This window comes from Macaca mulatta, chromosome 5, assembly GCF_049350105.2.
Source record: "Macaca mulatta isolate MMU2019108-1 chromosome 5, T2T-MMU8v2.0, whole genome shotgun sequence".
In the NCBI taxonomy this organism is placed as follows: domain Eukaryota; kingdom Metazoa; phylum Chordata; class Mammalia; order Primates; family Cercopithecidae; genus Macaca; species Macaca mulatta.
In genome coordinates, this window is record NC_133410.1 from 8175084 (window position 1) to 8247172 (window position 72089).

The 72089-nt window shown below is 46.8% G+C and overlaps 1 long non-coding RNA gene and 1 pseudogene across 1 annotated transcript; one reads left to right on the plus strand and one right to left on the minus strand.

The window, feature by feature from the left end:
• Positions 1-14917: 14917 nt before the first annotated feature.
• On the plus strand, positions 14918-18976 carry LOC722776 (zinc finger protein 532 pseudogene; annotated as a pseudogene).
• Positions 18977-26288: 7312 nt separating this feature from the next.
• LOC106998234 (uncharacterized) lies at positions 26289-50467 on the minus strand. The gene is made up of 3 exons (XR_001444633.3): positions 50160-50467; positions 47772-47983; positions 26289-28153 (listed from the first exon to the last, which is right to left on the minus strand). It is a non-coding gene; the product is annotated as an uncharacterized LOC106998234 (long non-coding RNA).
• Between the last annotated feature and the right edge of the window lie 21622 nt (positions 50468-72089).

A 72089-nucleotide genomic window follows, 5' to 3' on the forward strand; every position in this document is an offset into this window, starting at 1 on the left:
CCCTCCTGAAACCCCACACCTGGGCCACGCACAAGAAAGCCTGGAGCATGTAGAAGACAGCCCTGGGCAGCAGCACCGGCCACGTGGATCACCTGAGGTCCTGCTCCTCACTCTGCTTCCCTGCAGTGCCTATGGCTCTGGGTAGCAGAGGCTGCCCCCTGCCTGGGCCACATGGCTCCTGATATTCTCTCTGGCAATGGAGAAGGATGAGACCTGTGCTGGTCCGCAGGGACCCAGATAACTAAGATATGAAGTCCCTGAGAACCTGTAACTCACGGTCAAGCTGAGATGACTGATACTCCAGGTACGGTGGTGATCAATGGAGCACAAAGGAAGAACAGCATCCCTGCCCTTTGTCCCTGCCAGGACGCACTGTCCTAAAGATGTGTACAATGCACAATTACATTTAAATACAACAAAGCACTGCTTGGCCCAGATTCACAGGTGCAGAGGTGCTGATCTATCTACGTGGTGGGTCAGAGGGGCCTCTGGAAGGGGTGGCATCTGAGCTTTGAAGGTGGCACCCACTCACCTACCCACAAGGCAGTAGTGGCGAGGGCATTTCTGGCCAAAGAAACTGCACAGGGAGCAGTCATGCTTCTACCTCCTCTGTTCTGTGCACCACCAAATGCCCCATCCCCTCTCTACCTCCTGCCGACCCAGAAGCACACAACTTATTAGGAGGCATCAGTCCAAACCTCTGTGTGCTACATCCGGCAACACCAACTCCCAAGGCCCCTTCTGTTTTCTCAGAGACTTAACAGGGGATGAGGTGCTTGCAAACCTCTTGGGAAGGCTAAGGAGGAGCTGGAGGCTGAACCTCCTGGGAGTGACTGGCCAGGGTGGCTACTAAGGTTTCCACCATGGTAAGATGGGAAACCAGAAGGTCACCACTTCCACTGTGGAGCTTAGGGGGCCCAGGGCACTGGGCAGATGGAGATGCTTTATAGCTAGATGATGGAGTGGTTACTTGGATTTATGTATACATGTCAAAAACCAATCAAGAATCCATTTTTGCACCCTTTATATAGGAGGTTAGATCTCAACAGAAAAGGACCATAGCTATGGCTATAATCAGGGATCAGGGAGAGGAAATCAGGAGGTTGCAACCACTGCTAAAACTGCCCCTCACCCTCTAGGAACCTGCAGGAAGCACACTCCACTGGAACGTCGACTGCGGCAGAAATGTGCCCTGGCTGCCAACAAAAAGGAGCCCGAAGCACTGGAAAGAAGACCTCGCCCTGTTTGTGCTTTCCAGGGCTCCAGATGCATCTATTTGGTGGAACCGAATTTGTCTTGGATCCAGAACTGCAAGGAAGTCTGGGAAATGTAGTTTTTAGCTTTCCAGCCCCTGAAGTCCAGGAAGAGGAAGCAGAAGGCACGGAGCAGGGATGCTAAGGGACTGCCTACCCCATAGACTCTTTCACGTCTGCTTGAGTTTTCTCTGGAGCTCTTGTCAGCATCTGACACTTCCTGACATATTTATGTTTACTGTCTTCTTCCTCATTAGAGTGAAAGCACTGTCTCCCATTTTCCCAGAGCCCGTGCAGTGCTTGGCTTACAGTAGGTGTTCAAAAAGTATTCATGGAGTGTAGGAATGAAGTCTCATTTAAGTCATTGCAACTGCCTCCTTTCTGATCTCTTTGTCCCCAGCCTCTTACTCTTTGGCCTGTACATTGCTACCAGAGATCCTTCCCCCTAGATAAAGCCGATCATATCTCTCCCTTGCTTAAAACCCTTCTATGGCTCTCAAGTCCAGACTCCCCTGCTGGCCTGTAAAGCCCTTGCCTCCACTGTCCAGTGAGTATTCCCCACTGACACACTGCATCACGCCTTGCCTCTCTGCACGTGCAGTTTCCTGTGCTTGGATGTCCTCCCATAAAGGGGCAGACTCCTGTGCAAGCTTCAAAGCCCAGCCCAAAGACCCCTTCCCCAGCAGGATTGTGGTTCTCTGCTCAACCCTTGCCTGTCTCCTCTCCAGACAGTCAGCTCGTAGAGGTCAGTGACGGTGTCTTAGTCACCTCTGTAACCCCAGAACCCATGCCTGGCACAAAACGGGCACACAGGCAATGCTGAATGAATGGATGGATGGATCAATAACTAGAGTGAGTTCAAAGAACAGCAATTTGTCCAGTGTAAGTAGGACTTAGGATTCAAGAGGTATTTATGGCATTATTTGCATACCAACTTCCTGACTTCATCCTCTCCTATGGTAGGGGGTAGTGGGAAGGAGGAGTTTTTCACTTCCATTTTATAGGCAAAGAAACTGAGGCCAGGAAATGTTGACAACACACAGTGGCAAGTGGCAAAGCTGAGACCAGAGGCACCACCCCAGAGGCAGTGCTGCTGTGGCTCAGCTCGCCCCAGGGCAGCGTGAAGTGCCACAATTAAGACTTCAAGAGAGGGGCCCTTTGATCCAAATTATACAGCCCCTTGTGCTCTGGAGCAATTAACTTGGAGCCACCGGATGGCTCTTGCAGCTGGTGTGGCCAGTGTGGGCGACACAGAGGCATCATTATCTGGTGCCACGTTGCCTGCTCCGCCCTGCCTCCAATGGAGGGCCCAGGCAGTGCCCAGCACAGTTGAAGGCGGTGCAGGTTTCTATACTGGAAAGCTCAGGAGTGTCTATGCCCTGCAGGCTGTAGACCTGAGCCCCAGAGCTGTGGAGGAAGCTTCCTTAGACCGCAAGTTCCCACCGTTACCCTCTTCCATACTGGCTTAAGTGTTCCCTCCTGGAGAAGTTCACTCTGACCACACAACTTGCATCTGCAGCCCTCTCTCCCGCGTGCACTCCCAATTCCTGTTACCAACTCTACCCTTTCTTTCTTCATGATGCTTCCCCAGGAACTCGCATGGAGCTTGCCTTATAGCAGACACGAGATACTTGTTGAATTAATTAATTAATTGGTAAATAGTTGAATGCAAGGAACTAGTGGTGTGACTTTGAGCAAGTCACCTTACCTTTCTCCAGGCATTCATCTGCCTCTCTGTAGAATGGGGAGAGGCCTTCCCACCTCAGCCAAGGACTGTAAGACTCTTGGAGATAGCAGAGGTGGAAGCTCTTGCCTGAGGCTTGGCACTTAGTACAGTCTCAAAACTTTTTCTTTTTGCCCTTCCAATCTGGAGGTGCTCCCTCCACCCCCACTAGTTCCTGCAGTGGTACTTGCTAATCATTTAATATGATGTCACTTCTCCAAATGACTGTCCAAAGGTCAGTCCAAATGACTGTTCCAGGTATCCACTGCTGCGTAACAAACAGCCTCAAACTTAGCGGCACAAAACATTTTACTCTATGTCATGATTTGGGGTGAGGGGTCAGGGTTCATCATGATGATTCTCTGGTTTATTTGGCATTGATGAGGATCACTTAGTGGTATTCAGCAGGCTATTGGGCTGGGCTTGTCTGGAGGGGATGTGCAGACACAGAAAGACAAGTTTACACAGTCCCTTTACATGGGGGTTCATTATCCAAGTCCTGGCAGGTACTGTGCAGCAAAGGAAAAAACACAGGTCTTTGTAACAGGAAGAGACTCACAAGTGAATGGACTACATATACTGTCATCCCCAGCAAACGGCCTTTTCTGCTCACCTCCACCAATCATCTTGTGAAAACCACAAACCGTGTCTCTGCTCAAGGCAGACCAGTCTGAGGCCATCTGACTCCTCTGACTGTAAGCAACACAATCTAAATGTTTGCTGTCTTACATGGAGTATCCCAAGAAACATGTCTAAGAGCTGATGGGCATGCAGAAAATTCCTGGAGAGTGCTCTGGGCAGCAATGCCCAGGAGGGAGAGAGAGGAGCAACATGGACAGGGGAGAAGCTGAACTGTGATGCAGCCACCACTGAGCACCACGTGGAGCTCTGAAGCTGGGATGAGCTGAAACTTTCCAAATCAAGGCCAGGCTCTGTCCCCTGAGATTGACTGTTCATTCAATGCAGGCTGCCCCAGTGGAGCGGGTATAACCTTGGGTGAGGCTGCTGTCTTCTGCAGAGGGCAGTTCCCAGAGAGGACTTGGCTATGTGACATTTATAGGAGAGTGAGGGCCTGGGTGGGATGATTGGAGGGGCAGACACAGAACATCAACCATGCATCCAGCTCCCACTATGACTGCAAAACAAATTTCAAAGTTTGCAAAGATACACAATTTCCTCAAAGTGAATAAAAATGGTTGCATTTGATTCCTACTGCTGCTGTGACAAATGAACACAAACTTAGTGACTTGAAGAACACAACGCCGGGCGCAGTGGCTCACGCTTGTAATTCCAGCACTTTGGGAGGCCGAGGCAGGTGGATCACCTGAGGTCGGGAGTTCAAGACCAGCCTGACCAACATGGAGAAACCCCGTCTCTACTAAAAATACAAAATTAGCCGGGGTGGTGGCACATGCCTGTAATCCCAGCTATTCGGGAGGCTGAGGCAGGAGAATCGCTTGAACCTGGGAGGCGGAGGTTGCGGTGAGCCGAAATCGCACCATTGCACTCCAGCCTGGGCAAAAAGAGCGAAACTCTGTCTCAAAAAAAAAAAAAAAAAAAAAAGAAGAAGAAGAACACAAAGCTATTACCTTACAGTTCCGGAGGTCAGAAATCAGAAATGGGTCTCCCTGAGGCTAAAATGAAGGTATGGGAAAGACAGTGTTCTTCCTAGGGGAGATTTCATTTCCTCGCCTTTTCCTTCTTCTAGGGGCCTCCTGTGTTCCATGGGGTCATGGCCCTTTCTTCCATCCTCAAAATGCATCACTCCAACCTGTGGTTCCTTCATCACGTATGCTTTTTGTGACTTTGACCCTCTTGCTTCCCTCTTATGAGGACCCTTGTGATGACTTTGGGCCCACCCAGACTGTCCAGGAGAGTTCCCCCATCTCAAGGTCTTTAACGTCATCACATCCACAAAGTCCCCTTTATCAGGTAAGGTGACATGTTCATAGACTCCAAGAATTATGATGTGGACATCTTTGAGACCATTATTCTACCTGCCACAGTGTTTTTCAAGAATTTCTTCTGCCACAAGCGGAACTGGAGACACATGAGGATCTGGTGGGATTAACTCCGAGAACATTTGATGAAGAGCAGATCCACTCAATCAGGACAGCACAGGCACTTCAAGAGGAGGGATTTGCGTATCCAAACTTGAGAGAAGCTCCTGGGAGCATTGATGAACTCCTCGAATGCTGTAAAAAATGATGCCCTTGACTTGACGCATCCTGGTGTTGTACAATTTGTCAGGATCTCCAGAAGGACCAACTCTCATCTCATCTTGACCGGTCCCAGGAGCCAGTCCATTGGTATCATAGGACTAAACGTTGTGAAATGTAAAATAAACTGTTTCACAATGTTATTTTATTTATTTATTTATCTATCTATTTATTGAGACAGAGTCTTGCTCTGTCACCCAGTGGCGTGATCTCAACTTACTGCAGCCTCTGCCTCCCAAGTTCAAGCAATTCTGCCTCAGCCTCCTGAGTAGCTAGGACTAGAGGTGCCTGCCTGCCACTATGCCCAACTAATTTTTTTTTTTTTCAGTTTTAGTAGAGATGGGGTTTTACCATGTTGGTCAAGTTGGTCTTAAACTGCTGACCTCAAATGATCTCCCCGACTCGGCCTCCCAAAGTGTGAGGATTACAGGTGCAAGCCACCATGCCTGGCCTGTTTCACAATTTTAAATTTTATTTGCAAGCTAAGCTCTGATCAGCCTCCCCTGTCCCACATTATTTACTATGACTTTTTGGTGCCTTTCCCAGAATCTGGCATCCTCCACAGCCAGGCTTTCCTGCCCTTGAACTGCGGCCAGGTTCAGAGTCTCTACGAGGCATAGAATGGGAGCAGAGGAGGACAGGGCCAATTCTGCTTGGGGATGGGGACTTGAGTCAGTCAAGACTTCACAGATGAGCGGAGCCTGAGGTGAGGTGCTGGCTTGGCTGGCAAAACAGGGCATCTGTATTGGAGGAGGGTTGCAAGCAGGCATGGTGGCATGAAACTGCTCTTGAAGGTCCTGGGAAGTTCTGAAACTCTAAGATGTTCCAAAGGGGTGCCATGGGAATAGGAGGAGGCTGGGGAAGAGAAAGAAGGAACAGGTACTACAGCTCTCATAGGGGGCCAAAACCACAGAGCTTCCCAGAGACCCCAGCTGTGGCGTTAGGGCTGTGAATAGAACTGCAGCTGTTTTCAGCTCCCTGGACAAGGCACAAGGGACAGAAGGGAGTGGCAGGAACAGGAGCCCAGGCCACTCAGCCAAATTGCTTGGGTTCATCTTCCGGACTCAACCTCTTTCTAGCTGTGTGACCTTGGGCAAGTTCCTTCACTTCTTTGGGCCTGTGTCCTTGTCGATAAAATGAGGACAGTACAGTCGCTCCCCCAGGAGGTTGTTGAGAACATGCAATGAGTGAGCTCAGGAATACCTCTAAGAGCAAAGCTTGCCACAGGAAAAGCATTTACATGTCTAATCTTATTGGCTCTCTTCTTAGGAACTCATTTTATTTTTGAACCATTTTCATCTTCCTTAGAAGAATGTTACGCCTAGAATGCATAACTCATGCTGTTACCTCCTTCTTGTCTAGTATTTCAGTTTCTCTTTCTACCTTTAAAAAAAAATCCCAGCTTTGTTGAGATGTAATTGACATACAATAAACTGCATATATTTTAAGTGTACAACTTGATAACATGTTAGCAGATGCATACGAACTCAAATCAACCAGTCATCACAACGAAGTTAGTTAACTTAGAAGTTATCATCCCTCAAAGTTTCCTGGGGCATCTTTATAATCCCTTCCTGCTTTCCCTGCTGGGTACTCCAGAGAGCCACTCAATCTTCTATTTGTTATTACAGATTTTCTAGAATTTTATGTAAATGGAACCATTACATTATGTACATTTTTGGTCTGTCTTCTTCCACTCCACATAATTAATTTGATACCTGTCCACGATGCACGTGTACTACCGCTCATTGCTTTTTTGCTGGGTAGCATTCTGCTGTGTAGATATACCACAGTCAGTTTACTATTCACCTGCTGATGGATATTTGGATAGTTTCTAGTTTGGGGCTATTGCAAATAAAGTGGCTCAACGTGTTCCCAACATTTGTGTGCAGTTCTGTGTGCTTTCATCTCTGTTGGCTAAACACCTAGTAGTAGAATGGTGGGTCATTTGGAGGTGTGAGTGTAACTTTTTGAGAAATTCCCAAACTGCTTTCCAAAGAGACTGCACCTTTTCAGGTTCCTACCAGCAGTCTATGACAGCTCTATCTGTTCTACATTTTTTCTGATACTTGGTTAATCGGTCTTTTTCATTTTAGCGTGTGTGTGTAGTGGTATCTCCTTATAGTTTTATTTTTTATTTTATTTTATTTGAGACAGGGTCACACTCTGTCAACCACACTGGAGGGCAGTGGCTCCATCTGAGTTCACTGCAGCCTCTATCTCCTGGTCTTAAGTGATTCTCCCACATCAACCTCTGAAGTAGCTCAGATTACAGGCACTAATCACCATGTTCAACTAATTAAAAAAAAATTAAAGACACAATCTCACTATGTTGCCCAGGCTGGTCTCAAACTCCTGGCCTCAAGTGATCCTCTGGCTCCAGCATCCCGAAGCACAAGGATTACAGGTATGAGCCTCCTCGCCCCATCTCCTTGTAGTTTTAATTCCCTAATGATTAATGATGTTGGGCATCTTTAATGTCAGTATTTGCTATCCACATATCTTATTTAAGTCTTTTGTCCATTTAAAAATTAGTTTGTTTTTCTTACAGAGATATGATAATTATTTATATATTCTAGATATGAGTCCTTTTCTGGATATATGTTTCATAAAAAAAACTGCCAAGTTTGTGGCTTGCCTTTTCATTTGAGTGTCTTTTGAAAAGCAAAAGCTTTATATTTTGATTAAATACAATTCGATGCTTTTCTTTTATAGTAGGAAATTTCTGTGTCCTATTTAAGAAATCTTAACAAATCAAAGATCACTATGATTTTCTTCTATGCTTTCCTCTTGAAGTTTTATAGTTTTAGCTCTTACACTTTAGATTTATGATATAGTTTCGGTTAGTGTTTGCACATGCTCTCGGGTAAATGTCGGGGTTCATTTTCTTGCATATGGCTATCCAATTGTTACAGCATCATTTGTTGATAGATTATCTTTTCCTTACTGAATTGCCTTGGCACTTCGGCAAAAGTTGAATGTTTTGTTTCTCTAGTGATGCGTTAATGTTGATAGTATACATTTTTAACCTATCACGGTTTACCTTCAAGTAATATTACACCACTTCACATTATAGTTTAAGAACGAACCACCTCCTAGCCTTTTTGCTGCTATTATTACATATTCAGCCTCTACAGGTTATAAACCACATGGTTGTTATTTTAAAATATAAACTGCCAATTACATTTCAAAGTGGTCAGAAATTTAGAAAAGAAACCCCTTATATTACCAACATATTTACCATTTCTGCTGTTCGTTTTTTCTTTGTGTAGATCCAGGTTTTCATCCCGTCTCATGTTACTTTGGCTGAATAATTTCCTTTAATACTTCTTGTAATATTGCTCTGCTGCTTTTAATGTTTGTATGTCCTTTTCACCCCTCTCTTTTTATTTCCCCTTTCTTTAGAAAGAACTTTTGCTGGGCATAAGATTTTTATCCACAGTTGTTTTTTTTTTTCTTTCAGTTCTTTAAATATTTTGCTCCACTTCTTTCTGGCTTACATTGATTCCAATGAGAGATCTGCAGCTATTGCTATCATTGTTTTTCTATATGTAATGTCTTTTTTTTTTTTAACAGGGTACTTTTGAGATTTTCTCCTTATCATTGTTTTTGAGCAATTTAATTATGACGTACCTTGATAATGTTTTCTTCTTTTTTTTTTTTTTTTGTAGTGGGTTCACTGGTTCTCTGGGTTAAAGTTTTCATCAAATTTAGAAATGTTTTTAGCTCTTAATTCTTCCAATATTGTTTCTATTCTCCCTTTCTCTCTTCTCTTTTGTGGACTACAATACACATTTGTTAGCAAACTAGAATCTGTACCACAGCTCAATGATGCTCTGTTCAATTTTTTCAGTTTTTTTCTTTTCTGTATTTCCTTTTTGAATAGTTTCTATTACTAGGTCTTCAAATTCACTTATCTTTTCTCTCTGCAGTTTCTAATCTGCTGTTAATCTCACAAAGTGTTTTGTTTTATTTTTTAAAAATCTCAAGCATTGTAATTTTCATTTCTAGAAGTTTGATTATTTTATAACTTCTATATCTCAACATGCTCAATTTTTTCTCTACTTTCTTAGACATAGTTATGTAGTTGTAATAACTGTTTTAGGGTCCTTGTCTCTTAATGCTATCACCTGTGTTATTTTTTGTTCTGTTTCTATTGACTGATGCTTTCATCATACATTTTATTTTACTGTTTCTCTGCATGCCATTGCTTCTTTTATACCATATATTATGATATTTATTTTCTTGTGTGCTAGACATTTTTATATTCTGTAAGTATTCTTGAGATTTTTTTCCTGCAACACGGTTAAATAACTTGGGAGCCATTTGTTCCTTTCAAGGTTTGTTTTTAATCTTTGTTAGATGCTATCAAGGCAGCCTTTAGTCTAGGGCTAATTTTGCCCACTTTTAAGACCCTAAATGTCTTCTGGAGCACTCTGACATTCTTCTAACTATGAGGCTTATCCACTGTGGCTGGTGAAAACGCTATATTCCTGGCCTGTTTGCGCTCTAGGGATTTTTTCTCTAATTCTTTGGAGGAGGGTAGCTTCCTTTCATGCAAGTGCTGATAAGTACTCACAGGATCAGATGAAGACTCAGGAGGGACCCTGTGCAGCCCTTTCTGTGTTATTTCCACCTCTGGTGCTCTGCGTGAATTTCAGCCATCTCATACTCCCTGTACTCCCACTTCCACCGCCTCAGCTTGTGGAGATGGTCAAATGCTGCCTGGGTTCGACCTCTCCTGTAGTTGGAATGTGTTGCCCAGAACACATGTGCTGGAAATCGAATCCTCAGTGCAACAGTGTTGGAAGATGGGGCCTAATGGGAGGTGTTTGGGTTGTGAGGGCTCCATTCTTCAGAATGGATTAGTGCTGATTATAAAAAGAGCTTGAGGCTGAGAGTTTGATTTCTTGCCCTCTTTCACCCTCCCTTGCCCTCCTGCCATCCACTGTGGGATGATCCAGCACAAAGACTGTCGCCAGATGGAGGCCACCTAATCTTGGACTTCTCAGCCCCCAGAACTGTAAGAAATAAATCTCTGTTGTTTATAAACTACTCAGTCTCAGGTATTCTGTTGTTGCAGGATAAAACTTACTAAGATGGCCTCCTTGCACTGATCTCAGGAAATGGTCTCCATTTCCAGCAATAGGCTGGGCAATTGTAGCCTTGTTTGTTTTCTCTTTCTCAAGGATTTTGGTTCTGTGCTGCCTGATGGCCAACATCTGAAAACCAGTTTTCACATGTTTTGTCTTGGTTTTCATTTGTTTCAGGAGGGAGAATAAATCTGGTTCCTGTTCCTACTTCTATGCAAGAAGCAGAAATATCCTCTTACAAGTTTTTGAGGTAGGTTTGTCCTCCCTTTTAATAGACTAAGAAACTGAGATTCAAAAGGGTTATGGGATTTCCCATGGTCATGCAGCTGTGATATGGAAGCTCTGGGCTGGTAAAGCAGAATCCTTGCCCTGGAGCTTTGCATTGTTTTCTTAATGCCTCCCATGCTGATAATGCTGAGGAAATTGACTGGGTGTGGGCATGAAGAACCAATGTTAAGCTATTCGAATTGTTGCTGCACAGGTCTTTATTTGGACCAGAGGTACTCAACCCAATGGATCCCATAGAAAATGTAAGGAATGTTATAGACTCTCTTCCCTGAAAATCACATGTATATATTCCTCATTTTGCATACAATTTTAGGAAGTCTTTGACTCCACTGTGGCAGAGACAGCTGGTAGTCTATTCAGTAACCACTTCCCTTCTTGCTTTTTAAGAGCACTACAGTTTTACTTGGAGGCTGCAGTCTACCAACTCAAATACAAACTTAATTCTCAGCCTCTCTTGCAGTTTGCAGTAGCCAATGGGATGTATGGGGAAGATCTTTCTAGCAAAGACCTTAAACAGGGATGAACCAACTGGCATATGCTTTTTTGCCCCTCACATTTATCCCTTATTCCTGCTCAGAAAGACATTATGATGGTGGGGGTGGAGGACGTCTGCCCTGTGACCAAGAGTACAGGAACTGCAGGCTATGGATGGTGGCACCAATGAGTTGAGGAGTCCTGGGTCCTAAGGAGCCCTGGATTCTGGACCAGTTATTTCCAGAATTCTTATGTCAGAGAAAAATGAGTCCTATTTGTTTGATTTTTATACTCCTTTAAGTTGGCCATGTGTCACTACAACTCTTAGAGAGAGCAATGATTTTGTCTCCTTCATGGTTCAACTCCTTCATTACTCAATAATTTTCATGGAGACGAGCATAAGGCCAGAAACATGGTGAAGATGTTATAAATAAAAGTGACAGAAAATGATAGCTGGGAAGTGTAAAATGTCACACTATCACCCATCGTCATTAGAACATGGAGAAGATGGCCAGGTTAGTCCTGGCAGAGAGACAGGCCTCTAGGGAGTGGGACACAGGAGAGGTGGGTCGAGATGTGCAGTGAACAGGGAATCAGGCTGCAGAATCCCCCCAAGCCCTGCCATTAGCTTTAGCAAATCACTCCTTCTCTCTGAACCCATTTTTCCATCAGAATCAAAGGCCTAAGCTCCTTATCAACCTTGACTTTCTCCTTAGTGTTGAGATGATTATTCCAAGGGCCTTGCTGTTGATTTACCCACTCCCTGTAAAACCATGGGGAAATTTCCATCCCCTCCATAACAAGGGGCATTTAAATTTGCCCTGTAGGTCAGCCTCCTCTACTGTTGTTGATTAGAAACCATTTCCCACACAAGCACAAACCACAAACTCTCCCTGAGGAGCAGGCTGTGGTCCATTTGTGTGCATGGAGGCACTCCGGGACTGAGGAACCAGGAAGTTTGCTTGGTCAAGAAGCACATGGCGGCCAGGTGCAGTGGCTCACGCTTGTAACCCCAGCACTTTGGGAGGCCAAGGCAGGCGGATCACTTGAGTCCAGGAGTTTGAGACCAGCATGGGCAACATAGCAAAATCCTATCACTACAAAAAATAAAATAAAATTATCCCTGTTGTGACACGTGCCTGTCGTCCCAGCTATTCAGGAGGCTGATGTGGGAAGATCACATGAGCCTGGGAGGTCGAGGTTGCAATAAGCCATGATCTTGCCACTTCACTCCAGCCTGGGTGACAGAGTGAGACCTTGTCAAAAAAAAAAAAAGAAAAGAAAAGAAAAGAAAAAAGGAAAGAAAAGAAAAGAAGCACATGGGTATTTAGTGTGTGCTGCTGAAGGGCAGCAAAGCCAAGGTGCTAAGATTCAGATGAGCCAACCCAGCTTTGAATCCTGTCTGTAAGCCTCAGTATCCCCTGCTGTCATACGGGGTTATTGGCAGAAAAAAATCAGAACAATTAAAGGAGAGAAAAAAGATTAAAAGTGCTCTTGATGCCAAGATTTGGCGCAATGCCTGGAGCACAGGTGTTCTAAATGATGATTACAGCACCATGTGCCCCGCAGTGTGCTTGTGTGCTTGAGGATGTGTAGGAGAGGACAATCAACTCACATTCCCAAGCACCTTTTCCAGTCCAGGCAGTGTGCTCCATGCCTGACATTCCTGATTGTCTTTACAACTTCTAAAGCTTATCAGGAAGATCTTTCTGTTCTCTCATTTCATTTTTCACAATACCTCTGCCCACTAAGATTGTATTATTTCCTTTTCATTTTGTAATAGATGAGGAAACTCGCTGGGAGAGGTAAAGTCACTTGCCCAAGATCCTGTAGCTGGTCAGCAGCAGGGCCACGTCTGCATGGCTCTGACACAATGTGGTCCTCACTTTTAGTGATTTGCCCTGTCCATTCAGTGTGAAAAGAGCTGTCCAAATAATATGCATTGTAGCCTGTCGTGCTACTCCATGAAGAAGAATGTGTGAATGTTCTAGATTGCAGATTAAAGTAGTCTAGTAAGTCTCATTTTTGGAAGAAGCAGGATGGAGAGGGAGGAGGAAGGCATTCCAGGCAGTATGTGCATAAACAAAGTCACAGAGATGGAATTTAGCCCAGAGCATTAAGGAGCTATCACAGACGCTGTGATATTAGAGGTCCTAGAAGGATGCCCTAAGGGACTTTCAAAAGTTTAACTTAGTTTATTTAGTCCTTCACACTAGGAGAATCCACTAAAAATTCCTGAGCATAAGAATTTTGTGATGGTAAACATCATTTGCAAGAAATTCACCTGGTGTGTGCAGGATAGACCACATGGGAGAAGAGGTACATGATTGGAATCTTGGATAAGGGATGAGCAAACAAAAGGGCAGATCATGATGGAGCAGGAATGAGGGATGAAAGTAGGTGTTTACAAAACGTGAACAAATCAGGCAGCCTGAGGCTTTTGCTGTCACAGGTACTTTGCATGATACATTGGAGAACTTCCTTGAAAGTCAAAAGATTAGAGCAGCAAATGGTAGAAGAAACAGTGTGGAGTGGTGCCTAAGAGAAGTGGGAAGTAGGACAATCACGGATTAGATGCTAAATCTGCTGGTTATCAGCCATGTGACCTCAAATTTCTGGGGGCTTCAATCTCCTCTTCTATAAACTAGGAGAGATAAATATCGTTCTTATCTCAAATGATTGAATATGGGAGTTTAAGAAGAGAATGGAAGGTGCTTAGCACAGCAGTAGTATAAATGCTCAGGGATGGTAATTACTGTTGTTACCACCACCACCTCCATCATCATCATCATCATCATTACTACCACCACCATCACCACAAACATTATCACCATCATAACCACCACCATCACCATCACCACCATCATCACCATCACCATTATCACTATCACTACCATCACCATCACCACCATCATCACCATCACCATTATCACTATCACTACCATCACCATCACCACCATCATCACCCTCACCATCATCACCACCACCATCACCATCATCACCATCACCACCACCATCACCTCCACCATCATCCCCACCCCCACCACCATCATGTACCACAGCCTCCACCACCATCATCAACATCACTACAATCACCACCACCTCCACTACTATCATCTCCATCACTATCACCACCACCATTCCTACCACCATCATCACCGTCACCACCATCACCACCATCACCCCCGTCATTACCACCATCACCACCATCACTATCACTACCACCAGCAACATCAGTCATCACCATAACCCACTGTTACTACCACCATCACCACCACCACCATCACCACCGTCATCATCACTACCATCACTGTCACCATCATTACCATCACCACCATTACAACCAGTATTATCGCCACCATCACCACCAACACAATCAGTACCAACATCACCATCACCACCATTATCACCATTACCAGCACCATCATTATTACTTTGCAGAACCACAGACTGTCAGGATTGGCAGAGTCCATGGGGATTTCCCAGTCTAAAAATTATCATTTTACGGCCGCCGCCGCCGCCCGGGCCCGCATCCCCAGCCGTTGGCCTAGAGCGCGGTGCCACGGGAGGCGCGGTGCCCGGGCCAGGCGCTCGGCGAGGCCGCTCCACCGCACACGCACACACAGACTCCGGCAGCAGGAACGCAGATGACACGCCGGTAACATGGAAGCCACCCCCGCCGACGCCGCCGCTCCGACAACAGCAGCAGCAGCCACAGCAGCAGCCGCCAGCGGCGCTGCACTGAACAAAGGTCATAGGAGCTGCGGCCCAGACGCCCGGGCTTGACCGCCGCGAAGGCCAACCCCGGGAACGGGGGTATGTTCTGTTTTGTGGTTTTTCTTTCAGACGCTACTAAAGAGTGTTGGGGATGCTTCTGACTATTATGAAGGCCAAAAGGCCTGTTGACTGGGGCTGCTTTTAACCTTTTCCTATTTGTTGAGAACGCAGCCGTGTGACAGTAACTGAACATTGGTCTAAAGTCTTTCCAAAAGGTCAAGGTTCACGAGAACATCTGCTCAAATTCATGACCATGGGGGATATGAAGACCCCAGACTTTGATGACCTCCTGGCAGCATTTGACATCCCAGATATAGTCGATCCTAAAGCAGCTACTGAGTCTGGACACAATGACCATGAAAAACCGCACGAAGCAGAACGCCCAGGGAGAGGATGATGCCCAGCACCATCATCTTCTGACGTGGGTGTCAGTGTTATCATCAAGAACGTTGGGAACATCCACTTCGTTGAGGGCAGGGAGAAAGATGGCCATAACCCCACCGGCAATGGCCTACATAATGGATTTCTCATAGCGTCCTCCCTCGACAGTTACAGTAAAGATGGAGTGAAGTCCTTGAAAGGAGACGTGCCTGCCCCTGAGGTGACTCTGAAAGACTCAACGTTCAGTCAGTTTAGCCCGATCTCCAGTGCTGAAGAGTTTGATGACGATGAGAAGACGGAGGTGGATGACCCCCTGACAAGGAGGACATGCTAAGCTGCAGGTCCAACCTGTTGACGGAGTCGGCTCCCCGGCAGGGCTACGATAAGCTGAAGGCACTCGGAAGGGAAAACTCCAGCAAAACGGGACTCTCTACATCAGGCAATATGGAGGAAAACAAAGTTGTTAAGAGAGAAGCAGAAGCCAATTCTATAAACCTGAGTGTTTATGAACCTTTTAAAGTCAGAAAAGCAGAGGATAAATTGAAAGAATGCTGGAAAACAGAGTCCTGGATGGGAAAGTGAGCTCCAATAAGAATGACACCGGCCTCTCTGGCGTTGCGCCATGAAGACAAAGTCATCCTCCAAGCTCTCGTCCTGCATCGCTGCCATCGCAGCTCTCAGCGCTAAAAAGGCGGCTTCAGACTCCTGCAAAGAACCAGTGGCCAATTCGAGGGAATCCTCCCTGTTACCAAAAGAAGCAAACGACAGTCGGAGAGCAACTGACAAGTCTCCTGAATCCCAGAATCTCATCGAGGGGACCAAAAAAAAAAAAAAAAAAAAACCACCCCTAAAGCAACCGGATAGTCCCAGAAGCATCTCAAGTGAGAACAACAGCAAGGGCTCCCCGTCCTCTCCTGCAGGGTCCACACCAGCAATTCCCAAAGTCCGCATAAAAACCATTAAGACATCTTCTGGGGAAATCAAGAGAACAGTGACCAGGTTATTGCCAGAAGTGGATCATGACTCTGGGAAGAAACCTTCCGAGCAGACAGCATCCCTGATAGCCTCTGTGACATCCATTCTTTCGTCTCCAGCATCAGAAGCTGTCCTTTCCTCTCCCCCCCGGGCGCCTCTCCAGTCCGTGGTCATGACCACATGGTCAGTTTCCCCTGCAGAGCTCACCCCTAAACAGGTCACAATCAAGCCTGTGGCTACTGTTTTCCTCCCAGTGTCCACTGTGAAGACGGCAGGATCCCAAGTCATTAATTTGAAGCTCGCTAACACCACCACGGTGAAACTCAGGGTCATATCTGCTGCCTCTGTCCTGAGCGCCAGCAGTGCCATCATTAAAGCTACCAATACCATCCAGCAGTAAACTGTCATGGTGCTGGCATCCAGCCTGGCCAACGCCAAACTCGTGCCAAAGACTGTGCACCTTGCCAACCTTAACCTTTTGCCTCAGGGTGCCCAGGCCACCTCTGAATTCCATCAAGTGCTAACCAAACCTCAGCAACAAATAAAGCAGGCAATAATCAATGCAGCAGCCTCTCAACCCCCCAAAAATGTGTCTCAAGTCCAGATGATGTCGTCCTTGCAGAGTTCTGTGGTGGAAGCTTTCAACAAGGTGCTGAGCAGTGTCAATCCAGTCCCTGTTTACATCCCAAACCTCAGTCCTCCCGCCAACGCAGGGATCACATTACTGATGCCTGGGTACAAGTGCTTGGAGTGTGGGGACTCCTTTGCACTTGAAAAGAGTCTGACTCAGCACTCCGACAGATGGAGCATGCGCATCGAAGTAACGTGCAACCACTGTACAAAGAACCTCGTTTTTTACAACAAATGCAGCCTCCTTTCCCATGCCCGTGGGCATAAGGAGAAAGGGGTGGTAATGCAATGCTCCCACTTAATTTTAAAGCCAGTCCCAGCAGATCAAATGATAGTTTCTCCATCAAGCAATACTTCCACTTCAACTTCCACTCTTCAGAGCCCTGTGGGAGCCGGCACACACACTCTCACAAAAATTCAGTCTGGCATAACTGGGACAGTCATATCGGCTCCTTCAAGCACTTCCATCACCCCAGCCATGCCCCTAGATGAAGACCCCTCCAAACTGTGTAGACATAGTCTACAATGTTTGGAGTGTAATGAAGTCTTCTAGGACGAGACATCACTGGCTACACATTTCCAGCAGGCTGCAGATCCGAGTGGACAAAAGACTTGCACCATCTGCCAGATGCTGCTTCCTAACCGGTGCAGTTACACATCACACCAGAGAATCCATCAGCACAAATCTCCTTACACCTGCCCTGAGTGCAGGTGCCTTCTGCAGGTCTGTGCATTTCCAGACCCATGTCACCAAGAACTGTCTGAACTACACAAGAAGAGTTGGTTTTCAATGTGTGCATTGCAATGTTGTGTACTCTGATGTGGCTGCTCTGAAATCTCACATTCAAAGTTCTCACTGTGAAGTCTTCTACAAGTGTCTTATTTGTCCAGTGGCGTTTAAGTCTGCCCCAAGCACACATTCCCACGCCTACCTTCAGCATCCTGGCATCAAGATAGGAGAACCAAAAATAATATATAAGTGTTCCATGTGCAACACTGTGTTCACCCTGCAAACCCTGCTGTATCGCCACTTTGACCAATACATTGAAAACCAGAAGGCGTCTGTTTTCAAGTGTCCAGACTGTTCTCTTTTATATGCACAGAAGCAACTTATGATGGACCATATCAAGTCTATGCATGGCACATTGAAAAGTATTGAAGGACCTCCAAATTTGGGGTTAAACCTGCCTTTGAGCATTAAGCCTGCAACTCAAAATTCAGCAAATCAGAACAAAGAAGACACCAAATCCATGACTGAGAAAGAGAAATTGGAAAAGAAATCTCCATCTCTTGTGAAAAAATCAATGGAAACGAAGAAAGTGGCCAGTCCTGGGTGGACGTGTTGGGAGTGTGACCGCCTGTTCATGCAGAGAGATGTGTACATATCCCACGTGAGGAAGGAGCACGGGAAGCAAGTGAAGAAACACCCCTGCTGCCAGCGTGACAAGCCTTTCAGCTCGTCCTACAGCCTGTGCCGGCACAACCGGATCAAGCACAAAGGCATCAGGAAAGTGTACGCCTGCTCACACTGCCCAGACTCCAGACGTACCTTTACCCGGTTGATGCTGAAGAAGCACGTCCAGCTGATGCACGGCATCAAGGACCCTGACCTGAAAGAAATGAGACAGCACCAATGAAGAGGAAGCAGAAATAAAAGAAGACACCAAGGTCCCCAGTCCCAAGTGGAAGCTGAAAAAACCGGTTCTGGAGTTCAGGCCTCCCAGAGGAGCCATCACTCAACCACTGAAAAAGCTGAAAATCAATGTTTTTAAGGTCCACAAGTGTGCCGTGTGTGGCTCCTCCACCGAAAACCTGCTGCAGTTCCACGAACACATCCCTCAGCACAAATCGGATGGTTCTTCCTACCAGTGCTGGGAGTGTGGTCTCTGCTACACATCTCACATCTCTCTGTCCAGGCACCTCTTCATCGTACATACGTTAAGGGAACCTCAGCCAGTGTCCAAGCAAAATGGGGCTGGGGATGATAACCAACGGGAGAACAAACCCAGCCACGAGGATGAATCCCCCGATGGCGCCGTGTCAGACAGAAAGTGCAAAGTGTGCGCAAAAACTGTTGAAACTGAAGCTGCCTTAAACACTCACATGCGGACACACGGCATGGCCTTCATCAAATCCAAAAGGATGAGCTCAGCCGAGAAATAGCCACAGATGCTCCATGGGGAAAATCCCTGTCCACATTGGAATAAAAAAGACATTTTTGTTACAAAAAGTTTGCAGTATAATAGAGTTAACAGTGTATGTTGCAATATATTCTCTTTCAACGCACCTTCCTTCAGCTCGTTGTATATATCCTCGATAAGTATTAAAACAGTATTTGAGTTTAAAAGAGTTTGTATATATTTAAATGAATAACTTTTTATACTCTTTGTTACATGTTTGCGTCAGTATTTAGTGGAAAACCATCTGAGTTGTTCTGGGTTAGAATTTTTCTTTTTGTACCGTTTCTTTAAAACAGAGTTCTTAGTAACAGGGGCGGTTCCTGAATTCAAATAAACCATTTTGTATGTTTGGATTTTTAATGGGTTAACAAATTACAGGCTAAAATAATGCCTTTTTTAGTGTTTTTAATTTTTAGAATTCACTACATAAATTGTAAGTAATTGTGGGTCTCAAAAACACTAGGAACTTTTAAGTGTCTTAGCACTTCCTCGATGTGCCTGCCCTGAGGGAGTGAGTTCACATTTGACACAACTGCACTCTAGTGTGGGTGTGCCTTTGTCTTCAGGCCACGCCGAAGGGTGTTTAAAGCAGCCTTGCAGGTCACTCCTTTCCCAGCCGTGGATAAAAACTGAAGCCAGGAATCTAATAAGGAATGCTGATTTCCTCAATTCCATTTTGAGGAATGGGGAAAACTATTCAAAAGAAAAAAATGGGACTGGTTTTCTGGGCAGGTCTGCAAGGCTGGCTTTAAGAGCACAGGGAGGGAAAATAATCAAAGGGCTGGACTGCTATAAAAGTTACAAATACGTAGTTAGACCAATAGATTTCTATAGTCAGGTTTTTGTCATGTAATTTATTAACTATTACAGAAACACACGTAAGAATATCAAGCATTTCTCTGGCTCGTGACAGAAAAAAAATCAGTTGACTTAACCCTTTGCTGTCAAAAGAGTTGGCGTTTCCTGTTCTGAGTGCTACTGCCAAACGTTCTGGTACTTAGAGTCGGGATGCACAACTTCAACCACCGACTTATCAATGCTGCCGCCTGTGTATTGCAATGGGCCGTTACCTTAAGCACTGAGCCACCCGGGTTTAGTTCAGCCATTTCAAGAGTATATTTAATGCTGGTAATTCTGCTTTATTAAAATGCAGCAGAGGTACTCTTCTGTCCCTTCTGTTTATAGTTCTCTGAGAGAGTTCTATTTTTTGGTTTTGTTTTGTGTTTTCTTTTGCATTTTATACCTTGTATTTATCCCTGAATATGTTTTGTACTTTTTTTTTTTTTTAAGAAAAGGAATTCGTTTGTGTATATATAGATACTTGCATGATATACTGTAGTCAACGTTCAGTTCCTCGAAAGGTCTTGCTGCTGTCGGGTGTTAAGCACTCCATCCATCATAACTGTATGAAACACATTTCATATGTAAATAAACATGGGACATTTGGCCCTTGAAAAAAAAAATTCTCATTTTACAAAAGGGGAAATTGAGACCCAGAGACTGGCCCAAGCTTATACAATGAGTTAATGGCAGACCTGGAACTAGAACCAGGGACTCCTGGCCACCACTCCCATGTTCTTGCCTCCGACACCAGACCATGTGAGAAATATTGTCAATCAGCACACATTCTTCACAGGATTCACAGGGAAAGATTTGAAGACTCTTTCCTCTTCAGAGTGGTCCTAACTCTTCCATTTCCTTGTGGTATGTTTCCATAGTCAGTTATTCGTTGTGTTCTAACCCTCAGCAGGTATCCAGAGTGAGTGTGTTTCTAACAAACTGATTTTCATTTTAGTAAAATAAATTTTAAAAATGAAACTAAGAAAGAAAAAGAAAGTAGGAGTCTCTTTCAAGGGAGCCTCCCTGATCAGTGATTTGGAGCTGGGGTTCTGACACATGTGGACGTAGTGCTAAGGCAGTGGCGACTCCTGCAGAAAATTCTGCCGTGGATGTGCTTAAGGTTCTGACACGCTTCCAAAGAACTCCTACGGAATTCTTGAAACATTTGGATGGAATTTTTGCAAAGCAGCCTCATGGAATCTTTTATAAGCCCTCCCGTAAGTCCTGCTACACTTCCTTCGGTTGCTCCTAGAATGTTCATGTCATCTGTGCCTCCTTCTCGTAGAATTTTTCCACAAGTCTGAGGGAATGTTCATAGAAGACCTATGGAGTTCTCAATGAATTTTCATGAAAACCTCTCAGAGTTGCCATGTGATCCTTAGTGAATTCTCACAGAAACAGCATGGAATTCTTACTTGGAAGAGTCCCCCAGCTTCCATGGAATTCTTAACTAACCCTCATGGCATGCTAATAAAATTCCAAAGACATGTTCACAGAACTTGCATTAAATTATCTTAGAAACCACAGAAAGGACTCCAAGGAAATGTGCAGAATTCCTTGGGAACAGAAACTAACGAGTCTCCAAACTATCAAGGATAAGACGGGTCCAGTCCTGGGGGTCACTTTGTCCTAGGATTCTTAGAGTGGGTGTCTTCACTAAACGTGATGAGAAGGCAGGCGCAGATGCGTCTCAAGCTGTAACTTCTGATTTGAGCAGCAGGGAAGGAGCAGGTCCTCTCGGCGTAAGGTGAGGGATTTTCTCATCAAATATTTTCCCGTCCCACTTTGTACTGTCACACGCCAAAGCCAGCTCCACACACGGTCTAGCAGCAGTTGAACGGAGTGTCTCCATCCAGTCCTTTATGTTATTAATCTATCCCCAGCCCCTCCCTTTGGAGCCTCGGGCTGTCCGTGGATGTTCTCCCAATCATTAATTAAGCCCGAGTCAATTAAGAGCCCTGGATGCTGGCACATTGTGGGCACCATCTATTGATGTAACATAATTCTTTTCAGGTTAGAATCCATGCAGGGCTGGATTTTCATTGAACCCACCCCAGAGCCTGCTGTTACAGGACAATACCCCGGGTTTTGCAAGCCGGCCTCCACAGAAACTGGATCCCAAGGGGCTCGGCATGGGGGACAGTACTGCCACACAAAGGAGATGCCCCGGGAGGTCAGGGAGGCAGCCAGGCAGCGCTACCCTGCCTTCAGCACACAAGCATCTGCCAAGGCCTGGCCTGCTCTGAGCCCACCTGGCCCTGTCCCAAACTCTGGGCCTGGGAGCCGAGGCCCGACAAGCTGGTTAATGTGGCCAGCACAGAGGGTCTTTGGCCTTCATGCCTGGTTTGCTGAGCAGCCCTGGATGAGCCTCTGGAGCCCCGTGAGCTCTTCTCCACTCTTAGCTGGGCTGACTCCAGCTGGTTCCTGAGGACTCAACTCATGACAGCTGCTCCCCCGGGAAGCCCCGGGTAAGCTCAGTGGCCCTGCTTCATGCTTTCAGGGCCCCTGGCATGAATCACAACTCAAGCTCATTAAGTGTGGGATGAATCACTTAGAGGCTGGACTCCCAGCAGGGCAGAGACTCTGCCTTTTTTATTGCCTATTCCACAGTGCCAAGGCCGTGCACGGCACACATGGGGTGCGATAGATGTTTGTTGAATGAATGAATGATGACAATCCCAACAATGCCATGATAATCATAAGAATAGTGGCTAATGCTTAGGGAGTACTTTCTATGCCTGGCACTAGTCTAAGTCTTTCCATGCATTAAATGCATTTAAGGAAAGAATGAATACACTTGGAATGCCCTGGTGTGGAATATTTATAAGCATAAACTAATGCTAAGTACCTACTACGTGTCAAGCACTGCACTTGGCATTTTTTCCTTTTTATAATTCGAGGTTGAATTTGCTGGATGAGTTTCTTTTCAGGCGGCCGGGCAGCCTGTGGCTAGCTCCTGAGGACATGTGTGGTTCTGAAATCAATGAGAATCCAGAGTCAAAATCAATATCAATGACAGTCCCAAATTCCCTACCTTGTTTTATGCTTTAATGCTTACATCAGGTCCCTGGGACACCCCGAGCTGTGAGGGAAGCTGGAAAGGGAGGACTCCATCTTTGCAGCCTCTGTGATGGAGGGTGGGCCAGAAAGAAGCCTTGCTGCTGGGAGAGCCCTGGGTCAGTGGCTGCTGCAATCCTGGGAAGAGACGAGGGTGTGAGCTCTGGCCTTGGAGGCAGCAGGGCCCACTGCCCAGCCTCTCTAAGCCTGGGCTTGCCTCCTTTGCAAGAGGAAGGAAGCTGTCCTAATGGTACCAACTCCAGATCCTGGAGTAATGCAGACGCTCCACTTCTTACTGCCTTCGCGATGGTTACCACACCCACCTGTTACCTGGACTTAATGTCCTTAATCATCCTCTTTCAATGGCCTCAACTTTTAAATACTCTAATCTCATCCCAAGCAATAATATCAATGAAATCACAGTTTGGATGTGTGTGGAAAAGACCTCAGTCTTTCCACAATAATCGTTCTCCCCTTCTTCCCTGTGGAAGAACCTCTTATTTCTTTGCTGGCCACAGAGTAGCTTGGAATAAAGATTCCCTGTCCTGGCTTCTCTTACAAGGAAAAGTGTGGGTTTTTTGTTTTTGTAAATGTTGTTAGAGATGTGGTCTTGCTATGTTTCCCAGGCTGGTCTCAATCTCCTGGCCTCAGGTGATCCTCCAGCCTTGGCCTCCCAAAGTGTTTGAATTACTGTCATGAGCCACCATATCCGTCTCACTAAGTGTGGTTTTATAGCTTGTCCTCACCAGTGGGATGTAAGTGTTAGTTAAAAGAGAGGAATGTATCTTTCTCCTTTCCTGTTCTCCTTGCTGCTGTCTGGAATATGGGCGTGATAGCCAGAGCAGCAGCAGCCAGATTAGACCATGAGGTGACCTTGAGAGTGGAAGCCCTGCATAGCAGAGCAACAAAATAGAAAGAGATGGTCCTTGATCTTGTGGCATGCTGTATTAGTCTGTTTTCATTTGGCTATAAAGAACTACCTGAGACTGTGAAATTTATGAAGAAAAGAAGTTTAATTGACTCACAGTTCTACAGGCTAAACAGGAAACACGACTAGGAGGCTTCAGGAAAGTTACAAGCATAGCAGAAGGCAAAGGTGAAGTAAGGCATGTCTTACCATGTGGCAGGAGAGACAGTGAAGGAGGAAGTGCCACTTTTAAACCACCAGATCCCATGAGAACTCACTCACTATTGTGAGAACAGCATGGGGGAAACTACCCCCATAATTCAATCACCTCCCACCAGGCCCTCCCTCAACACATGGGGATTACAATTTGAGGTAAGATTTGGGTGGAAATGCAGCCCCAAATCATGTCATTCTACTGCTGTCCCCTGTCCCCTCCCAAATCTCATGTTCTTTTCACATTTCAAAACACAATCATACCTTCCCAACAGTCCCCCAAAGTGTTAACTCATTTCAGCATTAACCCAAAAGTCCAAGTCCAAAGTCTCATCTGAGACAAGGCAAGTCTTTTCCACCTATGAGCCTGTAAAATAAAAAGTAAGTCAGTTACTTCCAAGATGCAATGGGGTTACAGGAATTGGGTAAATCTTCCAGTTCCAAATGGGAGAAATTGGCCAAAACAAAGGGACTACAGGCCCCATGCAAGTCAGAAACTCAGCAAGGCAGTCATTAAATCTTAAAGCTCTGAAATGATCTCCTTTAACTCCATGTCTCACATCCACAGCATGCTGATGCAAGGGGTGGCCTCACAAGGCCTTGGGCAGCTCCACTTCTGTGGCTTTGTGGAGTACAGACCCTGAGGCTGCTTTCACAGGTTGGCATTTAGTGCCTGTGGTTTTTCCAGATGCATGGTGCAAGCTGTCAGTGGATCTACCATTCTGGGGTCTGGAGGATGATGGCCCTCTTCTCACAGCTCCACTAGGCAGTGCACCAGTGGTGACTCTGTGTGGGGGATCCAATCCCACATTTCCCCCTCTGCACTGCCCTAGTAGAAGTTCTCCATGAGGGCTCCACCCCTGCAGCAGACTTCTGCCTGGGCATCCAGTTGTTTCCATACGTCTTCTGAAATCTAGGAAGAAGCGCTCAAACCTTAACTCTTGCATTCTGTGCACCTGCAGGGCCAACACCACACGAAAGCCACCAAGGCTTAGGGCTTGCACCCTCTGAAACAATAGCCAAAGCTGTAACTTGGCTCCTTTTAGCCATGGCTGGAACAGCTGGGACAAAGGGCACAGTGTCCTGAGGCTGCACAGAACAGTGGGGCCCTGGGCTTGGCCCAGGATGCCATTTTTTCCTCCTAGGCCTCTAGGTTTTTGATGGGAGAGGGTGCCATGAAGGTCTCTGCAATGCTCTGGAGACATTTTTCCCATTGTCTTGGCTATTAACATTATGCTTCTCTTTACTTATGAAAATTTCTGCAGCCAGTGGCTTGAATTTCTCCCCAGAAAATTGGTTTTTCTTTTCTAGCACATGGTCAAGCCTCAAATTTTCCAAACTTTTATGCTCTGCTTCCCTTTTAAACATAAGTTCCAATATCAGATTATCTTTGTGAATGCATATGAGTATATACTTTTAGAAAAAGGTTACCTCTTGAATGTTGTGCTGCCTAGAAATTTCTTCCACCAGATGCCCTAAATCATCTTTCTAGAGTTCCACAGATCTCTAGGGCAGGGACAAAATGCTCCCAGTCTCTTTGCTAAAGCATAGCAAAAGTGATCTTTACTCTAGTTCCCAATAAGTTCCTCATCTCTGTCTGAGACCACCTCAGCCTGGACTTCATTATCCCTGTCACTATCAACATTTTGGTCAAAACCATTTAACAAGTCTCTAGGAAGTTCCAAACTTTCCCACATCTTCCTGTCTTCTTCTGAGCCCTCCAAACTGTCCCAACCTCTGCCCGTTACCCAGTTCTAAAGTCACTTCCACATTTTCAGGTATCTTTATAGCAGTGCCCCATTTCTGGTACCAATTTTCTGTAGTAGTCTGTTTTTACACTGCTATAAAGAACTACCTGAGGATGGGTAATTTATGAAGAAAAGAGATTTAATTGACTCACAGTTCCACAGGCTTAACAGGAAGCATAACTGGGAGGTCTCAGGAAACTTACAATCATGGCGGAAGGTGAAAGGAAAGCAAGGCATGACTTACTACAGCAGCAAGAGGGAGAGAGAAGGGGGAAGTGTCACTTTTAAACCATCAGATCGTGTGGGAACTCACTATCACAAGAACAGCATGGGGGAAACCACCCCCATGATCCAGTCACCTTCCACCAGGCCCCTCCTGCGACACTGAGGATTACAATTTGAGATGAGATTTGGGTGGGGACACAGAGCCAAACCATATCCCATGCCATGCCAGCCCCTGACTTACAGCAGAGGAGAAATAAACTTCCTGTTGAAGCCACTGGTTTTTGTTGCTGTTTTCTTTATTTTTTGTTTTGTTGTTTGCAGTGAAAACTATTTCTGATATAATACACTAGAAATATTTTTAACACATGTTAAAATAAATGCAAAAGTATTAACATTTTAAAAGGTTCATTCACATATCACCAACCATGTTACACTGGTTGCCCCCAGTGCATTGCTAGTTTAGGAAACACTGACATCATGTGTCTTAGTCTATTTGGGCGCTATAACAAAATACCATAGACTGGGTGGCTGAGACAACAAACCAACAAACGTTTCTCACAGCTCTGGACACTGGGAAGTCCAAGATCAGGGTACTACCAGATTTGGTGTCCGGTGAGGGTGCTCTTCTGGTTTGCAGACTATCTTCTTGTTGCATCCTCATTCAGTGGAGAGAAGCCTATCCTGTCTTTTTCTCCTTTTGTAAGAGCAAAATCTATCATGGGGGTCCCATCTCCATGACATCATCTAACCTTAACTAGCTCCCATGGGCCCCACCTCCAAATACCATCCCACTGGGGATTAGGGCTTCAATATGTACATTTTGAGAGGACAAAAACATTCAGTCCACAGCAAATGAAAAAAACCTCAAAAATGATCAAGTAGCCCCTAAATCTCAGACCTCTTCCCTCCACGTGCCCTTGGTCTTGCTCAGCCTCCAACACATACAAGGTGCTGGGTCATGCTTTTCACTACAAAAGAAAGGGGGCAAAGGTGCATTGAAAATGCAAAGTATGAAGCCACGGCCCCTCTGCCCCCTCCCAGGAATAACAGAAATCTTCATGTCCATGCTTGGATGTGACAATAATCTCAGAATTGACACTGAAGGTGCTACTTAAGGTTCATATCCGAAGCCAACAGTCATGAGTTCCAGTAATGGGTTCCAGTCATGGGTTCTGTTATTGCCCCTCTGTGTGACCTTGGACGAGTCCATTGATCCAACTGAAATCAAAGCATTCAATTCAATTCTCCAAATATTTCCTTGTTGCTTTGTCTGTGTCTGGTGCTCATGCTTTGTGCTGGGATCCTTACCCTTAAGGAGAGTAGAGTTTAACTGGGGGTAGACTTAGCCCTGAGAAGATCAGGAAGAGAGGAGCTAAACACAGGCCTCTGTTCGGAAGGCAGCATGTTCATCTGGGTTCCCAGAGACAAGGGTTCAGCATCAGAATTTACTTGACAAGTGATCTTGGGAAGTGCTTGTCTTAACCTCTCAATGTCTTAATGCCTTAATCTATAAAACTGGCATAATAAAAGTGCTGTCCCCCAATCAGGGTGCTGTGAGTTCTTAAGATCAGTGCATTGGAACCACACAGGAGACCCAGTTGTACGCAACCTCTCCCAGTTCCCTGTCAATGACCTCATGTTGATAGCTTGAGATCCACCATGGTGGGAAGTGGGATTATTTACACCATGAGGGGAAATGCTGTGGATTGGAGTTCTATCTCCAAGAGCTGTTTGTCAAACATTTCCTAGCATGCCACTGATTTCACACAGGACAGTGCATAGCACAAGGCACTTCACGCATAGTCAGCAATGATTATTAGAAGGCAGTGAGGGCCACGTGGAGCCCAGGCCCGAGGCACAGAGGACATAGCCCCAGGGACACGTTTTCCACTCCAGGTCATGGTTGACTCCCTTCATCCGCCTTGAATCTCAGAATTTCTGCTGGCCTACAAGGGCACAGTCAAAGGGCAAGATAACCCTACTTCTGCGCAAAAGTAGATGAATTCATTGCTGTCTGCCAAACACCAGAGTTTCTGTTCAAAAGTAACGATGGTTCCAAGCAGATGGTAGCTTTTGTTCCTGCTTCTGCTAGCCATTAAAACTAGTAGCACTCTCCAGCCCTGTGATCTTGAACAAGTCACTTAATCGCTCTGTGCCTCAGTTTCCTCATCTGTAAAATGGGAATGAAAGTAGCATTACAAAAGTGCTGGGCATGTAGTCAGTGTTGAGGAAAGTTTACTACTGTTCATATAATGTGACGTTGACATCAACAGGGCCCTCACATCTGTGCCCGTGTCACCATTTATATTTTACCTCCACACACAGCTGCTCAACAACGTATCAGATAAGACCTTTGCACCCATTTGAAAGAGGCACAATGGGAGGCGCTGAAATTCTGTATCTCTAACTGAGGTCACAGTAAAGATTAGAACTTCTCCATCCAGCCCAAGTCCAGACCCTGCAAGGGGGAGATCTCAGTCGTCTGTAGAAGGATGGGGAGGGATCTTCTGCAGTGAGGGACCAGCATTTGCGAAGGCCTAGGGTTGGAAAGTGTGTGGCTCCATTAGTCTATCAATGTTCCTCGAGTGTCTGCTTTGTACTGGGTCACACACCAGGTGGGAGGAAGGAGACTTGGCCCCAGCTTCATGGTGCTAACAGAGGTATGGTGGATATGCCTGGGTGTGAACTGAGGTCTGGACTCCCAGAGAGGTGACTGTGTCCTATTCATGTTTATATCCCAGGGCATAGGCTTGTAGCGCTAGTGAGGTCGCAGTAAGGTCAGTGTGGGAGTTGGGGAGCCTCAGTCCCTTGCACACCCCACCCCACCACCTGGTCCTAACTCGTCACCCACACTCGGGCTGTCTCCGCCCTGACCGCCATTTCAGTCCCTTCCCAGCTGAGAGGCTGCTGGCCCCAAATAACTTCTGCATCCCCTCCTCCCAGCGGGAGCTTCAGAAGTCAGTGGCTCGGACAATTGCACTTGCTTTTCTCTTTCCAAAGAGGGATCTGCCTTGGGAGCCCTTTGAAAGGGCTGTGATTACATCTTCATTTGTGGGTAATGGGATTAGCACACGGATGGCAGAGCCTCCCTGCGGCAGTGGGGATTGTCAGGCCTGCCCGAGAGGGCCGGGAAAGAGGAGCTCCAGGTTCCTCTGAGCTGCCAGGCCCTGGCCACCACCCCGGAGGAGGGGGCACCCCAGTGCTGGGACACAGGGACTGGAAAATGGAATTAGCTCCATCCCAGTGCACAGAGGCCAGCTGTCTCGCCCAACCCCAACTCCTAAGCCGATGGAGAGGATCTCTCTGAAGAGGAGATATGAGAATGTGTGTGTGTGGGGTCAGTGGGGAGTAAGTTGGGGGGTCTTTTCGTGCCTTTAGTCCCCAGCTATCTCCTTCTAGAGAGACTCAGACAGGTGAAGTCACCAGGTTCGGGTCTCCCACAGGTTACATCCAATTTCCTGCCTCCCATGTGCCAGGCCCAGTAGTACTTACAGGGACGCACATCATAGTCACCCTTCTTTGAAACCTGGCTTCTGGGGCAGGCTTGGTGCTGAGGACTCTACGCACGTCATTCATACAATGCTCACCACACACCTGTGAGGCCGTGACCAACCTCATCCCCATCCGGCATAGGAGGAACTCAGGCCTGGGGCCGACTGAGGCTGGAATGCGGGATCTACTGGCCACCAACAGGCCCCACAGCAGGGCTCGGTTTAATGCCCGCTAACACATTGTGTGTTTACTTGATATTTTTGTTAAGCTTTCTCACTTTTAAAAGTTTTAATTTATTATTTTTCCAATGTTTTATTTTGAAAATTTTCAAACCTACTAAAGAGTTGCATGAATAACACAGGAAACATTTATATGACCTTTCTGTAGCGTCTAGATGCACTGGGTATTAATGCTGATATTTGCTTTTTTCTCTGTCTCACCCTCTTCTCTCTCTCTTTGAATGTGTATGTATATGTGTATATGTATTTATATGTATGTCTATATATACAGATATGTGCACGGCTGTGTACAGCAGTGCTCCCTTATCCACAGGGGATATGTTCCAAGACCCCCAGTGGCTACCTGAAACCTCAGATAGTACCGAATCATATATAATAAATATATAATCATACATAATAAATATATAATCATACATAATAAAACATATATACTGTGTTTTATTCCTATACATATCTAGGATAAGGTTTAATTTATAAATTAGGTGGACTAAGAGTTTAACAACTAATAATAAGATGGAACAGTTATAACAATCTACTGTAATAAAAGTTATGTGAACACTTTCTCCCTCTCTCAAAGCATCATCTTGTACTGCTCTCCCCCTTCTTCTTGAGACAATGTGAGTTGGTAACACGCCTGCATGATGAGATGAAGGGAGATTAGGCTGCTGTCACTTTCTGATGATGCTTTGGAAGAAGGAACACCTGCTTTGGGTGATCCTGTATCATAGAGACAGGATAATGTTGATGGCTGGATGTCAGGAACAGATGATCTCGGTGACTAACGGTACGTAGTGTCTCCAGCGTGGACCCACTGGAAAAAGGGATGATTCATGTCCTGGCAGGATGGTGTGGGACAGCATGAGATTTCATCACGGCCACTCAGAATATTGCAAAATTTTAAACTTATCAATTGTTTATTTCTGGAATTTTCCATTTCATATTTTCAGACCATGGTTGACTGAGGCTAACGGAAACCACGAGAGCAAAACCATGGATAAAGGGGGACTGGTGTGTGTGTGTGCACGCGCACACGCACGTGTGCACACATGCATATATATTTTTTGTGAACCATTTGTAGACAAGTGTGAGACAAACATGAATTGTCTCCTAAATACTTCAGCACGTTTCTCCTAGAACAAGGGCATTCTTGTACATAAATACAGCAATGATTCTCACACTTAGGAAATTTAACATCAATTCAATTCTATCATGTGCTTCTTAATCTACATTCAAATTTCCTCCCAATTAACCCAATCATGCTCTTTAGATCCTTTTTCTTTGCAAATCCCAGCAATTTTCAAGGATCATGCATTGCACTTACTAATCACTTCTCCAAGATGTGATCTGAAGAACTGAAAGCAGACTGAATGAGGGGACTCTCCCTCCCTGCATGGCTGCAGAATGCTGTGTCGGCATGCAGAGAAAATCAACACTCTCATGTGGGGCACCTTCCAGGAACCCTGCTCACTGAGATTGCTTCCAAAAATCAGTACAAAGCTAGATCTCCTTCAGATCTTGTCTTTGGGCAGTCACACTGGATTTGGTCTCCTGGCTTGTTAAATGAAGGTGCGGCCAAGTCTCTTCCAGGTCTGTCTGGGTTTCCACACCCCTTTGCCCTTCCCTTACAGCTGCAAAATCATGGTGATTCATGAATGTTTCACATGATCTATCCTCAAGCAGCAGCAAGGGCAGCACTGCAGTTACCCAGGCCAGGGGTAGACTCCGGCTCCACCACATGGAAGCTCAGCAGCCAAGTGGGCGAGTCACAGCTTCTGTGAGCCCTGGTTTCCTCATCTATGAAAATGGAAATAATCATATCTGCTGAGCAATGTTACTGGCATGTAATTGAAACTCGAGGGGAGCAACCCCTTTGCCTTCCCCTCACCATCTGGCCCTAATTTTGTTCAGAGCAGCAGTGAGCCTGTCCTCGTGGAACAATTGTGATTGGCCTGGGCGACTCTGGCCATCTCGTCAGTCTTTGCTGGAGGCCCACCTCTCCAGCCGCCCTTGCAGCCCAGGGTTGGCCATGTGGCCAATCTAACAAGCAAGGCTTAAGGGGAAGTCTTCTGAGACAGCTGCCTCTGGTTCCCTTTTCCTTTGCTGATATAAGAAGAAAGCACTTCAGGAAATGCACCACCCCCTCCTTCCTTCCTACCTCCCGCCTTTGAACTTGGTTGTGATGCCTGGAGCTGTAGCAGCCATTTGTGACCATAAAGTAACAACCATTAGGACAAAAAGCCAACTGGTGGAGGATGACAGAAGAGGAAGCTGGAAATAGCCTGGTTCCATGATGCCAATGCTCAGCTGTTGCCCCAGTCCTGAACTGCCACCTCCCACTTCTCATGGAAGAGGAGTCCATCTTTATCGCTTAAGCTACTGTTGTGCTTTATAGCTTAAGATTCTGTGGGAAGCATTCCTAATTGATACAACTTCCAAGAAACTTCTAGATGCAGTGGAAAATATAAGGCATATAGGATCAAACACAACTGGTTCAAAGGTAAGAGGCAGCCCCTAATTAAGTGCATGGGCCAGGATGCATTACTTCACCTCTCTGAATCCAAATGTCTTATCTACAAAACAACAACAACAACAACAACAACAACAACAAAAATTCCACAAACAAACAAAAATATCCAGGAAATGCTGTGAGGCTAGAAAGACATACTTATATGCCTATATTTATTCAATTGTCCATTCAACAAGTATTTGCTGAGCACTGCTGTGTACTGTTCATTCAATGAATGTTTTAATGAGCACCTGGTATGCTCTAAGTACTGTTTTAACACTGCGGGTATCATAATGAAATAGATCAACTTTTCCCTCTCATAAACTTACATTCTGCAGTTCCCTTTGAGTTTCAATTACATGCCAGTAACATTGCTCAGCAGATATGATTATTTCCATTTTCATAGATGAGGAAACCGGGGTTCACAGAAGCTGTGACTTGCCCACTCGGCTGCCGAGCTTCCATGTGGTGGAGCCGAAGTCCACCCCTGGCCTGGGTAACTGCAGTGCTGCCCTTGCTGCTGCTTGAGGATCGATCACGTGAAACATTCACGAATCACCATGATTTTGCAGCTGTAAAATGCTCTGGAGGAAGGACAATGCTGTTTCCAACTCCTTTTGGAAATGTGTTTCTCATTTTGATCCCATTTTATCAGATACATAAACTGGATTATCTGGAGAACGAACAGGCTCAATGGTACATTTTCAGCTAATAATCTTTGCTTTCGACTTCTCAGACCTAGTGGAATTGCCATGCCAAGAGAGCCCCGGCCCGGCCTGGCACACAGCATGCCGTCCTGTGTATTTGTATCACCCTCTTCTTCTTCAGCTACTCGAGAAGCCTTAGAAATCCAAGTGCAGTCTTTCCCTCCACAGTCAGGGAGAGCAGGAAGGAATTCCACTCTTTAGAATGTCTACTAAGGTGATGGCCCCGTCTCTACCCACTTCATTTCATCCTCGGGCCAACTCTGGGAAGTAGGAGTCATTCATCTTATTTTATAGATGGAGAAACTGGGGCTTGAGGGGAAACTTGCTCAAGATCACCCAACCCAGACCTGTTTGTGGTTATTTGTTTAGCGTCTGTCTCCCAGCATGACTGTGAGCTCAGAAACCATGTCTGTTTTATTTACCACTAAATCCCCTTAGTTCGGGGTCTGGCGCCTAATAAAATACATGTTTGTAGGATTGAAACGTGGAGTCTAGAACCTCTTGCCGCTTGAGGGTCTATATGGCTACAATTCTAAAATTCTCCAACTTGTTTACCTTAGCCTGAGAGGGGATGTGCAGGGCATAAGACAGAAAGACGAAGAAAGGAGACTCACATTGAGAATAAATGCAAAACCCAGGCTAATGTCGGAGAGACAAGGCTTCCCCATCATGGCCCAGGACTGCTTCATTGGAGCCTCTGCAGGTTTCCATCACACACATTAAGCAAGGCTTGGTGTCATTTTCTAAAACAGAAAGAGGTGGGCAAAGCCTAAATGGGTAGCACCGAGTGGGTCGCAAGTTCCTGGGTAAACCCCTTTCCTTTTCTGGACCTCTGTTTCCTCATCAGTAAAGTGGAGGAAGTTGAATTCCTAGACTCAATCTTCTCTCTGCTCAAACATCCTTCCCAGAGCTGAGATTGCTGAACTTTTTTTCCAGGCACTATAAAGTAAAAATACAAAACTCTAGCTTAAGACACCTTGATCTTATCTATTTGCAAAGAGTAGGTAGCTTAACAAACTAATAGGAATCAACCACATCAATGTACAGATGAGAATAAACCTATGCCTACATGATACTTACCAGGTATTTCATCATCTCCATTTAACAGACGAGCAAACTGAAGCACAAAGAAGATGCATTTGCATAAGGTGTCATGGTTACTAAGTGGCGGAGGCTGACTCTCAGTGTCCATGCTCCTAACTACCTTACCGTGCCACCTTCCAGTTTGGTCTCTGCTATGTGCTGGACCTGGGGCCAAGATTTTACACAAAATATTTCTCACTGATCTCTCCAGATGGGAAGACATTGCCATCATCTCTGTTTTCAAAGAAAGTAAGTAGTGCTCACACAGGAAGCAAAAATGGCTGAGCTAGAACCAGGGTTTCCCCTGGGAGTTTGACACTCATGTCCCTAAAGATGTCATTAAGCAGGCCAACCTGGGTGGCGATCCCTGCTCTTCCACTCAGCTCTGCAACAGCAGGAAACTTGCTAAACCTCTCTGATACTAAGTTTTTCCATTCTGGGAAAACTCTCCCGGGCTGTGTAATGCAACCCTTTGAGATTAGGCTCTGAGATAAAAGAGAAACTGCCCTGGATTATTCTTTCTAGTGAGGTTGATGCACTGAGGGATGCAGGAATACACACATTGGCTCCAGGTACTTTTCCCTTCAGACTCTTCCCTCCCCAGTCCTTGAAGTGAGTGGAGCTGGGACTGGGCACCTCTGTTCAGGCCACTCTTTGTGAGGACAGAGGGGTCACTACCAACCTGCCAAGGATTTAAGGGCAAAAACTTCCTGCATCCCTGACCAAACGCATGTTCAGTCCCCACCCTGCGGGGTGTGCGGAAGGCCATCACTGTTCTACTGTGGCACACAGCATCTCCTGATCCAACCCAAAACACTCAGAGAGGACTGATATTAGAGGATGTGGACATAGGGAATATTCACTCCCGTTTGCAGAGAGCTTCCCACGCTTTGCTTATATTGCGTCATCCTTTGAGCTTGGTGGTGTTCTTCCTGCTTTACAGACAAGGACATGGGCCCTGAGAGATCATTTCCATATCATATGGTGGTGCTAGAATGGAAGTCATCAGTTATCCCGTCTTTAGATCATGGTTGTCACTGCCAAACTGCAGGCAATAGCTGGTGGATGTGCCTGGGCTGCGAACCTAGGTGTGGACTCCCAGAGAGGGGACTGTCCAATTCATGTTTATATCCCAGGGCACAGGCTTGGCACACAGTAGGTGCTCACTGAGCACTCACTGGATGGATAAATGAAGGACGAATGCACAGATGAGAGCCCCAGCTCCTAAGGTAGTGACTAACTGCTCACCATGCCCACTTCCTCTTCCCCTGGGCACCCAGCTGGACTGCGTTTTCCAGCCTCCCTTGCAGTTCTGGCCAATGGACTATGGGGAGACATTAAGTGCACCATTTCCAAGGTTGGTCCGTGAAAATCTTCCATGTGATCCTCCACTTTTTCTTTTCCCATATTGTCTAGCCATATGCACAGGATCCATCTAAGAACTCAGAGACTCGAGGGATGGTGGAACCACAGGTGGAAGGAGCCTTGATACCTGAGTCACTGCCTGGAGGAAGGCCGCTGGTAAGTACCTGCATGGAGCTGTTACTTGGCCAAGAAATACACTTCCACAGCATGAAGCAATGAGTGACGAGGTTGTTGGCCACAGCATTAGGCTACCTTCACTAATCTTGGAGTTGGAAGAGAAAACTTCTCCTGGAATCATAGGCTCTCAGGGTTGGAAAGTACCTTGGACATCTCAGAGATAAAGGTTCCACCCAGTGCAGCAATCCCTTTATAACACGTCTGCCTACAGTTCTTCCAACCAGATTTACACACCTCCAGTGATGGGGAGCTCACTTTCACAGAAGCTTCTTTCTCTGTCTTTGGACTGCCCTGGCTGCAGAAAGACACTTCCTTACCCGGAGCCCTACCTCCTCACATCTTTCTCATCTTGATCTGCCTGTTAGCCCCTCAGAGATGAAGCTGGCTTTTCCTTCTCACATGCAGTTGAAGGCAGAGCTCAAGTCCTCCTGAGTGACTTCTCATTCCTTTAGTCAACAGCTATGTGGTGAGCCCCTCCCACCTGCCAGGACCTCCCCAGGCCAAGCCTTGCCAGCTATTCACCGTTACCCCCTGGGCATGGTTTTAGGTCCTACTCCATTTTTTATCATTTCCTGTAGATATGAGCAACCAGATTCTCTTCAGGTCTGTTCCTGGCATTGACCTTAGTGGGAAAACTCACCTTAATAAAATAGCATTTCCCAAAAGACCACCTGTGCAGTGCTAAGTATCCTGTCTCCCATTTCACCCTCACAGTGATTCGGTGGAGTGGGCATCGTTTTACTCCCATTTTACAGAAGAGAAAACTGAGGTCAGAGAGGTGACTTGCCCAGAGGACCATAAGTAGAAAATGACAGCAGGGAGTTTGAATCTAGGTGCGTCTGACACCAGAGCCCAGACCCAGCCTTTCAGGTGGAGGGGAGAGGCCCCAGGCCCTAGGCAGCCAGGCATGAAGGACCAGGCTCAGCCACACTGGCCTTCAAGCCATATCGTGGGCTCACCCCTAGGAGCAGCTGCCCAGCGTGCGTTGGCCCTCTTTGGTTAGCATGGCCACACCATTGGAGGCCACAACTCCTCCCTGGGCACGTGGGAGCTGGGGTTACAGGAGGAATGCCAAGGTCTGTGCTGTGGCTGTTCCTTGTGTCCAAATTGGTTAAGGGAAGCCCAGAGTCTGGTGGAGCCAATTGCTTGGCCGACCTCTGCTGACTGGAAAGTTGCTAACATATGTCCCTAATCTGATCTGCCAGCCACTTGCCAGGCGCTGGAATTTGGGAGCTGCACTGAGGCCCTGCTGATTTGGACAGGAGGACCCCAACAGGAGGGCTGTGTACCCACTGTGTGCCAGGGGCTCACACACCAGATTTTATTTTATCCTCACAACAGGCCCGAGAAGTAGATCATAATCTACCTACTTTCCAGATGAGGAAACTGAGGCTCAGAAAAGTAAAGTCACTGGTGTACACAGACAGGGGCAGGAGAAATGGGATCTGTTCCCACTCAGGCAGATCTGGGTTTGAATTGCGTGTTCATTCCATGCTGTGATTTTCCAGTCTTCTGGCTAGAAGAAATTTATTTACAAATGGTTTCTCCCTCACCCTTCACACCTCATCCACCACGTGGGCAGAGCCCCACTGCACCATGACAGCAAGGATTGACCCAGTTAACCCCTCTGTTCCTGCGACATGCAGGAGATGCTCAGGTAACGGTGAGTGAATGGGACTCCAGGGGTTTGATGCAGGGAGAGCATGGGAGCGGGAGGCCTGGGGAACACAGGAAGGAAGGAAGCAGAAGAGTAAAAGGGCAAAAGATAGGGAGAAAGACAACCAGAAGCAAGCCTGGAAGGGAAATCGGTCACAATAAAAGCAAGAGATAGAAGAGGAAGACCTTCAGCAAAGGGAAGGCCTTCGCCTCAGCAGGAGAATGGAGAGAGCTTCCCAGCTAGTAAGGTAATGAGCTCACTGTCGCTGGAGGTGTGCAAGCAGGGATGCATGAACCTGTGTCTGGGAAGTCCTAGGGTGGATTCATGCATCCAGGAATGGCTGCACAGGCTTCTCCTACCTCTGAGAGACCGAGGTTCTGATCAGATAACCACTCCCCTCTTATACACAAGCATATTTAGAGAGCTCAGTTCTCATCTCTCATGCACTTTGAATGGAGGTAGAAAGTGCCAGAATTATAGGCTCGGAGCTGCTTTTCTGAGTTGTAAGGGCTCTGTCCTTGACCCTGAAGTCTCTCAAAGGCAGAGGAGAGGAGAGCTGTGAACCTGATGAAGGCTGCTTAGCACCAGCAGAGGATCAAGTCTGCATTCCTCAATCTGAATTCAGAGCTGACTGTAGTTGGTCTGGGCCCTCCCCACCCCTGTCCCTCCACACCCTATCAAAGCCCCACATAGGCCTAAGTTCAGTCCCAGCCAGTCCCTGCCCTCCTCTCCGCTCTCCAAATAGCCACGGTGGTGGCTGCACAGTGACTGCTGTAGTGCTTTGCTTGATGCCACGTCCAGCATAACTCTGTCAGCACTGTGAAGCCGGCGCCAAGTCTCCTTCCTCCCGCCTGGTGTGTGACCCGGCACAGAGCAGATGCTCGAGGAACACTGGTAGACTAACAGAGCCACACGCTTTCCAACCCTAGGCCCTGGCTAATGCTGGTCCCTCACGGCAGAATACCCTTCCCCATCCTTTTACAGACAACCCCATGCAGGATCTGGACTTGGGCTGGATGGAGAAGTTCTAGTAATAGCTCACATCAGCAAAAGCTTTGCTATGTGTTCTTAGTTCCTCAAGGTAACCTTAGGAGGTAGGTACATCACTATCTCAGTTCATAGGCGGGGAAACTGAGGCAGAGAGTAGCAGAGGGGTGTTCGAGGCCCAGAGTGTTGGCTTCTGAAGCCACACCCCAAACTCTAGACTGTGAGTTCTCAGGAAAAGAACGCTGGACTGAGCAGCAGAGAATGGTAGCTGTAGGTTTCTCTCCCCCATCCCCTGGCTCCTCTCAGGAAGGGGACAGAGCTCCTTGGGATCTGGCAAGATGCTTAGCACACAGTAGGTACACAGAGAAAAGTTGGGTAATGAATCAGTTCCCTTTAGGCAGCACTTTACTGGACTGTCTTTTCTTCAAATGACCCACCAGTATGAAGGATCCTGAATACTGTGTGGCTTCCCTCGCCCCGCTGATCACACAATGGAGCATCAGGAGCTGACTTTGTGGTGGCTTGCGAATCAGGGATGGGACAAATGTATTCAGTGTCACCCAAACCCTCTGCTGATGTCCTGAGACCTTCCTCCAGTGGAAGAGCCTGGGACTGGGTCTGAGGTGCCCAGTTTGCATTTCCATCGGCTGTCACAGTGGGTCCCCCAGGAAGTGGGCAGGATGGTTCTCAGGGCGTGTTCTGAGGCTCCATACCTATGGGGCGGGCGAAGAGGGAGCAGGCTGAGCGGAGGAAGGCATGGAACTGCAGTGCAGGTTCCCCAGGGCTTTGTATCAGGGATGACCCTTCAGAGCCTTCCTGGTTTGGGACAAGAGGCCAGGTCTTGATGCCCAGTTGGGCAGGCCCTGGGTGGAGCTGACCCTGGAAAGGGGCGTGAGTTTGGATGACTCCAGCCCAAGTCCAGGTTCAGTTTTCTTCAGAAAAAAAAAAAAAAAGAAATCCCCGAAGAGGGTCGACAGCAAAGTTCCATCCTCCAGCAGCTGGGGAATCTGGGAGGAACATCACCAGCCCTCCCACCATGTTGAGTGATTTTCCAGCATGGCGACCTCAGCCACATTGCCATCCTCTCTCCAGCTTTGGTTTCCTTGGCTGCAAAATGGACTAACCAGTGGTTCTCAAACTTTTTGATCTCAGGACCCCTTTGTACATTTTTTTTTTTAGATGGTGTCTCACTCTGTTGTCCAGGCTAGAGTGCAGTGGTGCAAGCTCGTCTCACTGCAACCTCCACCTCCCAGGTTCAAGTGATTCTCCCACCTCAGCCTCCTGAGTAGCTGGGATCACAGGCGCCTGCCACCATGCCTGACTAATTTTTGTATTTTTAGTAGAAACGGGGTTTCACCATGTTGGCCAGGCTGGTCTTGAACTCCCGACCTCAAGTGATCCGCCCACCTCAGCCTCCCAAAGTGCTGAGATACCAGTATGAGCCACCATGCCCGGCCTCCTTCGTACTGTTAAAAATTACTGAGGACCCCTAAATAGCTTTTGCTTATGTTCTGAATCTACCAGCATTTAGATATTAAAACTAAAAATATTTTAAAATATTTATTAATTCATTTAAAAACAATAATAAAAAATCTTGTATGTGCTAACACAAATAACCTGTTTTTTTTAAAAAAAAAAAATCAGTGAGAAGAGTGGCATTGTCTTATTTTTTGCAAATTTTTTATCTTCTGGTTTAATAGAAGCATTGAATTCTCCTATCTACTTCTGCAATCTGTTGTGAGATAGGTTGTTTGGTTGAAGTATATATAGAAAATCTGGCCTCACAGATATGTTGTTGGATGCAAGACAAGTATTTTTATAGGCTTTTCAGATAATTTCTTGATACTACACAAAACTTGACAAGCAGTAGTATAGTATTTTAATGTGGAATCTGAAAACACATCAGTGAACATTTTGTTCTTTGTCACATTAAAATCCACTAGTCTGTCTTGCACTTTGGATGTATCTTTTGCCTATGTGAGATTCTGAAACATCATGCATTAGTCATTGGAAAATGCTGGTTCACTGACTTACAAGATCTGCCAAATGTTGACACAATGAATTTTACAATATCAAAAGAAAGCACATTCGCTAATACTATCATCAAAAAAGTCTTTACATTTGGAGAGCAAGCTCACAATGATGGATACAAGTTTTCTAAAACTCTAAGTTTTGTTAGAAGTTCAAATCTCAGCCTGGCATGGTGGCTCATGCCTGTAATCCCAGCACTTTGGGAGGCTGAGGTGGGTGGATCATGAGGTCAAGAGATCAAGACCATCGTGGCCAACATGGTGAAACTCCGTCTCTAGTAAAAACACAAAAATTAGCTGGGTGTGGTGGCGTGTGTCTGTAGTCCCAGCTACTCAGGAGGCTGAGGCAGGAGAATCGCTTGAACCCAGGAGGCAGAGGTTGCAGTGAGCCGAAATTGCGCCATTGCACTCCAGCCTGTGTAACAGAGTCAGACTGTCTCAAGAAAAAGAAAGCTCACATCTCTCTGGCAATAAATACTATTAGCTGTTCACCTTGAAGCGACAGGCTCACTTTGCTCATTCTCAGAATGAGAATGTCAATCATTCTTTCAAATAACAAGGGTGCTCCGTGAAGAAGGCAGTGAGTTTCTCTTACCACTCAAACGACTGCATAACTAACTGTGTTTCTTCTGTCTGCGGCAGAAGTGCTTTACGCAGGCTTCCCATTTTGTCACACAGAATGCTAAAAAGACGTTCTCAAAGATTGAGATTTGACAATCCTTAAGGAATTTTATTGCCTCATTCAAGATTATGTGTTTATGTTTTGCTGACTGCATGATGGTGAACAATACCATAACTATTAGTATAGAACCTTCACCAGAAACCAAATTTGCTGACACCTGATCTCAAACTTCTCAACCTCCAGAACTGTGAGATAATAAATTTCTGTTGTTTAAGCAACCTAGTCCTTGGTATTTTGTCATGGCAGCTCACGTAGATGAATGTACCCTGCCCCCATACCCTTCTCCTTTCAAAGTGCTTGTGCTGTTGGTTTATATATTAATAGTTTGAAAGGCCTCTGTTTGCTGGAAAGAGCTAGGCATGAGCAAATAATATTGGCATTAGAAGCTCTGTTCCCAGACAGCCCTTGGGCAAATCTCCCAGCTTCAACGATCATGCCTTTCAGGAGATTTCTGATGAGAACATTCCAAGATGCCAGTGGAAAATCCTGATGCTGGCTATTTGAGAACCATACTGGGAAGAAAGCAATTTTCTAATAGATTTTCTAAAACAATAAACAGTGGAGAGAATGCCAGGATAGTATTTTTAACTACCACAAGCCACAAAAATCAGCTTCAAGACCTAAACCATCACACAGACTTACCATGACAGATCTGTCCCATGGAAACACCAGCAGTCTACCTGATGGTAATAATGGTGGTGGTGACGATGGTGGTGGTGATGACGAAAGGGATGATAATGATGAAGATGATGCTAATGTCATGATGATCACGATCATGACATGATGATGATGATCATGACAATCGATAATGACGAAGATGATGCTGATTGTCATGATGATCATGACAACCGATGATGTCAATATTAGAAATTATGGTGATGATAATGGCGGTGGTAATGGTGGTGATTGTGACAATGATGGTTATGGTTACAGTTATGATGGTGATGTTGGTGATGATGGTGGTGGTGATGATGGTGTTGGTAATGGCGATGATGGTGATGATAATGACAATGGTAGAGATGGTAATGAAAATGATAATGCTAATGCTAATTGTGATAATAGTGGAAACCATGGCAGTGATGATGATGGTAACTATTGTGATAATGATGATGATGATAATGATGATAGTAATGGTAATGATTGTGACGATCATGGCAGTGGTAATGATGATGATGGTGATAGTTACAATAGTGATGTTGGTAATGATGGTGGTGGTGATGATGATGGTGATGCTAATGATTTTGATGATGATGGTGATGGTGATAGTTACAGCAGTGATGTTGGTGATGATGGTGGTGATGCTAATGATTATGATGTTGATGGTGGTGGTAATGGTGAGGATGGTGATGGTTATGATGGTAATGTTAGTGATGATCATGGCTGTGATGGTGATGGTGATGATGATGACAGTAATAAGGATGGTAATGAAAATGATAATGCTGATGCTAACTCTGATGGTAGTGGAAATCATGGCAGTGATGATGGTGGTAATTATAGTGATAATGATGATGATGATGATGTCAATAAAACAGCCAGTTTTTTGAACATCATATGCAAGGAGCTTTGCTAAGTACTTTAATGAGCACTCATTTAATGTAATTAAATGTGTTATCTCATTTAATGGCAGGCAATACCTTCGAAGTAGGTAAAATATGCCCATTTTACAGGTAAGGAAACTGAGCCCTGAGAGGCGAAGTAACTTGACTAAGGGCACACAGCTGGTACATGGCTGAGATGTATTCTTTTCCCTCCATTCCAATAGTAATTTATTTTCTTTTGCTTATTTTGTTATTGCAGCTATTCCTAGGCTGACAATAGACTGAGATCAGGGTTTAAGTTTGTAGGAGAAGAAAGCTGAGCAACTTGCCCCAAAGTCACACAGCTTGTGAGTGGCCATGCCAGGATGTGTCCTCCAAAGCTCTGTACAGCTTTTGGAGTTTCAACTAATGTGCAGGTGTAAGGCCTTATTGGAAGTGCGTGTCTGATGGTTTGACCTCCAGAATCCAAGAAACTCCAGAGTCCTCTCCCAGGTGGCCAGGAGAGGGAAACAGGTTGATGGGCACTTCAGACACTGAGCAAGGCATTTGGGCCCCATCCTGCCTTGTACTTAGCTCCTGCCATTCACTCCCTACACCCCATCCAGTCCAAAGCCGGCTTTCTGAGACAGTCTCAGCCCTCCAGCTCCCCGAGGGTCCACAGCACTTGCCGGGAGCTATCGGTGAAGCAGAGAGAACTCACTTTTCAGGCTCACAGACCTGGATCGGGTTTTGTTTCACCCCAATGTGCTCTGTGACCCTGCACACAGTACCCCATCTCCCAAAGCCTCAGTTTCCCATCTGCAAGAATGACCACTTCCCAGATTCAAGCAATAATCCACGTGAGCCTGCCTCGGGCAGAGTGTGGCAGGAGACGGATGCTGGGTCAATGGAGCTTTTATCCTCCCTTTCCTACAAAATACAAGTTTTATGGGTGAGCTACATATATTTTGGCTCAAGAAAGGCTCACTACCCACAAGATGGAAAAACAAACATTCGGTGTTGAAGAAAACTGCATGATCCAGGGACCACATTGGCTTCCCTGTCTAAAAGTACAACGCAAGCCCAGTGATTACCCATGCCACTGGCCCCAGAAATGTTGATTGACCAAAGTACAATTTCATTAGTGGTTTTAGAGATATACTCACGCCAAAGTGGCTAATGCAGACTTTTCCAGCATATAGCCTTACGAATTAAGCTCCTCTTGCAATCTGAGATTTAGCAGTGGATGTGGTCAACTCCCCTCACCTACCCCAACCCCGCGTTTATCCCTGAATTTCCGCTTATAAATCCACTTTGGGATTTGGCCTCTCTATCTGTCCATCTCCTGCACACTGGGCTGATAGAATTCATTAGGGAATCCACAGGCTGCCCACTATGCAGCAGGGGCCGGTAACGAGGGGCCGGGGTGGGTGATCACAGGGCCAGTCACTGTGAGCAGGGCCCTGAGTGCACCCGGCTCCTAGTCCTGGCATTAATCATGATTACCCAGGGAACCCATGGGGATGGATAGGAAGCCTCAAATTGTTGTTTCAAGGCCCACCAAGCCCAAGCAAAGCACTTTTGAGGGAGGGTGGCTCCGGTCCTGGTGGAGCACCTTCAAGGCCCAGGTATCCATCCTCACCACCCCCTGATCCTCTGATCCACACTGCACCATCAGGGCTCAGAGCGGTGTGGGTTCTTACTCGAAGTCAGGGTCTCACTGTGATGCTTTAGTGCATGGGCTCTGGAGCCAAATTACCTGGATTCAAATCGCAGCTCCACCCTTCCTTGATGACATGGGGCTATCTGTTTTATCATTCAGAGCCTCAGTTTCCCCATCTGTAAAATGGTAATAATGAGGATAGCTTTGTGACAGGGCTGCCGTGAGAACTAGAGGAGCTGTAAGGGCTCGGAACAGGGCCCACACCGGTAAGTGTTCTGCTGCAACTTCACATCATCCTCAATCGATACAGTGTAAGAATGGCATTCAAAAGTCCCTCAGACATAAACAACATGGTTTTATGTATTTATGTAGAGACTGGGGTTGCTGGGGTTTTGCTGTGATGCCCAGGCTGGAGTGCAGAGGTGCGGGATCACTGCAGCCTTGAACCCCCTGGGCCCAACTGGTCCTCCCACCTCAGCCTCCCAAGTAGCTGGGACCACAGGTACGCCCACCACATCTGGCTAATTTTTTTTTATTTTTGTAGAGACAAGGTCTCCCTATGTTGCCCAGGCTGGTCTTGAACTCCTGGGCTGAAATGATCCTCCTGCCTCAGCCAACCAAGGTGCTGGGATTACAGGTGTAAGCACCCAGCCTGGCTTTAATTTTTATTGAGGTAAAACTCACCTAGCATAAAAGTAACCATTCTAAAATGCACAATTCAATGGCATTTAGTACGTTACACTCACATGCTATGCAGCCATCACCGCTATTTAGTTCCAGCACATTTCCATCACCCCAAATGGAAACCCCATACCTATTCTCCAGTCACTTTCCTTCTTCCCTCTCCCAAGTCCCTGTAAACCACTCATCAGCTCTCTTCCGCTATGGATTTTCTTGGACAAATTCTGAACATTTCATATAAATGGAATTATACAGTGTTTGCCCATTTGTGTCTGCCTTCTTTCCCTTAGCACAGTGTCTTCAAGGTTCACCCACACTGTAGATCCTCATTCATTTTTATGTCTGAATAGTATTGCATTGCCTTAACAGACTACATTTTATTTATCCATTCATCAGTGATGGACATCTGTTTCTACCTCTTGGCAATGGAGAGTAGTATTGCTATGGACATTCATGTGCAAGTCTTCATGTTGACATCGCTTTTCCTTTCTCTTGGGAATATACGTAGGAGTGGAATTGCTGGGTCATATGGTAGCTTTATGTGTAACTTCTTAAGAAATCACCAAACTGTTTTTTACAGTGGATGCACCATTTTACATTCCCACCAACAATACCCAAGGGTTCCCGATTTCTCCACATTCTCACCAACATTTATTTTCCATTTTTTAAATTAGCCAGCCTAGTGGTTGTGAATGGATAACAACATGGTTTTCAAATGAAGGTAGGATGTGACTTTTTTTTTTTTTTTTTAACACAAGCATTGACCCCACAGCCTTGACCCGCTATAAGCTCAACAAGGAGACTCAAGGAACAAACTGTGGCCAGGATTTCCTCTCTCTGGGCCTCAGTTTTCCCCTCTGTATCATGATCCGGTTGGTTTAGATTAGTGTGTCTCAAATGAGCTCTGTGGAAATGGCAGAGAGAAGAGGATGGAGATATTTTGCTATGGAAATGGAATAGTGCAGATGCTTTCTGGAGTCCCAGGGGAAGAAAAGATGAGTCATTCAGATAGATTCCCCTTCGTCTGGAGTGTCTCATCTACTCCGAGGTGAGGGGTCTGGCCCTGATGATCGAGTCAGCTCTTTGGAGCTGTTGCGTCAATGTCTTAAGAAAGAGTACCCAGCCCTCACAGCCACCAAAAAGCTCTCAGGTCAGATCAGAAACATAGGAAGTCTCCTTCATCCAGCATTCAGGCTTCTCCAACCCAACCCTGAGTGGGGCCCCAGAGACCCCGAGGCCACATGGAACATTCCAGGACCCCTCTGTTACTCAGGAGGAAAAGCATTCCCACGTCAACTGCTTGTCTATTTCTCACTGCATGTTTTGCTCACCCTCTGCTCAGAACATCCTCCCCCGCTTCTCCATTCAACCAGCTCCTGCAGCTCTGCGAATGCCCAGCACAGCACTGCTTCCTACAGGAAGCCTTCTCTGATGCTCTGCCTGGAGTCAGGGGTCCCACCCCTGTGCCCCCTCTGTCACAGCACTCTTTACCTTGTTTTGAACACTTTCTACTTAACTCGCCTCCTCCACTGGGCTGTGAGGTCCTTGAGCAGGCACTGTGGGACCCACCTAGGGGTCCAGCATTCATCAAGGCCACATCTGGGATAAAGAGCCCATCAGGGATGACCCGTGTCTGGGCTGCCAGAAGCCTTGCGAGGTGTTTTCCTCCAGGAGCCAGCTCCTTCCTGTCACAAGCGGTCTTGGCAGAGGGTCAGTCGTGGTGTCTGACCCTTTTTGAGCATGTGACCCAAGCTGAATTAATTTTGTGCTCCCTGCTGAGAACTTCAGGCATGAGAGAGCAACACCAGGCGGGATAAGAGTTGACACCAAGTTTTTCTGACTTCCCCTTACTTCCTGCTCTGTAGAAGCCCAGAGCTACCCAATTCCTGTCTTTCTGTGGCCTGATGGTTCAACTTCTCTTGACTTTTGTGAGCTACTCCAAATCTTGGAAATAGCGTCTTTTGTTGCATGAGGTTTGCTGGCGTCCATCTGTGTTGCTTTTCTCCAGAAAACCCTGGCAGATACAGCATATCCATTATTCTTTAGTGCACAGATCACACAGATTGGTGAACAAATGAGCTGACTCTTGAGGTCTCCCCTCAAGATGGCCAATCGGATGGGAAGGAATGAAGAAAGAAAAGCCCTCACAGCAGAGGGATCTGCACTGGCAAAGATCCCTGGCAAGGATGTACACAAGGCTGCAATGCTGGGGTGAAGGTGGGTGGGAGGGGTCCTAATTGCAGGACCATCTTCTGTCATCTTGGCCTCCTTTACTTTGTGTGTATTGTAGTTGAATACAAAACAGAGAGAAGATGTCCAAACCTATGCAGCAGTTTATGGAAGTGGAGAAGGTGGCTGGGAAATGAGACTTTAAGTGATGTTCCCCTCCCCAAGACATTGCTGGGGAGCCTGGGGTGCAGGACAGGGCCCCAGAGCAAGCTGAGGTCCCTGCTGGGAAATCAAAGGTCCAGTTCAGCCAACAGCACGCTGCATCAGACAAAGCTGTCTTACTTCAATAAAAATGGATAATCTCTTCCTTAAGCCTTTCAAAAGGTGGGCTCCAGATGGATTAAAGGCCTAAATGTGAATGTTAAAATAATAAAGCCAATCAAAAAAGCATAAGGAGATATCTTTGTGCCTAAAAAGGAATGATTCTACTCCAAAGACCCTAAGAGCACAAGACAGAAGGAGATAAATATGAAGAATTGGACTGTGTGAAAACTAAGGATTCCTGTCCACCCAAGGCACCGCCGGCCACAGCAGCAGACAGAGGACGCACGGGATGATGCCGCAAAGAGTCAAACTGATGAACGGTGACTACTTGGAATATACACGGAACTCTTACCAAACAATAAGAAAAACATCAAAGATCTGATAGAAAAATAACCACAGGTTGTGAGAGGCAGAAGAGAGGTCTAAATGGTTAACAAGGATAATGAGATGTTCAAACTCAGCAAAAATGACTGGTAGTTTTTAAAGCAGCGGCGTCGCTTTAGACTTACTATGAAAAAGGCAAATTTCCATAAGTGGATGAAGTAACATTGCCTGGAATGTCTTGGAGAGCTGTGCACTCTCGTGTACTGTAAACCCGAGAGTCTTTCTGAAGGCGTGCTGGTCAGTCCGGACAGAAGTTAGGCCTAGGTACAGCCCACATCCCTGAGACCCTACTCTGGGCTGTGGAGGTATGGATGCCGGGGAGTTGTTACATAGGCCCCTGGAAGGGCAGAACACAGATACCTAAGTAGCATTGGTCATGGGAGCAGAGGACTGGGGACATCCTGGTGTCCACCCCTCACTAGGAAACACTGGAGTTCAATGCAATGAGCTCCAGGTATAGCACACCATGGGGTGGGCCAGGAAGCAAGGGGAACAAAGGTGCCCAGTCCATAGTAAGTGCTCAGCAAATATTATTACCAACTCTTGCAAACATGGCATCCATTCACAGTAAGGCAAGCTGTGCTCAGAGGAAATGGCCTGCCCTCACTCCTCTAGGAATGTTTAATACCCAGGCAGTGTCCCTGGGACCTTGTGGGCACCAAGTTCTTATTCATTTGCCTTTTTGCTGTCCCACCGAATCCTGTGACAGGAAATGCAGCAGGTCTAATCCTGAGGTCAGAGTGGCCCTCTGAGATGGCTGTTCTTTCCGGCCCACCCCCTTCGCCCTCCTCCCGTTCTTGGGACCCTGATTAGCCTGAGTATTGGATGACCCCTGCTCTTCTTCCCCTGCCTCGCAAGGGTTAATCAGCTTTCCTGCGGGGCGGCAGGGTGGCTAGGAAGGAGGCAGCAGGGCGGCCTGGCGGCAGGCGGCTTTCATTACTTTGATGGGATACATGTGCTCGGCTTTATCTCCGGCCCTTTCTCCCTAATTCAGCGCTTGAACGTCTCAGCTGTCGGCCGATCTGCAGACAATTGCTCAGGGTAATACTATCCGGAAAAAGCTGATAAAACGCAGATGTGACGAGGCCTCTGAAATTTGCGGTTTGCTAAGTGGTTTGCTGCGATGCTTGCCCCTGGCCAGGGCGGCTTCCCTTCGAGGCTGGGAACCAAGGGGGTGGGAGTTGCATTTTTTTTTTTTTAAGTGAAAGGTTGAATAGAGGAAGTGAGTGTAGAATTTTTTTCTCTAATTAGGAAGATGGGCAAATAGAAAGTAGAGGGGGAGGGGACAATACCGGAGGACGTGGCAGTTCTGGCCTCCCCTTGGGTCCCCATCTAACCAGCCTCTCCAGGGGGTACCTCCAGAAATGGACACCTTGGGCTTCCTCTGTGCAGCCTGGAGGGGGTGTGTGGTGCAGGGGCCCCTTGGAAGGAGGCCACTCACCGGCTGTGTGACCCTGGGCAAGTCACTCAATCTCTTGCTCCACTGACTCAACCAAAAGACCAAATGACTCACAATCTCAGTTACTTACCAGGTGCGCTATGCCCAGCAGGATGCCTGAACACGGTAGGTGCTCAATGAATGATGCAGAGGTTTTCTTTACCTCACTTGGGATCCCATGTGACCCTAGAGAGTAAAGCTGCGTGACACTGATGTAAACACAATGAGTCCCAGTTGGGTGGTGGGGAAGGGGCTGGCCAGGCTGTTAGTCTCAAAAATCACAACTTCCAAGGCCAAAGTCACCGGGCTGGATCCCCTGAGGAAACAACCATCACTGTATTTTCCTGGGCCAGAGAAGTGTTGGGGCAGAGCTCCTCCACTTTACTGTGCACCCCAATCACCAGGGATCATTCCAAATGCAGATTCCCATTCAGGAGGCCGGGGCAGCCTGTGAGCGTGCATCTCTCACAAGGTCCTAGAGACGCTGAGGCCACAAGCCAGGTGAAGACCCCGAGGCGTCAGGCTGGGGAGGAGGCTTTGGGCATACTTAGGCCTTGCCCTCTCAGTCCCAGGAGAACCCTGCTGATCAGAGAGGACAGGCGGCATGGTTGGTGTTGCTCAGCACGTTGGGAACAGAGCCAGGCTGGGAGGGTGACTGCACCTGGGGCTTGGTGCTTTTCCCATAGGGCCTCTGGTGACCAACCTTCCATAGCCAGACCTGGTTTCAGACCCGTGGGTGAATCCACGTCACAGCATCCCAAAGAGAGCTCGCCTCATTACGCCCTTCCCAACTTGCTTTTATGACAAAGGAAAACTATTAATACATGAATTGATGCTGTTATGTGCTGCCATTGAGGCCATGTAACACAGTTCTTAAAACAGCCATGGGTCTGACCTGCACCTGTCTGTGGACCTCATGCTGCAATCTGTGTGCCAACATCTCAAATAATCAATAAGCCATAAAGACAGCTTGTGAAAACATGGCTTCAGTTTCAGGGGATGCCTTTTCACTCTCTTATATGTTTACGCTAAGGTAAAAATAGCCAGCACATTGAGCTTCTCCTACCGTCCTTACCTCTGATCCTCGAAAACATCCCTGGCAGGTGACTTGATCACACCCATTTTCAGATGAGGGAAACTGAGGCCCAGAAGGTTAAGTCACTTGCTCTAAGGCTCCTCGCTGGCAGGATCAGAGCTGGGGTTCAAACCCAAACGTGTTTGGGAGTATCCAGCTTCAAAGCACACACAGCTGGGTTGGTGCCACGCTGCCTCTGGACAAACAGGACCCCAGGGTCGGTGCGAGGACGCGGAGTGCTAATGCAGCCGATTGCAAAATTTAGGGCAGGGCTTGGGTATTTCCCTTGAAAAGGCCAGTCTGCAATTAGAGGGGCCGTTTGCAGTTCTTGCCTTTCAAAGAAAGAGGGCGTCTCTCCCCCTGCTGGGGTGTGGGCAGAGCTGGTAGCAATTTTCCCACAATGTGTAAATTAGTCAATCTCCGAGTCTGTAAACGGGGGCCTTTGAAGCGATCTTAATGAAGCACTCCATTAGGGCTTAGTGATGGCTGCCTCCAGCATTACTGGACCCAGCTCCTTTTGATGTCTTGGGGCCACGGGTTGGAGGCTCAACTTATCTAAATGCCCCGGCAGGCTTAAAAAAAAAAAAAAAAAAAAAAAAGGCAAAAAGCTCCCTTAGAGAAGTTGAAAAATTTTTAATGAAAAAAGTTAGTCCTGGCCTGACTGATGTTGGCACTTCAAAGCCGGTGCAGACTAAATTGCTGTAGACTGCTTAATTCAAAAGTGCTCCTTCGCGGGTGACAGTCCAATGGTGACAAAATACAATTGGCAACAGGAGACGGGCAAGATCAAAGGCTGGCTATTGTAATAGTTTTGTTCCATGAAGAATTGCTCATTGTCAGGCATTTTTAAGCTCTTCTCTCTCTCTCTTTTTTTTTTTCTCTTGTTTTGGCTCCAGCGCCATCCCGGGATTCTCTGGTTCAGAATCAGTGTACATAAATACTTGTAATTACATCCTTCTGATAATACATTTCAGTTCACAGAGGTTGCGACAGCCTTCCCGTCTCTCTCAAGGTTCACGGAGCTGATGGTTGGTTGGATGGTAAAAATCATTTCTGTGTTTTTGTTAGAAAAGATCTTTCGAGGCACCTGGAGGGCGAATTACAGCTGGGATGGGCTCATCTTCTTGAGGACTATTTTAGGATTTGCTTCAGATTAAACTGCTGCCTGCAGAGGCCCTTGAGGGGTGATGGGGTGGAGGGAGTGTCAGATGACTGGCCATAGGGTTCTGGCTCTTCTTTATGATGTTACCTGGTTTCTCCTGGCCTCAATTTACCCAGTTATAACCTGGGGCTCGTTTACTCACACTGCAAGTATTTATTGAGCTCTGATCTGGGTGAATGCATGCCTTGCAGGGTCATTTAAAAGGCCATTAGGATAAAGTGGGCATGAAAGCACTCTGTCATCTGGACACTGCCTCCTTCACTCTGCTCTGCGGTTCGGAGGGGCTGTTTCCGGGATCTGTGGGTTACCTGACTTCTTTGGCCCCATCATTTCCTAGGAACATAGAACCCAGAATGAAATATTCTGCTGAGTTCTTCACAAGCCTCTACTTGGAGAGAGGGAACAGATGAAAGGAAAGCGTGTCCCCAGGCCGAGAATCCAGTTCTCACTTCTCTTCCCGCAGTGTGGCTCCACCAACTCACTTTACTCCCAGAACCTCAGTTCCCTTCCCTGTATCATGGGAATCATATTCCCCGCCCTGCCAAATCTCCTGTTTTTTTACCAGACTTGACACAAGACTCAGACAAGGGAAAAGATGCCAACGCACTTTGTAAATGACCGGAAAGCCAGAAGCATCCCAAAGTTAGTCCATGCTATTTTCTGATCCAAGCCAGAGGAGGATGGGGCTGTGTGGGTCTGGGTCGAGGGTAGGGATGACTGGAGACCATTAAGAAGCAGGAATGCTCTGGCTCCTTTTATTGCTTCAAATATTAGTCACCAGGAAGCTGCCCCGTGAAGCCTATGAGGCCTCGTATCATTTACTTGTCTTGAATTAATTAAGAAGACTCGTATGGGGACAATTAGAGGACCCTCAGGCTGATGATATCTCATCTTGTTGGGATGGAATTTACTTCTGCATCCCGTTCGCCTCCCTGCATGCCCCCAGATATCAGCAGGTTCTTTTTTTCCCAAAGTATCTTAAGTACATGTTAGGGCTGGATTCGTGGTTCTACAGGTGTGTGGACAGACAGTCATCCCCATGAGGGATGAGCTGAGGGTCTATCTAGTTGACAGGTGTCTGTTTGCATTGACTCCATGTCTTGCTTTCCTACTTTCTTTTCCTTTGAACCCAACTCCCCCTGCCCTTCCCCACCCTTTGCCAATGTTTCTGTCTGTCTTTTGTTTTTAAATTCCATTGGCACCAAGAATTCTAATTTCCCAAACATTTTAAGCAAACACTCAAGGGTGGCACCATTCTAAAGCCAATAAGCTAAGGGGCTCCATCCCAACTTTCTGAGGGTGCCGTCCAAGTGTCCACAAGGCCATGTGAGACCCCCAGAGACTCCAGATCCACCCGCTAATCAGAAAGGGATACATCATCCTCTACAGACTGGCCTGTTCACCATAATCACGCACAAGTATGCGTAAGACCAGCTGAGCAATTATGAATAATTAAATCAATTAGAGACAGTCTAGCACCAGGGATTATGACCGTTCGGGTGTGGGCCTCTGTAATATTTTAACAGTAAATGCAAGAGCCCCAGAGAGGCCTGGCGGGGAGAAGGGAACAAAAGCGTGTCCAAATGCCAAGCCATGTTGCTCGGTGACCCTCCTCCACAGCACCGGCGGCCTTCCCAAGGAAAACAATGGCCATGAAATGCCAAGAAAATATTTTGGGGGCAAGTATGAAAGCTTCAAAATGAGTTAATTAAAAACGGATAAAACACGAGCCTTCGAAAGTATGTTGAGGAAATCTAGTGCTTGAAATTTGACAGAAGGGAAAGGTTTTCCAGCATGAAGCAGAACTTAAAAGTGGCAGAGCTGGACCACTGGGTTGTTTTCTTCTAAAACCAACCTCCTCCAGCTTCTTCATACCACAACGGCAGCTCAGGGAGGCCTTGGAAAGCACCTAAGCCTTCCAAGGTTGCAGAGATCAGCCAGGGCACCTGTAGGGTTGTTTCGGGAGCAGGCGACTGAGAAACCTGTTTCAAATCATGGGCGGGCGCGAGGTGAGCAGTTCTGAAATGAGCAATTGAATATTGAAGGCATTTGCAGAACGAAATATTGACTCCATTTACACTTGCTTAGCATTCAATGAATCTGGAAGAAGTGACGACCTGAGAGAATTAACACTGTATGACTCAGTTCCCTAGAAAGGGACTCACTGGTCCAGATGCACAAAGGGGGTCCGGAAGAGAGAAGCATCCTTGCATGTCTTCTTACAGAGATGGGATTCATCTCACAGCCCAGCCAATTTGAGAGCAGCTGTTGAAGATGCCAGCTTCCCAGATTCCACCATCCCCATGGTCTGGGAAGGGCTGAGATCTCACTGCTTCATTGTGGACAGTCAGAGGACACCAGGAAGATGATGGGTTTGATGAAATCAACAGGAACATAATCAATTTTCTGTTTCTTCCATGTCTGAGCCAAAGGCATAAATATGGCTTGCTTTGGCCCAGCAGAGAGACTTGAATCGAACCCTTCTGGCAACAAAGGACCGGTGTGCCTTTTAAGTGACACTTTGTCCAGATTCATTAACTAGGCCCTGAAGGTTATGCAAGAAAAGAACAGAAATTCCCACTATTCTTTCCAACAGGCCAAATCCAGTCCTGTCCTTACGAGTGTGAGAAAAAGCCTGGCCTCCCAGGCTGCACTCTACTCTTCCAAGATTCCGTTTGACACTTTGCATTTGTTTATCTCTGTGCTGGGTTTGAGACATTAGATATCAACATTCTGTGTTGTGGAGGAGGCTACTGATGCTCAGAGAGGTCGAGGAACTTGCTCAAGGCCCCACAGTAACAAGTGGCTGCTGAGATTCAATCCTGCAAACACCTGCGCTGCTGCCTTGCGCTGCTTCTCAGAGCATGCATGGTGCATGTCGCGCTAACACTACGAGGTATCAAGATGTCCCAGTGAGTCCTGCCCCAAATGGAGAAGCTCAATATCCTCATCTGTGATTTTGTAGGGTTGTTGCATGGATTAGCCATCATACCCCAATGCAAACCTGATTTCCCCCAAGTCTCAATGATCTAGAGACATGATTTCCCCAAGTCTTGATCCTATGGGGTGAGGGACTCACACCCTTACTAACTGTAGCATGTCACTAGCTCCTCACCCCTGCCCAGTTCAAGACGTCCCCTGAGATTCCCACCCCCACCCTCGGCCTTGAAAGGAAGTCTCCAGCGCTGTCAACAGCCTGCAGGGGAGATCTGAGGTTAAGTCCTTTCCTTCCAGGTGTTGCTGAAATTCACTCTCCCACATTTGCTTGGCATCTCTGTGTCCATGGTGACTCCAGCTCATCCACCAAGTTCTCAGGGTGCTAAGGCAGACTATGCCCCATTGTAAGAGCTTGGGAATAGTGTGCTTGCCCCTCCTTGGGTTACACTGCTATAGGGTTCCTGTCTGTGCTGCTCAGGTCCTAGTGGGCACAGAGGCAAGTGCTGCATTTTTCTTTCTAGAGGCTGTCTTCCTTCTAGAGCCACATGTGGGTCTGTCCAGGGGATGGATTTGAGTGAGTTGTCACCTGAGCCCTGGGTCACTGTCCTCTAATGACTGGGCTTAGTCACTGGGTGGTTTTCTCCAACGGCCATGCATGCAGAAGCAAACAGTGCATCCCAACCCCTGTTTGCTAAGATTGTGTTCCTCCTCGGCAGACCCTCAGCTGTCCAGATTCAACCTGGGTGTGTTCCTCTGCAAGCAGCCAGGTGTGCCCAGAAATCTTTGCCCATGAGCAGTGGATGCCAGCTCGGCCCATGCTGAGATCCCCTCTCCATGTGCACCACAGTCCCGGCTCCTATTAAACATAGCAATAGAAAGAGACCCTGACTCCTATAAAGAAGAATAGAAGGTTACTGGATGCTAGAGTGAAATCTAGGGTGGGATGAGAAGATTGACATCCATCCAGGCCACCCTCTGATGACAATGAGTAAGGTCAAAACACTGATGGTGGAAGTGGATCCACTGGATCATTTGACTCGGCAGGTTCTCATGAAAGCCCTGGCAGAAGGGGGCACAGACAGCACTTACAGAATGGCTCCCAGAAGTGCAGGCACCTGCAGAGGGTTGGCGCTGCCTGCTCTCTTCCACATTTTCATGGCAACCAGTAGAATGAAAGCGGCCAGGAGGCGACCCCAGGCTGGCCTCTGCCCTCAGAGGCAAAGCTACTTCCCCACGGCAGGTGGAGGTCGCTGCTCTTCTGCTGGCAGTGAGTCCCGCCTGGAGTCTTGCTAAGCCCTTCCTAACAGCCAGCAGCCTAGAGATCAACTAACACTGGGAACAACATGGTAAAAATGGGGTTTAGATGAGGGGCATGGCTGTGAATAGGGGAGGGGCACAGAAGCCCGAATCTTCTCTATTTGTAGCTTTGTCTAGGACTGACCCTCTACTGACCCACCTCCTCATTTATCCCCTGCTGGGGGCCATCACAAGCCACTCTGTCCCCAGCTACGGATAGCTGCACAGATGATAGTACAACCACGTGGGAATCTGAGCTTGCAGGCCCTCAGGTCACCCTTCTGAGCCTCAGTTTCCTCATCCACGAAATGGGAGCAACCCTAAAGCTGGCCTGAGTATCTCACAGGAATGTGGGAAGCAGGAAATTAGATGATGGGTAAAAGTGAAGGGCAAACTGTAAAGTGCATGTCCATCAAAGGCATCCCGATTGCATAGGAATACTGTGGAATGAGAGAATTTAAGGCAACATATCTTTTCATGGCTCCTCTGGTATGATAGCAAGGGGTGAGCAAATCCCAAGTCCAAATTTTTCCAAATTCAGTGAGTTTCCCGCAGCACCCCAGAGAGCCGGAGGAGCCTGGGGACATCCCTTAAGGGTCACCTCTAGGGGAAGGCAAAGAGGGAGGCCAAGAAGGGCAGAGGTTGGGGTCTACCAATTCAGCTCTGCTCTTTTTGGCCTGGTAAATTGTGAGGTTTCAGTGTAAGAGAGTTCTAGTTCTTGACGCAGAAATTTAAAAGCCAAAACTCAACAATGCACAGTGCCTCTGGTGGACTTACTGGGGACACAGATCCCCTAAACAGCCCTAGGCAGAGCTGCTGAACAGGAGTTAGCAGGGGAAGAACCCAAGCTCCTTGATGAATAATAAGGATGAAACAAATCCTGTTTCCCCAGCATGTGACGATGCCACATGGACCTCCTGAGGCTCCCAAGACAGCAATGGCTCCAGGAGCAGAAATACTCCTTGTGTCTGATTTGCTCAAATTGCTGCATGTTCTCAGGTCCCTGGATTATCTTGGTCACATCACTTCCCCTCTGGGCCCCATCTGTGCCTCAGTTTCCCCATCTGCACCACCAGGGGTGAACTGGATGGTCTGAAGCATCCCATGATCTCTGCTATCCTACTCCTAAATTCACCAGGGTCCTCTCCCTGCCACCCGCTTTTCACCCTGTCAGCCCTGCCTCTGTCTCCAGGAGTATCCAGCGCCCCCATCCCAGATCCATACTTCCCCTCCTCCCCTGCCAAGTTCTCTACAAGGCCACCGCAGAAAGCAGCAATTTGGATAGAAAGCAGCAATGTTTTAATTTTACTCGATTAAATCACCATGTGGACAGAGGCTTGTGAAGGAATCTGCTCTACAGAACTTTTCATTTAATAGAATTAGTTGAAACCAGATCAGCCAAGCCCCCGTTCCTGCAGGCCATCTGCCCAGACAGGGAAACAGCTTCCCTAAATAGAACCCCATGCTGCTGGGAGCCTCCTCTGAAGGGCCGGCAGGGAGCTGCCCCCTGCACCGGCCTGTCTGTTCGAAATGGGTTCAAAGTCCTTCCCTTTGGGGCCAGCGGGGCGAGCAAAGCTCACGTCCACTTTCAGCTAAGAGCTGGGGACTATAATCAGATTCACATTGAGGTCCACCTGCAGAGGCATCGTGCCAAGACGAGGGACTGCAGAAAAGAGATGCCAACACAGAGCCTTTTAATTCAGAAAAGAGGTCTGTCAAGTCATCTGCCCAGACTCTTTAAGAAAATTAGATAAACTAACATTTACTCAGCATTTTAGAGTTTCCCAGGAACTTTCCCATGTGTTTTGCTTAATCTTTGTTATGATCTTGCAGTACGGCTCTTCTACATCCTTTTGCAGATGAGGGTCAGAGAGGTTTAGTAACTGCTCAAGTCTACACAGCTAGGAGCGAGGACCCGTCAACTCCAAAACAGCAGTTACGACAGATGCACAAAACGTAAGTGTGGGGATGTGGTGACAGCCAGGAGGAAGGTTGACGATGGGAGACCTGAGAGCTTGCAGGGATTTGAGAAAACCAGACACAATATGCCAAGCACGTTGTTCTGGGGCTAATGAAGTGGTGTCACTGTAGTGCCTCACATACGGTCACTGCTACTTCCCTGCCCTTCTCTTGAGCACGTGAGCCCAGAGCTACCACTCAAATCGTGTCGTGATCCATGCTAGTTTTATGACTTTGGGAAAACCACGTAACCTCTCTGGATCTCAGTTTTCTTATCTGTGGGATAGGAGGAGGCAATGACACCTCCTTCTCCATGTCAAATGAGACGAGGTGTGGAGAGCAGTCTGACACACCTCTGGGTGTCAGGAGCCCTTGCTGGGAATCCCAGCTGCTGACCTGAATTCTGCAGGCTGGTCCCCTTATCACTCAGAGGGCAAGTTGCCAGTGATGAGGATGTTAAGGATGAAGATGTACCATTTAGAGCAGAGGTTAGCAAACTCCAACCCGAGGGCCAAATCCTGCCTACTTATTTTTGTAAATAAAGTTTTATTGGCACAGAACCACACCCACTAGTTTACACATTGTCTATGCTTGTTCTCATCCAACAACAGCAGAGTTGGCAGTTATGACAGACACCAGAAACCGAATGGCCCAAGAAGCCTAAAATATCTAGTGTCTGTCCCTTTACAGAAAACATTTTCCAAATCCTGATCTAGAGGGCCATATAGCAGTAGCAACACTGCCCTCACACCCAAAGAGGCTGAAGACAGGCAAGGGGAAGAGAGAGGAAGTTGCCTAGAGAACATTTTATCCCAGTTGTTAATGAGCTTGCTTAATCTCTTGGGCCCCTACTCCCTGATCCTAGAGACCAGTTTGAGTCTTGTGTGTTTTGATGTGGCATTCCTGTTTCAGGAGGAATTATGAATGTGCCCTGATTAGTCTGTCTTGGGGAGTTTTAAAGAGGGGAGGTGGGGTGGGAGTAAACTCTTCTGTTATCAACGGCCACTTTATAAGTATGCGGCTTCCACTGCAGGGAGTGGCTGCTGTATGGAATTGATACACTTGGAGATTTATAAGGTCAAGTTTTATGAGCCTACAGATTCTCGTGGTGTATTACCACATCCTTATTACAAGCTCATGCTGCTGTCCAGTTAAACCAACGGAGCTAATATATTACTCCTTGCCTGCCTGGGCCACAGACTTGAAGGAAACAGTGCAAATAAAATACGGCCTTTGGGAATCAATCGTGTCCTGGTTTTTTCCGCCCAAGTGGCTTTGGTTGTTTTTCTCCTCTCTCTAACCCGCACACTGAGTGAGAGACTGCTGTTCAGTTGGTGCACACAGAACAAGCCCTTGGGAGTGACCCGAGACCCCCAAAGTTAACTGGGAGCAGGGGGAGCAAGCCTGAGTGGGACATTTCTCCAATAGGAGGGGAGACCTAGAGGGAGCCCTCTGCAGAACGTGGCCCAGAAGGAATGCCTGGCTGAGCTGCTGTCGTGCTAACAGGACCATAAATTCAGGATGCTTGTTTGTCTTTAGGCCGAGACTTTTTTAATGGAGACGGGGAAGTCAGCCTGAAGCAGGATGTGCTGAGCTGGTCGGGATGTCTGTTGGTGTCTGTCCTCTCTCTCCGGGCCTTTCAAGACTTGCACTGGGGAGGGCCCAGCCAGGAAAGGGTTCTGAGCCAGCTCAGGGGAGCAGAGGTAAGGGTGCACCATGACCATTCCAGGTGGGGCCGCGGGGACCTCATGGCCAGGGCAGGGGAGTGGGAGGGGCTTCAGGTCCCACCCCAGTCACCAGAGCTATGATAGTGGTGATTTCCAAGCCTTCTCTGGTGTGGATGACACTGAGATGAGTCTTTGCACAAGTCTGCTTGTCCACCCATCTTTTGAGGAAATGAACTGATCTGCACACACCCACACACACACCTGGTTCTGGAGCCAAAGAGAATGTCGAAAATGACTGGCTCAGACGATGCCCGAGAGTCTTTAGTCCCCACAGCATAAGGCCCTGTCAGCTCCCCGCAATCTCCCCTGGCTGCATCCCACCCCACCCCAGGCTCTGTCATCACTGAAGCCCCCCAGCAAAATCCTGGGTTCTCTTGCTGGCAGGCGCCAGCTGCCTTCCTGCCCACACTGCCCAGACTTGTTTTATGAGTCCAGGCAGCTTGCCCCTCCCTGGGCCCGATGTCTGTAGCCCTGTAATAAAGGCTCATTTCTAGCAGCAAATTTGACTGTCCATACAACGAGTCTCAAATAATTTTGATTTGGGAATTCCACTTCTAGAAACCTATCATATGGAAAGAACCAGGTATTTGAATAAAGATCAGGAACAAAAACTTCCACCGTGGTGTTAATTATAGTAGAGGATTGGAAATAACAGAAATGTCCAACCATGGGGGACTAGTTAAATAAACTCAGGGTCATCTAGTCAGTGGACCGCTAAGCAACCATTCAATATTTATCTTTGTAAATCTTTGTAAAGAATTTGTGATGACATGAGAAAGGCATGCCACAGTGCTAAAGGGGCACCCCCACCCCCGGCCCTGTAGCAGGAACAGCAGCAAGGGTAGCAAGGTTGGCAAGGAGGGATTCAACCCTCCCCTGGCTGTCTCCATGATGCCCTGAGGCCAGGGGTCACCCTTGCACTCAGGGTTCAGCAGAGCTGCAGGAGTCTTAGGGGAAGAGGGAATTTCGTACAGAAATTAGCCTGCACACAGATGAGGGCCGCCTGGAAGAGGAGGTCTGGAGGAGCAGCCTGAGGACCTGAGAGAAATATCACTCAGAGCCTTGCCGCACAGGTCTGGCACTAGCAGGGCTGGACAGGCCAAGGTTTGCAGGAAAATCCAGGAAGCGGCATGCATCAGGAGAAGGGCACCCGAGGGGCAGACGCCTGGAGAACCTGGCTCCTCTGGGAGCTGCCACCTTCCAAGCTGCCCACAACCAAGCTCCTAGTGGCAGGCTTGGGCTGATGTTCACTAGCACTTGGGAAGATGAGCTAGACGCACAGAGCTGGACAGTAAGGACACGCGGAAGCCCACCACACACCTCCGAGTCTGCCACCAAGTGTGGCCAACATGATCTTCTGGGATCAATGGCCTCAGCTTCCCTTTCACCTTCCACATCCCACTAGGAGCTTCCCTACTGGACAACTCTACAGGACAATAAACGGGAGGGAGTTCTGGGAAATGGAGTACCCATCCCGCAGAAGGGAGCCAAGTTCACAACACACACTCTGGCACAGCCATCATTCCACAGCTGAGAAGACTGCCATGCAGAGATGTTGTGTGACTTACTCAAGGTCATACAGCACATCAGTGCAGCCTATGAGGTCGCTGAGGACTGAACACCCCCTTGGGCTAGCTTTGTTTATTGTTCATCTTTGGCTCTTCCCCTCCATGCAGAATGAGATTAACAAGGTGGGGAAGGCTGGAGAAGTGGAGATGTTGGACTGGGAGCAGGGAGCTAGCAGTTGTGCCCAGCATCTTACATACACGTGTGAACTGAAGTGCTCAGCAGGTGCTGGGTGCCTACCTCTCCTGTCTCATGAGATCCTCTCAGCAGCCCTCTGCGCAGGGGCTATGATTATCCCCATTTACGGGTGGAGCAACTGAGGTGCCATTCCTTGCCCAAAGTAACAGCGTTAGTAGGGGGCAAAGCTGAGATTCAAACCCAAGCCGACAGGCTCCAGAGCATGCTGGAGCCCTCTCATTTAGTCCCCACAGCAATGGAGTGTGCTAAGATTTACTATCCTGTCTGCCTTGGCCCCCACCGTATCTGTGGCAGTAATAAACTAAGTGTTCAATCTTAAAGACACAAAGTCGGTTGGCCTGGTGGCTCTCCAAGCAGCCCTTTCAAGCGGTGATGTGGGGAGTCAGAAAGTGGGTGTGTGTCTGGTCAACTTCAGGCGTTCAGGTTACTGGGCCATCTGGTCCAAAACAGAGCACAGTAGATGGGTCACACCTGACCAGGATGGGTGTGGCTTGGGAAGGGGCATGGCTTCCTTCCACTCCTAATCCATTGGCCAGAACCAGTAATGTGACTCCACGGGACAAGGTAGGGAAGCACCACGGGGTTCTGCCAGCGGTGGAGGGAGGCTGGGGAGGAGGGGGTGAGTGGAAAGTGTGGGCTGCAAGTACATTAGTCCTCTCTTAACTGCCTTTCCCTTTTGCCGTTTCAGTTACCCATGGTCAACAGGGGTTTGAAAATATTAAATGAAGAATTCCAGAAATAAATAATTCAATTCATAAGTTTTAAATTGCTCCTTTGATGAAATTTGCAGCCTTCAGGTATCCATGTTGTCTACACTATGCTGTTAGTCACTTAGTAGCTGCCTCAGTTATCAGATCTACAGCCGCTTTATTCGCAATGGCTCCGAAGCACGGGGTGGTGATGCTGGCCATTTAGATGTGCCAAAGAGCACATAAAGTGTTTCCTCCAAGCAAAAAGATGAAGTTTCGGACTTTATAAGGAAAGAGAAAAAATTATGTGCTGAGGTTGCCAAGATCTTTTAAAGAATGAATCTTCTATCTGTGAAATTAGGAAGAAAAAACAGAAATTTGTGTATAGTATACGTAGGGTTCTGTACTACTCGCAGTTTCAGGCATCCACAGGGGGGTCTTCTGACATATCCCCCCAGATAAGGGGGGACTCCTGTTCTGTGCTCACCAAGGAGAGGAAGTGACTCCACAGCCTGCCTTTTTGGACACTAAATATTCAGTAAACATCTAACCCCAAACTTAGAACAAACTCACCTCTTCCCCCAAGAAACAAAACCCCAAACTCACAGACCCCATTGCTTCTGCCTGCCTGGTGTCAGGGGGTTCGTGGGAATTCCCCACCTAGAAGGCTCCAGAGACCCCCCTAATCTGCCCCTTCCTCCCCAGTGGGGCCAGGGTAGGCTTGGCCACCCACCTCCACCTTTGCCTCAAACATTTGCCCAGCCTTGAAAAAAAATGGTCTGGAAGCCATGCTTAAGCCACAGTGACCCCCAGGACAGGGTAGACTTTGCATCTGTGTGATTGATGATGCAGAGAGAGCCCCTTCCTTTGCCTCTCTCTGCTTCTCTGCTCCACACCTTCCTCTTGCTTCAGCTGGCTTCACGCAATGTGCGGGACAGGCCTGAATCCCCAACCCTGTGGAGCTCAGCTGGGGAGGCTTGCTTTCTGAGGACGTACAGGAAAAATTTCTTCACAGGTCTCTGTACTGGGAGCAGTTGAGCTTCGTTTGAGCAAACGTTTTCAAATGTTTGAGCGAATGTTTTTGTCCAAGAGTCTCTGTGAATCTTGCATTTGATCATTTTTACCTTCTGCTTTGGCCACAAGGAACCACAGAGACCGCCTCTCAGCATGGCTGTGGCAAATACACACTACCTATGGTATGCTTCCCTCCAAAGACCGAACTTCACTTTGGCTCACTCTTATTTTCTTACCTCTGTTTTCCTATTGCACTAAATGCCCTTGATTTTGTTTCCATTCTTATGGCATTAAATACATCTTAACGTGATGTTTCAAATCTTATTTTTAAGAGTTGAGGTCTTGCTCCATCACCCAGGCTGGAATGTGGTGGTGCAATCACAGTTTACTGAAGCCTTGAGTTCCTAGGCTCAAGCAATCCTCCTGCCTCAGCCTCCCAAGTGGCTGGGACTACAGGTGGATGCCACCATGCCAGGCTAATCTTATATTTTTATTTTTTTAGAAATGGGGTCTTACTATGTTGCCAGGCTGGTCTTGAACTCCTAGCCTCAGGCAATCCTCCTGCCCAGCCTCCCAAAGTGCTGGGATTAGAGGCATGAGCCATCATGCCTGGCCTCAAATCCTTTTTAATGTGAGGCAGAAGTTTAAAAATAATAGAATGTAAGTAAGTCAATTAAACCTTCCTGTTCCAACATTCTGCTTCCCACCCCCCATCCATCCCATTCAAAAACATTGCTCCAACGAATTTGCTAAAGTGATATATTAGGTTTTTACACAGTCAATATTAAGCCAGGCATTTAGGGAGACAGAGAGTGCAAAGAGCCACATTGGACGGTCGTGACCATCCAGAGCCCTTGTGGTCATCTCATGGATTTCTCCACTTTTCACCTTAGCCTTAAAATGACACTAAGAGGTCTGGAAGAATTCCAGCCACCATCTAGTTTTCCTCCTGCCATTCTATTATGTTACAGCTGTATTAAGAGAAGAAGATCCCATCTATTACCAAAAATGGCTCCATCCCAGTGTTTCCCATGGTTTCTGCCAACATTGCCCTTCCCTGGCTCTGGCAGTGTCAGGAACCAGAGGGAGCTTGGCATGGTGTTCAGTGAGGGCTCCTGATCACATAGTTGTCATCACAGGAGAGAGGAACCAGGGCTCAGAAAAGTGCGTGTTAGCCTTATTGACTTGGGGGTGCCTGAGACATGCCCAGGGGCTTCATTGTGACAGTCTTGGAGATGTTGCAGATTAGAGTAGGCTATCAGCTATGCTTCCCACCTCCCAGGTAGAAGATACACAAAGAACTGGGCTAATTCTTGCTTGTGGCATGAACTTTGTGACCCAAAGTGCATTACCCCTGGTAAGGTGGGTTGGAGGACAATAGCTTTGCCTCAAGGGTCTAATGGGGCTCACTCCTTCCCTTGCACTTGAGTCTTATCCAGCAAGTATGGACTATGAAGCTGGAGAAAACTTCCTCTTCTACTGGCTGGGAAGGCTCTATGAGAGGCCCCCTTTCTGGAGACAGGAAGTGCAGAATGAATTCACTCTGGCCAAGGGCAAGCATTCTCAGAGAGCAGGAGACAGAGAGAGGCAGCAGAACTTGCTTTTTGCATGGTGTAAAAACCCCAGCCCGTAGTCCAATCTTACCTATAAGGGGTGGCAAGAAGAGAAAAAGTTTCTTCCAACTGTTATGGGCTGAATTGTGTCCAATCCAAAGTTCATATGTCAAAGTCCTAATCCCCATACCTCAGAATATTGCCATATTTCGAGACAGAGCCTTTGAAGAGGTGATTAAGTGAAAATAAGGTCATTAGGTGGGCCCTAATCCAATATGACTGGGGTCCTTATAAGAAGAGAAGACTGATAGACAAACACACACAGAGGGATTAGTATGTGAAGACACAGGGAGAAGACACTGTCTACAAGCCACCTAGGGAGGCTACAGAAGAAACCCAACCTGCTGACACCTTGTTCTTGGAATTCCAGCCTCCAAAATTATGAGAAAATTAATTTCTATTGTTTAAGCCACCACCCAGTCTGTGATATTTCATTTTGGAAACCCCTGCAAACTATTATACTCACTATCCCCAAACTAATATACCTAATATACCCAATAGGGATTGGTTGAACTTCCTTATTTCACTGGGTCAAGGCAAGAACTTGGGGAGGGTAGTGTGGCATAGGGCTACATTGATGGCCCTGATGATCTACCTCTTCCCACATTCTTTACCACATGACTTTGCAGTTCCTCTCACTGAAGAAACTGAATCTGTCTCACTACCCCAGGTCTGAGTTCATCTTTTCACCTTGCTTTGGCCAAAAAGATGGGAGTGAATGTGACATAAGCACAAACGTGAAAGAGTGCTGATGTGTTTCCCATCTGCTCTTATTCTCAGCCTTGGCTGCAAGAGCATGCCTGGGCTGGCCTGCTGAATGAGGACACACGTGGAGCAGCCCATCTCCCCAGCTGCCCCAGCAAGCGCTCTTCTAGATTAGCCAGGCTACCACCAGTCACCAGAAATGAAAGTGACCCTAGCCAAGACCAGAAGAACCGCCCAGCTGAGCCCAGCCTAAATCAACAGCCACTTATGAGAGAAAGAAATGCTTTCTTCTTTTCAGTCACTGAGGGTCATGTTATTATGCAGCATTATTGTGGTAATAAATAACAGAGTCCCCTTACCACAGCATGTCTGAGCTGGGAAGGAGCCTCATAAAATCTCAGCCAGTGATTTTAAATTGCTGTTTAAGAATTTCTCAGATGTTTGTTTCATATTTCAATGTTTTAATAGCATTGCTAACCCTTCTAAAAATGGAATAAAAAATAACACACAATCCAATGGATGGAGACATATTTTAACACACTGGGGGACACCACAAATCTGTTATAACTTGGACCGCCAGGTTAACTAGATTTCATTCAGACTTAAGAAAAAGAAACACCTAAAAAAAAACCCTCCTTTCATCTGTATTTAATTAATGCATTACCTGAGACAGTGAGACAAGATGTTTGAAGGATGTCACCATTTGCATATATTTATTTTTGTGAATGTGCATTACTGTACTTGCAATACAAACTTCAGAATCCAAACAAACTTCAGAAATGGAAATAAATTAGCTTTGGAGGTTAATAGAGACTGTCTCAGATGTAACTCCTTATTTTAAACATTTGCATTCATAACCACTCCATTGCCCTTATTGTACAATTTTATAAGTAAATGTTATTGTAGACTAATAAAATGCCATTCATATAGTTTTTATTTTACCAGAACCCTATATAAGAATCTATTTGAATTTTTTTAAAGGGTTCTACATCTAAACAGAAAAAAAAAAAAAAAAGTTGAAAACAAGAGCAGGGAGGCATTAGGTAGAAATGACCAGCTCTCCTAGCCCCTTTCTGAGAGGTCACTGTCCAGGAGCCACTTGGGGGAGTGTGGCCATGGCGTGGACACTGCAGCAGATACCAAAGGTGCAGCAGTCTGCACCCAACTTCACTCCTCATGGTTAGTTCTCTACACAGGGAGATCTGAGGGGCTGCAGCCAGCGGGGTCACAACTTTGGGGGCACACTTATATTTGGGAAAAAATCCCCTTCCTGTTTCCCAGGGGTCATAATCATAAGACTGAAGTCAGAATAAAATTCAGAACTGAGAAGCAGAAAAATTAGAGACCTAGAATTCCAGTACTATTAGGGAACTCTGGACATTCATTCATTCATCAGCCAATATTTACAGCTTGCTCACTCTTTGCCAGTCATGGGGAATTCAGACCTGGCCTGGTCTTTGTGAAGGCTGCATTCTAGCAGAGCAGAAGGGAATGAGGGGCAGTAGACAGTACAAGAGCAACGGAGTCGCCAACACAGGGTTTGAAACTCAGCCTCTTTCCCCTGGATTTGTGACCAGGAGTGAGTTGCTCCATCTTCCGGAGCCCTGATTTTCTTATGGATAATAGGAATAGAATCACATCTTGCCTAATCCTTGAGAGATACTCAAAAAGTAGCACTTTCCTTCCTCTTTCCCTTCTACTTTTTTTTAAGCTTCCAAATACCTGGCAAATTGTTAAGTTCTGCATTCGTGTTCACTTCACCCCACCTCCACTCCATCTTTGCCTATCCCTCTCTTTATCCATAAAGTAATAAACATGGCTCCTAGGGCTGTGGTAACAAAACACCACTAACTGGGTGGCTTTAAACAATCAAAACTTATTCTTTGGCAATTGCAGGGGCCAGCACCCGACATCAAGGTGTCAGCAGGGCCATGCTCTCTCTGAAGCTTCCGGGGGAGGATCCTTCCTTGCCACTTCCAGCTCCTGGGGTTTCCTAGCATTTCTTAGCTTGTGGCAGCATCCCACTAATCTCTGCCTCTGTCTTCCCATGGCTTCTTCTAGGCATAGTAGTCATTGCAATTAGGGTATACTCTAATCCAGTATGACTTTATCTTAACTAATTACATCTTGCAAAGACCCTACTTCCAAATAAGATCCCATTCTGAGGCTCCAGATGGACATGAATTCTGGGGGGACACTGTTCAACCCAGTACAATGGCCAGCTTGCATCCAACAGAGGAGGCATGTCATGGCTGTGCTGAGCCCACAACAGGTTTTAACTCCACAAACTACAGAGCACTTAGAACAGATCCTGGACCATGGCAAGCATCCATGATCTTAACGTTATTATCAATCTTCACTGCCAACCTATATGGTGGGGGCTACCCACCATATCAACTCCATTCTGCAGAGGAAGAAATTGAGGCACAGAGAGGTAAAGTTACTTTCCCAAAGCCACACAACCCATAAGTGGTAGAGGCAGGACTCACTCTCATCCAGTCTGGTGCCAAGTCCCCTAAACACTACTCCACAGTGTCCCATAGGGCTGCTGAGGGCCAAGGTGGGAATCCTCTCAACACCACTTCCTTGAGCCATTGTAATTCATTGGCATCATCAACTGCAACCCCTCTCCCATTTCAGAGATGAGAAAAATGAGGTCCAGAAAAGCGAAGTGATTTGTCCATGACTGCAGTGCTGTGACTCGGCCACCTTGCATCTGGTGCTCAGAAGGCTGTGCCACCTCCACTCCATTCTCCCACCAGTGCTCCTCATTCTTCCAGCACAAGCTGGGCAACTTCTGCTCCCACCGGCATTCCGGACCTGGGACCCACCACTGTGGCTCTGTGGCTGTGGCTGCTCAAATCTGTTTTGGATTTAGTGCTGCAAATTGTGCCAAGTACCCCAACCCGAAGCCATTTAACATTCCTCTGCGCCTTGAGAACGGAGCTTGAGAAAAATGTCTGCTTTGCCATTTTCACGCTGTGGTCATTCAAGACCCTGATGTACCAGAAAAGGCAAGTGTCCCAGGGGAAGCCTGGCAGGGCCTACAAGGGGCCTGGGTGCTGCAGAGAAATGCCCATCTTCTTCTGTCTCACTTTGTTCCTTCATTTCCTAAAGGCCCCTGGGTGAGTTTAGTCCATAACATGAACTCTGGACTTGGCTCTGACACAGCCCAACTACAGCCAAGAAGGAAAGCTCCTCACTTCTCACATAAAATGTTTTACACAGCCTTGCAGTCTAGGTCCTCAATGGCAAACTCATGTTCCAATGCTCCAAAGATTTGTTGTGAGGTATCCAGGAGGCTTTGGCCACCCCACGGGCTCCATGGCTATGGGTGGGGCAGATTCAAGAAGCCCCAAATCTTCTCTGAGGTCAGGAATCCTGGGGACATGATGTGTGGATATGCAGAGAACTTCCATAGACTAAGCCAGGGACTTACACACTTAAGGGCCCACAGGGGTTAGGCAGGAAACACAAACGAGCCAAGTGCAGTGGGTCTAAGGCAATAGGGAGTGGTGGGGCTGGGGGAACTGAGGTGCCCAGGCCTGTCTCCACGGCAACTACATCTCCGCTCTGACTGAGTGTTGCCAGGTAGGAATACAGGCCCAGTATGCCCAGAGCTTCAAATCTGTCAACAGAAGCTGAACATCTAGACCTTTTGGGGAATTTGTTCCATTTTTGAATATCGGTCGCTAATTCAGCTTCTTTGAAAAAACACTATGAAGTTTGATAAAACACATGTCTGGGCTGGGCTATTTTACAACCCTTGGGCCACCACTCGGAGGCCAGTCAAGGCACAATGATTCCTGCTTCTCATTGCCCTCAGTCTCTTAGGAGTGGAGTGATGCTCTGTGAATTCCCATATCCACACTGCACTGGATCCTCCTGGTCTTGGATACGCTCGGGTATATTCTCTTCTTGTCCATATTCATACCCTTGCTGACTTCACCCTATCTGATGGCTTTAAATATCAGCAGATGCTCCCCAAACTTGAATCTCAAGGCCTGTTCTCTCCCCTGAGACCCAGGCTCAATTCTCCAACTTTCTGCTTAACACCTTTATCTGGATGTCTATTCATTCTCTCGAACTGAACATGCCCTTGACCCAACCACTGAGGCTCCCTGTACCCACAACCCTGTTATTTCCAGTGTCTTCCCCTCCCAGTAAATGCCAACTCTATCCTAGAACATCCAGCTGCACCCAGCCTAGCTCAGCCAACCTCCACCCTGAAGATGCACAATTGGTACTTTAAGTCACTGAGCTTTGGGGGTGATTTGTTACACAATAGCTGGCTGATACACTTCGTGTTGGATAGCATCTTTCTTTCCACCATAACCACTTTCCTTGCCATAATATTCAACACTTGAGGGGACGTATTGTTTAACACCAGGCAAAAGCAAGGGCGCACTTTGATATCACTGTGGACAAGCACACGACAGCACAGATGGCTCACACCGGGCAGAAGATAGAAGGCCTCTTTCAGTGCCAACATCATCTGAAATACACACTCCTTTGGTTGACATGTGTATATATGATTCTGACAGTCTGTGGATTTTATCTGGGATGTAATTGGAGACTTTTCTCACTCATCATTTTATTTACGGAAAATGTTATGTTGAGTTATTTAGACATAAATATAATTTTTAAATGTAAACACTGGTCCCTCAAAATGAAGTACTGTGAGATATAGATAGTCTATAAAATTTGGATATTAAAAGCCAAGGAGATGCCTCCTGGGAGCACATTAACCAAAGTGGTATTCTTGAGGAGAGGAGCCTCTATTTCCTCAATTCTAAGGCACCATCAGTTATAAGAAGCATCATGGATTTAGTAACAGCTTTCCTTGAAAGAAAAGAAAAAACCATTCTGCGTACATTCAGATCTGGGCATCTCCGTTTCAGAAGAGTTACACAGGATCAATAGGATTCCTAGACTTGAGGACACACACATGAGTGCACAGAGACACACATGTACAGAGACACAGCAGCTGTTCCACTTGAAATTCCCAGCTGATGCTGGATGGCTGATGCTGGATGGCAGAGTCTGGTTGAACCCAATACGTCTCTCCAAAGCACTTTGGGATCACTTTAATTGAAGTGACAGGGCATGGCGTGGCCACACCACTTTGATCTGCGTTGAACTCTGGATGGAAACACATCTAAGCTTCCTGCCGAATGCTTCTCTGAACTTCAGATACAGGGCTGGATTCAGGCCCCAGGGACGCTGTCTCAGGGGTTCTGCCATGAAGGAATGCAGCTGTCTGTGTGATGAGCCTGCAGAGGCCTCTAGGAGGCCCTCCCAACCCCCAAATATCTCTCTCCCTGCCTGACACCATGCTTGAAATTCTAGTATTAAATTCTTATTTTTTTTTTAATCTGGAAGAAACCTTAGAAGAGATTTTCGCCAGTCAGGGTTTAACCAGGAAAGTAGAAGCCACTTTCAGACTTGACAAGGTAGCAAATGTGTGTAGTTACACAGAGATTGCGACAGAAGGAGACACTGGCACCCCTACATTGCAGAGGCAAAGGGAGATGGTGCTAGTGGAGCCAGGACTAGTGGGCTGGGCTTTATCCCAGGATGGCAGCTGAGCCATGCAGGAGGTGTGGTTGCTTCTGGAGATGCAGTGAGGTAGAGAACAAGGGGAGAGATCCTGTACCACTTCTTCTCCCCAGATTGTCCCTTGAGTGTCCTTCGAGAACCTTCCATTAGTTGAACCTTCCATTAAGCTGATATGGAACCTGGGAGTTGCAGCCTGTGGGAGTCAGCCTCTGTGATACCAAGCAGATCAGGGGAAGTGTGAGATCTGGATCTGAGGACCAACAGGTCTCTAGGATTCTCAGCAACTAATGCAATCTGTGTGTGTCCCATGCAAGGCCACGGAGGCCCAGAAATGTTGAAGGCTGCCTCTCATTTAGGATCATTAACTTGTGACCACTGTGAGGTCCAGAGGGGAAAGGGATGCCTTTCCATTCGTCTTTGCATCTCAGGCTCCTAAACCAGGGCTGAGGACATAGTATGCGCACAAGAAATATTTGTAGGGGGAAAAAAGTGCATAAAAGGATGAATGAGTGAATGAATAGCATAAATGTGAAGTAAAGTCACATCTCTCTCTGGGCTTCAGTTATCATATCAGGAAAAATGTTAACAATCATTGACATTTACTGTGCTTAGCATTGCTTCAATTTTGCCTTTATATCTTTATTGATGTATAATTGACATATAATAAACTGCACATATTTTAGTGTACAATTGTATACAATTGACATATTTCTATACCTGTGAATTATCACAATCAAGAGAGTAAACAAATTAGTGATCCCCAACTTTCTGTAGGCCTATCTGTGCTCTCTTCTTCCTGTCCTCCCCAACCCCTACTCAGGGAAATATTGACTTGCTTTTTGTCTCTGCAGATTAGTATGCATTTTCCAGAATTTTGCATCAATGAAATCATACATGTGTACTCTTTAATCTGGTTTATTTCATTCAGCGTAAGTGTCTTAGTTTGTTTTCTGTTGCTTATAACAGAATATCTGAAACTGGGTAACTTAAAAAGAAGAGGAATTTATTTCTTACAGTTATAGTGACTGAGAAGTCCAAAGTCCAGGAACCTCATCTGGTGAGGGCCTTCTTGCTGGCAGGGACTCTCTGCAGAGTCCCAAGGCAGAGCAGGGCACTCCATGACAAGGGGGCTGAGTGTGCTGGCTCAGGTCTCTCATCCTCTTCTTATGAAGCCACTGGTCCCAGTCCCATGATAACCCATTAATCCATTAATGTGTTAATCCATTAATTCATAAATGGACTAATCCCATTGGGTCCATAAATGAACCCAATCACTTCCTAAAGACCCTATCTCTCAATGCTGCCACACTGGGGATTAAGCTTCTACATGAGTTTTGGAGGGGACAAATATTCAACCCTTAGCAATAATGCTTTTGAGTATTATTCATGTTGTTGTATGTATCAGTTGTTCATTCTTTTTAGTTGTTAAGTATTCCATTGTATGGACGTACCACAATTTGTTTATGCATTCTGCCATTGGTGGATATTTAGGTTGTTTCTAGTTT